The following is a 63,286-nucleotide window of genomic DNA, read 5'->3' as shown; positions in this document are numbered from 1 at the left end:
TGTAGTACTGTACCCTGCATCTCACTACCCACAACTCACTCTTGTTCTTCCTTGATATGAACCTGCAACCAGTCAAAATCTATTGAGCAATCAGTACTGTTACTGTACCAAATAGAAAGCACAATGTTCAGGGCCATACAACTTGTTTACGTTTTGTCCTTATACAGCCTACAATGCACTGTAGGCCTACAACAAAATACACTACCACAGTAAAAGGGACACAAATCAAAGGAGTCAACGTGGTGTTTACTTGTCCTCCTCCCCTCACATTGTTTCTTCTATTCATTCTCAGACTTTCTCCTTCCCACCTTCAACAACCTGTTTGCTCCCTAAACTGGCTCATATTGGTTGTGACACATCATTTGATACAAGTTAAATCAATTTTGAGTGGTTGTGTTCAATCAATGACATTTGTTCTCTATTTGTATTTGATTGTTGCCACTTGTGTTTACCAGTATGCACTGAAAAAAAGAATGTGTTGGATTTACTCAATTCAATAATGGACATTGGTTGCACACAAATGGTTTGCTTTGGTAGCAACTAACACAATTGTGTTGAATCTACACAAATTATTTGTGTTCACTCAACACAAGTACTTTATGTTGATACCAAGTAAATTGAATGATTTAGTAAATTGAATGAATCACTTTAGTCCAACACAATTCAAAAAAGTTAATTTAATATGATTAAATAAAGTAAATTACACTCATTTTAATCTCTTTATTCCAACACCATTCAATTATTATTTAAAGAATATCCCAAATACATTACATTTTAATTATATATTTATACTTTTTGTAAATTAGTCAATTCATGTCTATTTCTTGATCATTTTAAACACTAACCACTTGTATTATCATTAAAAACGATGAGACTGTTATATTCTAAACGTTTATTCCACAAACTGGACAAGTGTGTCCCAAATGGTGAAAACATATCAAAGACTTGACATTGACTTGTGGTAAGAAGTAAAAACATAACACATTGTTGTGGTAAGAAAACCAAAGAATACATATATTCTCTACACAGGAAGCTTACTCTGACATCTGGTAAGAAAACCATGAAATCATGTCTTCTGAGAGAGACAGAGAGAGAGAGAGCGAGCAAGAGCGAGAGATTCAAATGGTCTAGAACTGTGGTGTAATTACAATTATAAAACACTGGACTGGTTGTAACAAAATCCAGTCTGCAACACCACTCAGTGCTGGACAAGTGTGTCCCAAATGGCGTAAAAACATGCCAAAGACTTCCCCCTGCATTGCAATTGAATAGTTCAAATCAAATTAGCCTTAATATGTAGTAAAAACATTGACTTGTGGTTAGAAAACCATAGAACACATATAGAGAGAGAGAAAGAAAGAAAGACACTGGACTGGTTGTACACATAATACAAACGAAAATTCAAATTGTTCAGAACTGCACTGTATTTACAACTATAAAACACTGGATTGGTTGTAACAAAACCAGGCTGCAGCACCACTCAGTCTTGGAATGTAGAGTCTACAATGTACCATCTTCTCCACTCATACTGGAACAGAAGAGAGAGCTCTCTTCACTGGCATAGCTTAGTTTTCAAGCTTTGAGTCTTTCTCGACAGTTCACCTGCATCCAGCTCCATGATAATCTATTGAAATGCCTCAAAGGTGTAGCGGAGCTTTTGTAGGGTACTGCAAGTTCAAGGCGTAAAAGAGCCCAAACAACGTTGCAGAAGCAAGTGCTACATTCTCAAGATCTTGAAGCACCATCACACCCTCGAGGACTATCCTGACATCAGAGGGTTCACTGCTGGTAGTGTCTCTCACAACATAGAACCCCACTGTTGTTCTCGATCCCCACTTGTTTCTCTCTATGGCACTGAGGAAATCGGTTTCAGCCATTTCCTGGTAAAACAAAAAAGAAGATACAATTCTTTAATGATAGGTTCAACATCTTGTAACTTGGCTTGTAAACAATTCTGTGTACAGTGTAATCATTTCTACCTTCAGCCAGGACAAATCTATCATAGATCCGATGCCCCACTGTTTATGACCTCCAACCCAAGCAAAGCCGCTGCAGGGTGGAAGGTAATGTTTCTCCCCTGTGTGTGTGTGTGTGTTTGATTGTGGGTCTGTATGTGTGTGAACAGGATTACCAAAAAGTACCAGCCCGATTTGTATGAAACTTGGTGGAGGGGTGTAGCATGGGCCAACATTGTAGGCCTTCTGGCAGATTCTCCCATTTTTGCACAATGAAGCACTGTATCACTTATTAGTCGCATACACTTACCACATACTCCTGCACAAGATCCTCAGGATCCTCGCAGAGGTAAATGCAGAGTCCTTTGATGACACATCCAGCATCAATATCTTCCTTAAGGATAAAAATAAAGCACAAGGCAGCATTTTAAATGAGATGTCAACATGGACACAAATGTGATGGTTGTGATGACAGTTAAGTTAGAATTCTTACCGTCACCATGGCAGACATGTCTTTCAGCTTCTGTCCCTGCTGCCCCGATCTCTTCTCAAATATTTTCAGCAGATTTGCAGTGTGTAGGTCCAGCTCTGAGAGAAATCTTGACTGTAGAGGCATGGTCGTTATGCGTTTGAACTCTGCATTTATCTGAAACATGGAACAATTTTGTAACGATATGGCACACTGATGTACACACAAGACATTTGTTGAGACACATTTGGCCAACCATTAGCTTAACAGTTTAATTTACAACACAAGAATTATTAAGAAGTCATACCTGTAGGAGCTGATTATAATAATCACATCTAATCAATATAAACTGTAATCTGTTTTAATCCAACTATGATACTTGTATTATCAGTGTGGTCCTATTGCCAATAAAAATGCTATCCTTTCCTGGTTTTCTGCTACATGCCGCCAAAAAGCGATTTTTTTTTTTTGCCCAGTTTTTTGGCGGCATTAAAGAAGCGGTAAATATCCATAAATTAGCCGCGTCATTGTTTAAAACAGAGGTACAAAGCTGGGGAAAACGTAGCGGTTTATAGTCCGCAAAATTACAGTATAAGCTTAATTTGATCAAAATGTAATTTGTTAGTTTGATGAAACATCCAGTGGTGGATCAAAGTACACAAGTAAAAAGAGAAACAGTTTTTTACCACTTTGGCTATGTGCTCTCTTACCTCAACAACCTGCTCCAGTCTTGTTAACTGTCTCTGAAAAAGAATGAGGAGCTATGAGTAACAGACACTGATATGAGATAGTAGTCTCTCAAATACTCATGCATATCCCTCGATATGTAAAGATCGCCAAATTAAAACACATAATTTGCGCTTTTCCTAAGATATCAAATACTTTATTGTCTGTGATGCAAAGCTTTTTGGAGAAAAACTGCTTTGAAATGACTTATTTGCTGCAGCTTGAGGCTAAAATTAGCGTGCATATTAGCAGCAAAATAACTGCGTATTCTCGGTCAAATAACTCACACGCTATACCTCTTAACGACATTTGGGGACCGTTAAAAGAAAACTATATCGTAGCCCGACCTATTATCCCGCACGACCTATTATCCCGCAAGCGCTGGTACACGTTACTTAATATTGATGTTGGTGTCATCCAGGATCGCGGATTTCGGAAAACTTAAATCCCTGCCCAAAAAGGGTATTTCAATTAGCTTTGTAGCAAAAATGGCACATATACAGCGTATTGAAGTGATTAAGATAGTGTTGTAATACTGCGTGTACAAACCAGCCTGATACAAATAGTAGAATTTTGATTTCGCGACGTTCGGTGTAAATTCTTTTTCTTGTTGAGCTTGATTCCCAACGGCATTTTACATCAATGCGGGATAATAGGTAGTCGCCAACTTTGTTGCCATTTAGCGACTGTACAAAACAAATTGGAAAATACGGTAAGAAATGTTCCTGCTGAGAGTCAAACAAGACTTCGTGCATTGTATACACACCTGTCACTTCTGAAATATGTAAGGTTGATTCATTAAACCATATTTATATTGATAAAAACATGTTTGTTAAGCGGATTTTTTGGTGGCCCGCGGGATAATAGGTCGCGTTACGATAGCTACATTACTTGTCTGTGAGATTTATGTCGGAGACACGCTAACTGTGGATTGCCGCCAGTTTCATGTGGGCTAACACACAAAAGTATTACACAAGTTCAGACAAACCTACTCAATTCCCAGGTTTCACACAAAAAAGTGTCACTAGCAGGCAAATTATAGCAAGCTAGTCTCATGGTGTAGTTAGTAGGCTATCTTAAATGGTGGAGGAAGATTAGTACTTGCCTAGCATGTGATAGCCAAAGCTAAGCCTAATGCTAACTTTAACTTCTTTTTTACTTTCTCCAATGGTGAAAGAAAAGCCGTCTAGTTACTTTAAATCCCACATAATTTAATAACCAGGTAGCTATTATAATTCATGTATACTTACATAGTTGAGATGAGTGATGGCTGGACATGTGTGGATAAATCCGGAATTTCTTACACTGAGCTGAGCCGTTGAATTTGAATTGATGTCTGCTTCTTGCTGGAGCCGTTGAACTTGAGTGACGAGTGTGAGTGATGTCTGCGATTGCGCTGTTATCGCGAGACATAATTTGAAAGCTGATAGGCTAAATCTACTCCATTGATTCACTTTATCCCAACGTGATCTAAATACGTTCATGTACACTTTCTGCATACCATATAGATTCAACACAATGCAATCACGTTTGGCTAAAGAACTTGAAACAATTGTGTAAAATACACACAATATGCTTAGTTTAATCCAACAGATGGCCAATGTCCTTTTTTTCAGTGTGGATGACATGTGAATTAGAGTGCAGAATGTGTTTTAATACTGATAATGTGTTTAGAGTTTTGCTGAAAACTCTAAGTGAGACCTGCAAATTGTGTTTTACCATGAGAAATAGTTTAAGGTATTGACAACAGACTGCCCAATTAGCTTCATGAGTTCAGGCAACTGAGAACTTTGTTCAGCCAGTGGGTTTTAGTGTTTTAGCAATTGTAAAAAACTGTAATACCAGTGGCGACACCTACAGGAGGCCAGGGGAAGCCCAGCCTCCTCAGAATAAAATGACATAACAATAACAACACGTAAAATACATTTTAATAAAACATTTCCCGTGATTATAATTGTAATTTCAATTTTAATTTAGTGGCCTATCATAAATGTAATCCTTGATTATGGTGACAGGAAAGCTTTTTAAATGTTAAATCGTATCACAGTATCATGGGTTCATGCCCACGCTTCTCTCACAATTTTATTTTAGAAAAATGTGCCAATCGCCGTTGAGTGTTATACTGCGCTGACTGGATTGTGCATGAGAAAAAATGTCCAGTAGGTGGGTAGAGAAGGCCTGGGAATGTTTTGGCTTGAAACCAAACAGTAAGTTGTCAGTGGGCGGGCAAGGGACTTCGATTTGCCACTGTCTTCCCACTAATCAGGGTCAAACAATTCTGTCTGTCTCACATGAACTAATTAACTGAAATTTAACCAGAAAGTGAGTAGTTGGTCAGAGATCATTGTCGTTGTAAGCATCCAACAATTTGCATTTTTTTTGTTTTAGAAAGCTTTTTTTAGATTGCTATTTAGGCAACAGCTAAATATTAAAGAGAAAGTGAGGCTGACGCCAGATATGCTTTAGTAAGAACTTGGTAAGAACTTTTTCTAAGACTAAGACTGCATGGTTAACCGCTTCTGGCTATCTTCGTTCTTAGTTTTATCTTTGAAACCCATTTCTTTATTTTATAGTAAGTGGTGATTTGGACAATGAAATCGACACCTAAACCTGACACTAAACACGTAATTATCGTGGTGCGAAGTGATTAAACACACCGTTTTTATCACTGCTGCTTAAGTTAAGCACCGTAATGCTTAACGTCGAGTATGAAAACATTATGTGTTGGGACTCTTTTAAAGGCACCCAGTGCAACTTTATGTAAACATTCAATGAAAAATAAACATTACATTTCCAGTCTTTTTTACACGTAGTAAGTTTCAATAACTCCATACCATTACATAGGCTATCGACATTCAAGGAGCAAAGATGAGACGTCGTTGTGTGGTGAGAACTGATAGAAAATCGTAAACAACAACAATCGCCGGTGGGGAGAGGCTATTTTTCCATTGACTGCTTTATTTATTGTAGGTAACAAAAAATAAAGAAAATGGCGGCGATTGTTGTTGTTATCGATTTTCTATCAGTTCTCACCACACAACGACGTCTCATCTTTGCTCCTTGAATGTCGATATGTAATGGTATGGAGTTATTGAAACTTACTACATGTAAAAAAGACTAGAAATTGAATGATTATTTTTAAGCCTCGAAAGTTGCACTGGGTGCCTTTAAATGTTTCACGCTTCCCTACTGATAGCTATTTATTTGTATAATGGCAGGTAACTCCCAGATATGACTCCATAGTCACAAATGTCTCCATGTCAGCAGTGAAGTGACAGCTAACTGTGGCACAGACATTATTTGATAATATAGTGTATAGAGAGAAATCAAGGGTGTTTAAGGGTGGTCTTAAATGCAAATGTATCATAAATATAAGATGTCCAACCACCAAACTAACTAATTAATCAGGCCTAATGGATGCTTAAAGACACATGTAATATTGGCAAAGGGCCTGAATTTTATAATACAAAATTGATGCAAAAAGTGGGATTTCAAAAAGTAGCAATTATGTCAGCTCTTCTTACAATAATATTAAGCCATCCAATCAATACAAATCGGAATTTTAATCAGCTGAGAGAGGCACACGTTCCTTATGAACTCACTGCAAATTGTGGCTTAAAGCTACCATCACCCGAATCAATCAAGTGTATCCCAAAGCGTATTTCATGGAAAACATTACACTATCTTTTTAATTTCTTTTTAATTTCCTAAAAATGTCTCTATGGAGAATTCCATTCATTTTGCTCAGCGTTGGGAAGACTCTGTGTAGACGAGGGATTGACTCCTAAAACGATCGGTGGACAATCAAATTCTAGAATGTTGACGCAAAAAACGATGGGTTGACAATGTAATTCTAGTACATTGATTGGTTAAGATTAGATACTAGGCAGGAACTGGCTAATACCAGGACCTCTATTTTTCGCTGAGCAGACACCACCGGGGGGCGACATTTTCTCTTTTAACCGGATACTTGCCTTGTTTATTAATGCTGCATGACGTGTAAGTGAGGTAACGAAGTTTCGTTTCCATAGGTCAAGACTGGGGCTTCGGAGCACTGTTTGGCTCACCGGCGTTTCGTTAACACTTGGTGCTGACCCACCCACAACTGCAGCTTGTAGAACTGGTAAGATTTGTCTTGATGTTATGTTTTCAGTAAGTTGGAAACCTATTGTATATTTTATATGAAACGACGTGTACAAATCGCGCAAATCGCATTTTACTTTCATTTCCGGGACATACGCAACCCTATTCTTTAACGAAGTTAACATTCGATAGATACATATTAGGCCTATATTGGGGTAGTGACGTATATGTCTACCTGGTAGTTTCATGTTATGCCCCGTTTTAGTCTTTATTTGAAGCAGCGTTACGCCAGCCTAAATAAGACATTCGTCATTTTGGCAGTGGCGGCCGAAGACTGTACAATACATGTCAAAATAACAGTCGTAACACCCGTGACGGTGAGTGATGGAAAATAAACAACAATGGCTGACTGTCGTATTTATGGTGAAATAGCTTCACTGTTATCTTGGTTTTCATATGCTAAAGTGTTAAAAACTGCGTAGGCCTCCATAGCCCCAAAACATAGTGAGTGCGTTCACAGGGATACAACTTTTTATTTTAGAATCTTGTTCTGCACCTTGAAACAATCAGATTTCACAATCTGTGTACCACTCATAATTAAGTAGTTTACATTTTTCTCAGTCTGTCAACTTTTCAGGTGTCGCTTACTCCGTTCATCCGATTTAAAAGGTTAACCTTCCTTCTTGAAAGTCAATGTAAACCTTTTAGCGTATTCAACTCTCAGTGTGTATCAGATCCATGTGGCTAAATGTTAGATACACTATTATGATAAATACCCGAATAATAAAGCTATAGCACTATGTTTGATTGTACGAGTATGTTAAACTGCTCAGCAGTCTATTAGACTTGCAGTTATTATTTTATGCTGTGGGAGGGTAACATAAGATGTGGTGAAATTCGTGAAATTCAGTGTCACATACGTGAAATGTTGAAAAGATAGAACGTGAGATTTGACCGGTAACCTCATTTGTGGCATGCGCATGAAGGCATAGTCTCACAGAAGTGCGCAAATGATGGGCAGTTGGGCACAGGTAATTAAATGTTTATTTCTTAATTTCTTTGTTATAGTTCATATCACAACTTGGACAGCTTCATGAAGATGTGAGCAGCGTGTGTCGGAAATATTGTATGCATCGCAAATTGCTGACACGTGGATAGATCTTCTCTAAGGGTAACACACCTTCTTAAAGTTGTTCTGTTTCTTTATTTATTTTTGCAATGACATGAGTGCCGTAAGAAAGGAGGTAGGCTATGGTTTTTGTTTTATGATGAGATATGTATCTGAACAATTGCGAAATTGTTATACCAACCTCAAGCAGAAATAAAACTGAGGCTAACCATTGGTGCAATGTTTTTGAAACATTTAAGTTAAAAATGTTTTACTGCTATGGATTAAACTAAAGTCAGATCATTCCGTTCGTGCTATTATACCGCAGTTTTCTCTGGCTTTTGCTCATTGAGACTGTGAGCGTCCCTCTATGTGTAGGCTAGTTTCACTGCTTTTAGTAGCCAAACGCCAGCTAGCTAACTTAGCTGAAGATAGGAAATGATTGACAGATGACCTGTTAAAAAACAATTACACGAGAATTGGTAGCTTTTGCTACTTAGCTCTCCCTGAAATTGTGAAGTGAGGGTCATTTTTACTTCGCTGTCGTTAACACAAATCACGCCTCGAGACCCCCTAATGGACACTGTAATGTAGGCCGCGTTCACACTAGACTTCTTTTTTTTTTTAGAAAAAAGCGCCGCCTTCTGCGCCTTTTTTACATGCAACTCTATGGGAAAAAGCAAAAAGTATAAACTTCTAAAAAAGCGCAACCTCCGACGCCTTTTTGAGTTGAATTTTCTCAACTTTTCAGAAAGGCGCCGGGTGACGTCAAGCGCCTTTTTGACAGCTGACCTATTAGGACGAGGAGAGTAGGTAGTCGCGTACCTTCCCTAGTAACCTTCTATCTTAGTTTAACCGACCAAACGCAGTAGACCATCGTATTTGAACCTAGAAGTTTTTAGTTTAACTTTTTTTTGCTTAGATTTTTAGAAAGTTACCGAGAAATAGACAGTGTACAATTTACAAACCACATTATTGTATCTGAAAAATACGTCTAAGAGGATTTGCGAGGTGTCTGAGCTATGATACCTAACTAATGTTAGCATGCTACTAGCCGTTAGCGATTAACTGTGTTTTTGCAAAGCATCTGCCCCAACTTTCTTTTCCCGACATTGACATGTATCTTGTACATAATCCATTCCCATAAACCGGAGATTTCAAGCGTACAGAAACTCTTCTGAGCAGGCAAGAGTGCCAATATTGGCTAACGAGTTGTAGCCAAATTCCTGGGTGAAGGGCTAAATAGCTTGCTAGCTTTGATAATACACAGCCATTACTACGACTGTATCAATGTGCTGCGTTTCACTTTACAGGTCAGTCATTCCCTAAATCTTTAGCTATTGTATATTTAGGTTGTCACATTCAACAGCGCAACATATCCCCTAGCGTTTTGAACTTTCTGTGAGTTGTGACCGTATGTTATGACTGTAATGTGTGAATGTGTTTGCATCAGACACAAATATGGCGGTGCTTAAAAGACAGTGACGTCACATAATATCCATGAATTCTGAAGCGCTCAAAAGGCGCTGAAGGCTGCGCTTTTTTCTTAAAAAAGAAGTCTAGTGTGAACGCCGCTTAAACGTGTATTTGTTGACAAGCTGAAGGATATGGAACTGGCAAAGACAACGGCAGAAGCCAAAGAAGCATTGTAGACTGAGAGGGATAGAGTAAGATCACAAGATTTTACACAAACACAGTATGCCTGCATAGTTGTATTCATTGTGGCATTGGAGGTGAACCAAAGAATATCCAAAAAAGAATGAAACATTTTAGTTTAGCTGATATACATTATTTTCTAAGTGTTTGAATGTGGACTATGCGTAATCTAATAATATGTTGTTTGCGACATGTTCAATATGCATTGGACAGTGTAATTTATTACAAGCAAGGTGAGTTAGTTTTACAAGGTTGCAAACTTCCAAGGCCTATTGAGTTGAGATTGACGAAGACTGATCAAACTTTTTGACATGACAATTTATTTGGAGACCGGACGGAGGTCGATGACTTTGGGCAAGGATGACAACAGTAAGGTTATAGCCTTTATTGCATTTTTTCATAAATTACATTGGCAGGGATGTTTAGGCTGAAAAATGGAGTGAGTTGACAACTTTCCTAACACAGCCAAACAAGTAAGAGCAATACATTATAAGTTAATACTGACTAGTCCAAAAGAAAGAAGGGCAGCTCGGCAACAGACTAACTTTTAGCTCTCGCCAACGAGTAACAGCCAGTCTGAGACTGACTATTTTTTTGGTCTCTTGCCCGGTTACTCTCTTTTCCTCTTCTGCACTTCCTCCGACAACGTCTTCCTCAGTTTCTTCATTGCCTCTGCCATGATGTCCATACAGAGAATACTCCGCTAGCTTCCTCTTATAGCTAGCAGATGGGCCTAGTTGTTGTTGCACAAAGTGGTGCCATAAAGCATTATGTAGTTCTCGCGAGAGGTCTCGTGCCCTGTACCCCAAAGTTACACAGTGCAATACCAGGCGCACTATGCGTGCTGTGGCAGTGGCACAGACACCATTCTCCGTATTACAGGCTATTGTAGAACCAAAATGATTGTAAGCTGTGTTTATTTTAAGGTAAAATTGTTACATAATGTTGCTTTATGCAGATATGAAGAGGAGACAAATGGGCAATATATCAAATGCCTCAAAAACTGAAGATTGGGAAAACGTAAGTATGTGAGAAGACGTCATTGTTTTCTCTTCTTGAATTGTATTTGGTAATATTAACAGCTTCTGAGCTAACCTCTGTTTAAATACTTACCAAAGGAATTTTGGTAGTTAGTTCATTTCTGTCATTGTGTTTATTCCTTTCTACTTGAGCACACGTAATAACACAATAGGCCTTATTCATCTGTAAAAATCTGAGTTTTATATAAAGTGCTCCTACTACTCCAACAATGCTAAAGCTACATTCTATGTTGTGATTCCCAAATGGTTTGTTGGTATGTCCTGTTTCTTGCTGTTATAGCATTTGACCTGTCTGTGTCCCCAATAATGTTTACAAAGGTGTAAAGCGTAACAAAACAATTTTAAGATGCGCAGAAGTTGTTACAAGAACACCTAGACTACATATTACACCTGTAATAACAAAATATACTAACCTTAACATCTCTCTTCCTCAGGGCTCTGTAGATGTCCCAACTCTTCCTCTGGCGGTGTTAGAGGAGATATTCCAAAACCTTCCCGCTGAGCAGGTGGTGTGTGTGTGTCGACTGGTGTGTCGTGAGTGGAGGGATGTGGTGGACTGTGCGTGTCTGTGGAAGGAGAGGTGTCGACGGGAAGGCCTTTGGCCTTGTGACCCAGTCAAAATTCCAAGTGACTGGCGACTGTTCTATTTCCTATGCAAAAAGAGACGCAATTTATTGAAAAATCCCAAAGCTGAGGGTGAGGAGAGCACATGGTCACCCATTTAAAGTTGCCCATGTTTGGCTTTAATGTTAATCCAGCTGTCAGCATTGTTGTGATGCAGCTAATCATTTCCTGTTTACATTTGACACAGATGGCTTTGCGGGATGGGAAATCATAGAAAATGGAGGGGACAAATGGAAAATAGAAGGTGTCTCTGTGGAACATCCAGATGAAACTGTCAAAAAGTACTTTGCTACCTCATATACGTAAGTTGGATAGTTGATTGATAATTAAAATTCATGTCACTTAGGTTAAGTTGCGTTTTGTAGAGTGTGGACATGCTAGTAAAAAAGAATCCTATTTTTTACTTTGTCTTTTGTAACTGAACAAAATTCACTTGTTCTTTACAGTTCATGTATGAAGCGCCAGGTGGTTGACCTACAAGCCGAGGGCTACAGTCCTGCTTTCATGGATGAATTTCAACCTGACATTTTGATATCTGATTGGTAAGACATGGATGGATTGATGTCTGCTTAGTTCAGCTCTAGTTTCAGCCAGATCTAACACTATACTTGTGTTTCGCCTGTTGCTTATGACAGGTATGGACCACGTAGGGATTGTGGATGTGAGTATGAGATCAGTGTTCAGCTCCTCAGTGCAGGAAAGAAAGTGCTGAAGTCTTTCAGGCCTGAAAAGGTGTATTTTGAGCAATGGAGTGACGGGAAATGGAATCAGGTCAGTAACGTCTGCATGGTTTCATGTGTTGCAAAAGCATTAGGTGTCTTTCTAAGAATTACATTTCATAACATTGTCTGTAGAGTATGCATTTGTAAAATGTCATGTTTGTCTTAATAATGTAAAAGATGAAGACTAATATTCCCTGTGATGTTTTAGGTTACTCATGTGTTTAAGAGCTATGGGAGAGGCGTCCGCTATGTGCGATTCATTCATGGAGGGAAGGACACACAGTTCTGGGCTGGCTGGTATGGAATCCGGGTCACAAACAGCAGTGTTGAGATCTGTCCAGCAGGGGAAACAAAAACAAGTCCAACCCGAGGTCCAGCACGGTTCTCCAGAGAACCCAATCAAAAAATCGCTCATCATGCTTCTTTAGCTAACTAGACACTTTCGAGAATAACACAGTGGAAAAGCAGGCCGGTGATTCTTTCTGCTCAGTTATTCCCAATTGCTCATTCCCTCTCTTTTCTATCCGTTCATCTTATATTATTGTATGCATTTCCATAACATGCAAAACATAATATTGTCACTCTTACTCCATCCATCAATCTATCCATCCACCAAAGACTTTGCATTTTGCGCAATCTGGTCAAAGTGATAATGTGGTAATTTAATGCTAACCAAGTTAACACTGTTATTTGTTGTTTCGTGTTAGTAATCCTGGTTCATAGTATGAATCCAGAATATTAATAATATTATCACTTTATTAAGCCATGGCAAATTGAACAAGCTTGTATTGTTACTATGAGTGTCACAAATGTCTTACTTGTACAAAGGTATCAAATAAACTGAATAAATAAATAAACATTGAAAATGCTTCATAAATGGTGAGAAAATCATTTCCCTGAAAGTGAGAATACCTTCCATACTCTGTTGTGAGTCACAATGGAAATTCAGTCACATCTTTTTTTGTGGTGCTGGTAGTGAGGTCTTGACAATGTTCTGATATACAGTACTGTGCAAAAGTTTTAGGCAGTTGTGAAAAAATGCTGTAAACTAAGAATGCTTTCAAAAATGGAAGTGTTAAAGGACCCATCGTATGCCCATTTTACCACAAGTTGAAATGGTTCCTTGGGGTCTTTATGAAATGCCAGTAACATATTTTGGTCAAAATACCACAAGAATAATTTTATACAGCACCCTTTTCACCCTGTCAAAACAGCTCCCTACAGATTGACCTGTATTGAGTGCCTGTTCCTTTAAATGCTAATGAGCCAGCTCACTCCTCCCCCTCCTCCAAGAGTTGCGCTCGCATAGCTTGAACAGCTAACTACAGATAGAAAGATGGCTACTGCAGAAGACAGAATCGTACAACCGTATCTGTTTGAGCCAGAGTCAGACCCAGAAGCAGAACAAGAGGCTCCCGAACATATTCAAGAAGTTAGGGCTCAACAAAACGTTTCTGAATGGTAAGTAAACTTTGTCAAATCTACATTTAATTTTTTGTTTTAACTTTGGCTAAGGTCATATGGTCAGGTTGACGGTGACGAGAGCATTGCACTGCTAGTACATAGTTTGTACATGTGAGTAATATGAAATAAATACAGTGTGTTTTATGTAAGTTACTGTTTGTGAAAAGGCTGTTTTTCTAGGCATTTAAATCAACCAGATGGCTTGCAGGATAGATAGATATCTTAGCATAAGTGGTGCAAAGCAAAAAACACGGGTAAAGCTCGAGCTGTAAAGTAAAATATTATCTAACAGTAATGGACAAAGCAGGTGTAGAACATAACGTAACGAGTTTACCTCCGTTTATTAGCGCTCAAACCTTGTTTTCGTTGTATTTGTCGACTTATGTCTGTAACTGTAACTAAACATTCAAATACACTTTACCTATAATGTTGTCACTTTTTAAAACTCTTTATCTATACAGGTGTATTTGTGCCAATTGTGAGCAAATGCCTAGAGCCTGAGAATGTATGCTGCATGGAGATACCACAGGTAGAATTCTTTGTGAATGACATGACATCTTTGTGAATTATGCAGTCATCTTTTGTTTTATATTCAATGATACTTACACTTTCAATATTCAAGGTAACAAGAAGACTATGCAACCAACCATCCGGGCATTCTACCTGTGTGCTTCCCTCTCGAAGCGTCCTTGAGCACGACATGTGAACCCCTTATTGCTCCTGATGTGCAGTGTGCCATCAGTGAAAAATGTAAAATGTGTCACATCCTTGTAAGGCGCTATGGATAAAAGCGTCTGCTAAATGATGAAATGTAAATGCTTGAATGTGTTTTCACTACAGAATGCATTCAACATCTATAGAGCAGACTATGGGCCTTATGTCTAAGGGGAATATAGCAGTAAGTTGTTTTTTATGCATGAGTCATCAGTTATTTTTTACAATACAAACATAACTGGGCAAGATCGTTTAATCTTCCCTTGGTCTTACTTTGCTTACTGCTCATCTCAAATGTGTCAACTGTTGACATGTTCCATACCAAAACTGTTTCTTTAGACTTTTTAAACATAGTTATTAAATGTATTGGCTAGTACATGGGTAATACAAACAGAAATACCACTTATAATAAAAACACTTTGTGCCATCAGTAGCCATACTGTTACCAAAGGACGACTCAATAGATGTGTATATCACCATTTATTCTCTAAATACAATGTAATCTTTGCTCAGAAGTTACAAGTATTTTGTGTACAGAAGCTTTGTTAGCTGGTTTTGGGGCTTTCTGGGACAGAGAATCTGGGTGCCCTCCTGCGTGGTGCTCCAGATATGCATCTTTGGAGGATCTGTATGACACATGATGTAGCCTTGGACACTGTTCAGATGTTCTTCCTTAACAACAAAAGAAGCAATGTTATGCATGATTTTTCCTGAATGCAATAAAAGGACTCAATACTCCATACTGTAAATGAAATGTCATCTCATTGACCATTATCCTTGCACTGCCATGCATACAACATGAACTAAAAGCATTTGAAGAAATGTTGTATTCCACCAACCTAATATAATTTTCCCAACACAGAAGAGTAGGTACAATAACATTGGCATACTATGCATGCTCTACGTACATTTTTCTCATAAATCATTATGAAATAATCGTACATTGAATAGGTAATGGGTTTGGTAACTGCAGGTGAGTCTTAGCTGCTAATCACGTAGTTCATGAATGGGTAATGCCCATTTAACATGTATGTCTCCCGTCTTTGTAAAAAAAAAAAAAAAAAATCCTTAGCGATTGCTATACACAAGCTGCATAAAAGCACACCGCAAAACAAAAGTGCCCTTTTAGCAAAATGACATCCAAATTAACTTCTGTACACGTTAGCATAGATCATACAGGCTAAGGCTGTGTTCACGACTGACTTATTTTTAATTAGAAAAAAAGCTCTGCCTTCAGCGCCTATTTAGTGCGAAAATTCTGTAACCTTAACAACGGGAATCATACATTAATATCCGTTAATTATCATCTACTATCATTAGCAAGCTATCGATACTATGGCGAATGAAATGCATCTACTTGAATACGCGTTTGAGGAGGAGGAGGAGGGTGAGAAGATAAGGCGCCTTCTGTGGGTGCAGGAAGCTATTTTAGTCTCCTGAGCCAGCTACAGTTAAAATAGCTAGCAAGCTGCTTATGGTCACAACCCACAGAAAGTTCAAAATGCCCAGGATATGTTGTGCTGTTGGTTGCGACAACAGACACCAAAGAAACCTAGATGTACAATTGATACAATCGTGAATAATTGCTGTGTCTTCTCTCTGCAAAACTCCCCTGGGCAGGCTAGAGTGCTAATAGCTAGCAAACTGTTTAGCGAAAAGCTTAGGGCTCTAGCTACAACTAAGACACCGCACTTATTCACGTTTGTATCAATTAACCACCACTAAAAAAACACGGTGGATAATTGCTGTTTGAATTACTCCGCCATCTTAGCCTTTTTAAAAAGGCATCAGCCTTTTTCTTTCCCCAAAGGGTTGCATGTAAACTGGCAGTTGAAAAAATAAGTTATACAGCCAACAGAGAAAATCAACACACTGACAACATTGTTAGCTAGTGCACTGCTGCAGCAAATGGCGTTGAGGCTACAACATGCTAACGTCGCAAACCACCACACTGAATGGGCAAGTAACAGAATATTTTTTTTAAATACTTACATTTCTCTCGTCTGCAGTTCATTCCAAGACATTGCCTTCAAATATGAATTCAATCAATTTCTCTCGTGTCTTCTGAGGCTGGGAGGTGATGTAGAGATCTGTACAGCCTACCACAGCACATCTTGAGTAATTAATTTGCTTCATGCTGCTAGCAAGCTAGTCCAAGTTCATATCATATAATAATGAGTGTAGGGGGGGTGGGGGGATGAGATGGGGGGACGGGCCCAAATCAAACTGACGACACTTTGATAAGGAAGTTCATTGGCAGTCACACAAGCATGTCGTTTCTGACGTCCAAGAACAATAACAGATCGCGGGATTAGTTTTTTTTCCAGACTTTTTGGGTCAGTAGACATGCCAGATACCCAAATCAACGTGTAGAAGCACTAAAAAGGTGGAATTTTCATAATATGGCCCCTTTAACAGTTTATTTTCATCAATTCTTCATAAATTAACAAAATGCAGTGAAGGAACAGAAGTAAATTCTAAATTAAATCAGTATTTGGTGTGACCACCCTTTGCCTTCAAAATAGCATCAATTCTTCCAGATACACTTGCGCACAGTTTTTGAAGGAACTCGGCTAGTAAATTGTTCCAAACATCTTGGAGAACTAACCACAGATCCTCTGTGGATGTAGGCTTCCTAAAATTCTTCTGTCTCTTCATGTAAACCCAGACAGACTCGATGATGTAGAGATCAGGGCTCTGTGGGGGTCATACCATCACTTGCAGGACTTTCTGTTCTTCTTTAAGCTGAAGATAGTTGTTAATGACATTGGCTGTATGTTTGGGGTTATGTTCCTGCTGCAGAATACATTTGGTGCCAATCATACGCCTCCCTGATGGTATTGCATGATGGATTAGTATCTGCCTGTATTTCTCAGCATTGAGGACACCATTCATCCTGACCAAATCTCCAACTCCACTTGCAGAAATGCAGCCCCAAACTGGAAAGGAACCTCTACCATGCTTCACTGTTGCCTGCAGACTCTCATTATTGTACCTCTCTCCAGCCCTTCGGCGAACAAACTGCCTTCCTCTACAGCCAAATATTTCTAATTTTGACTCATCAGTCCAGAGCACCTTCTGCCATGTTTCTGCACCCCAGTTTCTATGTTTTCATGCTTAGTTCAGTCACTTGGCCTTGTTTCCTTGTAGGGGTAGAGCTTTTTGGCTGCAACTCTTCCATGAAGACCACTTCTGGCCAGACTTCCCCGGACAGTAAATGACTGTACCTGGGTACCACTGGTTTCTGCCAGCTCTGAGCTGATGCCACTGCTTGAAATCTTCCGATTTCGAAGGTAAATAAGCTTGATGTGTTTTTCATCAGCTGCATTAAGTTTCCTTACTGACCACTGCGTCTACGATCCTCAACGTCTTCTTCAAAAGAGCTTGAACTGCACATTTTGAAACCCCTGTCTGCTTTGAAATCTTTGTCTGGGAGAGACCCTGCTGATGCAGAATAACTACGTTGTGTCTTGTTGCTGTGCTCAGTCTTACCATGTAAATGGATAAAAAAAATAAACATTTATTGTTTACATTTTTCAAAGCATTCTTAGTTCATAGCATTTTTTCACACCTGCCTAAAACTTTTGCACAGTACTGTAAGTGTATATTCCCTTCACAGTAAAAAAAAATATATAAACATCCTTTATATATTATTCAATTAATAATAAATAAAGAGGACACAAAACTATATGTGAGATAGCTTCCATGAGAAACATCAACAGATGCTTTTTAATGGCCTTGAACTATGTGTAAAGCTTTAAACTTATCGAAATCATCAACATCTTGAACCTCAAATGTTAAGTGGCCAGTTATATCATGACAAGGACAGACAAAACAACTAGCAAGCTAACTACCTAAAAGGCATGCAAAAATCTTGCTAACATTAACATTACATTAACAGCTAGCATGCTTACTGGTGTCTTTTAGCAATGCTTTGAAAGCATTTCATTTCTATCCCAGGCCACAGCAGTCCTGTATAGCTTGGAGGGCTGGTTGGAACAAAAGGGGTGCTTATGGGTATTTCACATGACCATGTACTATCAAAAAGAACCTTCTAAAATCTAGGGAATCTGTCAATATCACACTTTGTAAAGTGGCAAATTCCTTCATAGTGTTGCTTTAAAGGAGCAAAATACAAGTGACACAAGCTCTTGTCTACTTTCGAAAGGTCAGTGAGGGTACAAGAGTTACCTATATTGATTGAATCACCACAACTAGATAAAACTGGACTGCCGCTACTTAGAAAATGTTAAAAAAAAAACACTGATTGTAGTCTGTGATTCTGGCAAAATGTTGATTTTCAAGCCCAACAGCCAATGACATTTCAGTCTCAGTGTTTCTATGTCAGGCAAGTAACTTTTGTTTAGGCAACATCTTTCACAGGCAGAAAAATCTAAATATGTCGGTATATAGAGAAGTCACCATAACTGTCATCAGCACCAACAATTGTTACAGCACAAACCAGCAAAAAACAACTGCAATACAAGTATGTATCCTTTTGCTGGGTGGGTCAAGGAGTTTGAATGTAGTCTATTGATTCAACAAACGTTCTTTTAATATTAGGCTACTGATGAAAATGTGGTGGAATATTATATAATATAGTTATATTTCAATTTCAGAAATCCACAAGTGCCTCATCATGCCTCTTCAGGTCACTTTACACCATCATATATTCTTTCTGATGTATAGTGTTTCCAATGTTACTTTGCCCATCTAGTATCCCAAGAGTTACTAGGCAACATGTTACCTGCTACATGTCAACTTAATGCAGCTTTCTTCTGTCCCTTGATGAAACTTCATATCTTAACATTTTCAATATGACTTGTTTTAAGCAATCTTAGTATTGGCACATAGAGAAACGGAATGAATTGCTTACTTTATTAGGCCATGATAAATTAAAATCACTGCTTTCATTGTTATTATGTCATTCATAAATGAATTGCTTCAGTCCTTAATGAAATGTTCATATTTGTATAAAAGTAGCAAAAGAAAAGTAAACCTATAAAGTGCTGTTAAAAAGCAAGGAAAAAAATGTCCACTGATTCTAAACATCTTTCATTGTTTGATGTGAGTCACGTAGTGCAAATTCAGTCACACCTAATCATTTCTGACCATAGTGGTTAACATAAAGGGGGAAAAAATCTTCAGCACACGTAAACACCATTCAAGAGGAAGAAAAACAAATGGATTTTACATCATAGATTTCTGTAAACCATCTAGGAAACCAATACAGATTATAAACCAAGACATTAAGGTATTGCATTTCTGCTTCAGTTAAATGCAGCAATAAAATGACAGTACATGTTTCGAAAAGAAATAAAGAAAAGTAAAAACTGGTAACACTTGGTAACATCGTTCTTGATTCACGTCTTGATAGTGACTTCAAACTGAAGTCATGAAAATGCGCTGGTATAGGTCTATACTGATGCATAATCGTCTTAGCCTGCACAGCATTAACATATGTAAACACTGCCTAAATATCCTGATTGATAAACAGGAAAGCAGATCAAAACAATTTAAAAAAAATGTTTGTGTGGTCTTTAGTGTAAGCAGAACTGGCTTCCATGGGAGGCGTTGACAAATGTGCTTTCATTTCTCTTTATGTTCTAAAAAACTAAACTAAAACATGAAACTGAAGGCATCAGCCCGTGCTTCAATCATGAAGGACCAAACCATCACAAATCTCAAATAGAATAAGGACAATTTAGCAAACTATGGGCCCTAGTGTCAATGACAGGCAACTGGTCACGAACACAGTCACCCGCGCACAAACTAAAGCTAATTTAATAACTTAGGAAAATAATTTTGCTAATTTAATACCATGAGAAAAATCCTAAGCGCAATGCTCCCACACGCCAGATTAAGTTCAGACTTTGCTTGTTGCTTTACTTGTGGTCCATCAATGACATTAGGGCCCGATGTCTGCATTACACCATCCTACTAGATACACAGATGACTGATGAGCTCTGATATGAATCTAATGCACTTTCTTAAAGTCATACCTTGAATCTATGCATTCACTGTAATCCAAATGGCTTCTCCTAAAGGCAACTACTAAATGACAGAATGCCAGTTGACGATCTACATGGTAGGATTGCTAGCATCCTGAAGATTCCCAGACAGTTATTCTGATTGAGGCTGGCTATTGGCTTGGCGGTTCTTAACTTTAAACCCCCTCCTATCATCTTGTTTGGTTCAGTTTTTGGTCTGCGAGCGGATAGTAATGTGTGGAATGACTCCGGTGTAAAATCATGAACTGCTTCAGTGTTACTAAAAACCATAACAATGGAACTACAGCACATATTGCTATATAATTCATCATTACAACGGTTGGAAGCCTAACAAAACACAAATGTTTTCATTGCCGTCACTGCTATCATCATAAAAACATAAAATAATCTACTTATAATCTGCCATAGTTATTACTAGAGCCACAGGCTGGTCATTGTATATTGGCCAGCCTGCCTCATAGTGATCACTGTAGAGTGAGAGACCAGCGGGTCTGCCTCAGCAAGGCAAGGGGGAGAAGGAGGCGGAAGAGACTCATAGCAGCACACACTTGCGCTTCTTCTTGGGTTCTGGGGGCTCTAGTGCAGCCAATATGGCCTCGTCAAACACGTTCTTTAGTCCTTTCTAGAAAACAAAGCAACAAAAAACAGGGCACCTTAAAACACGTTTTTTTTAAGGTTACCTATGATTTAACTACCAAACGTTGTCATGCAAGCTAAACAGGATGTGGAGAGATTAATTGATTATGTGAGAGGCAAAACACTGCATAATGCCTTGTTATCAACTAGTATTGCTAACATCTAGTAATAATTGCTCACAAAAACAATTAGTATAGCATTCATTTTCTCAGGTACGATGTCATTCACAGCTGTGAGTTACCTCTTCCAAGGTAAATGGAACGCATCACTACAACCTGGATGTCACTGCCACCTAGTGGTGGTACACCAGACCAAAACAGACCCAAAACATAAGATGCTTTTCGACTGCGGAGCACTTCCAAGGTGGCGTGGACGTATACAGGAACGGCCCCCTAATCGGACTTTTTCAACCTTTCTGTTTAAACTGTGGTGAAGGACTTATCAGACCAACCTGATGCAACCCTTGTACTTCCTAAAAAATAGCATTTCTAGATCATTTTAGGATTACCTAGAGGTACTAGAAGAACCTACCCTGGAGTAGGTGCTTTTCACCCCCCAAAATGGCCCTGAAGGAGGTACTACAGGGGCATTTAGAAACATGTACAAAGGTGCCGCTCTCCCAAAAACGGGCCTTGAGTTCCTGCCATGGTAAATTGACTAAAGAGCTCTAACAGGGCGGTTCCTGCAGTAGAAAAATGGCCCACAATTTCCTGAAGTGGAAAAGCGCCTATTAAATCAATAAATTACACTAAACCATTTGCGATTTCAGACAATTAAATCTCAAAATATTCTTGAACAACATTCCTAGCACATAGTATTTCTTTAAATCACACAATTACTCAATGGCTCTTATTTATCTATCAGCTTTTACAGGGCATGGAAATTTAAACAGGATTGTTGCGAACGTGTTACCACCGCTATTGTTCACTCATTTTAGTTGACCATGGCTGATTATTTATTGCACCCTACTCTCAACAAAAAGGATTCAGTCATCTTGCATACATGGTATCTACTCACCTGAGTCAGTGCAGAGCACTCCACGTATTTGACAGCCTTCAGATCACGTGCCAGCTTCTCAGCTGTTTCCGGTGTTATTGGTTTTTGCTTGTTCTTTGCCAACTTCTCAATGGTGGAGGGATCATCTCTCAGGTCTATCTGGGTACCCACTAGCAGGAACGGTGTCTTTGGACAATGGTGGGTGATTTCAGGAACCCACTGAGATAAGGAGACGTTGAGTTATGTAAATGCAAGAAACAGTACATATTTCACTGACTACATGCCAAACATCAGGCTTGGCTGACATGTTGTATTTTTCATTAGAACTCATACGGTAGAGATACATGCCAGTGGCACAAAACGCTTGCTTCGCCTTGAGTGGGTGTGTCATGGCGTGTGGAAATAGAGTAACAGACTAGACTAGCGAGCTAGTTACACAGCTAGCCAGCTAGTAGGCTATTTAGTCACTTTTCTTTATATCAGAACTTTCATTCTATTATAGTAGGCACAGGATTAATTATTAAACATACCAGGAACAACAACAACCCCTTAAAAGGCCATCCAAGCTTTCTTTTAAGCAAATTAAACGACGGAACAATGCCATAGTCCTTCAATTTCAAAACCGTCAGAGACAACATCAAACAATCTGATTGGCCACTGCTGGCGAAATTCACTCCTCATTTGCATAGGATTAAACTTTCCCCAACTTTTTTCGCTCGCTTCGCCCCAGTTCGCTTGTCTAGGTCACAATCACCTGCCTCCAACAGAAATTAATGGGAATATAGAATTTCGCTGGCATTGCTTTGCTGGCATATAAACAGCATGTTACATTGTGCACATTACAAAAACGTAATGAGATTAAGAGTGACAAATACTAAATGTAAAAATGGTACAACACCAATGTCACCCCTCAGATTATTTACATCCACCAAATAGTGCCTACCTTTTCTTTAACATTTTCAAATGAGGAGGGAGAGACCCCAGAGAAACAGACCAAAAACACATCAGTCTGGGGGTAGCTGAGGGGTCGTAACCGGTCATAGTCTTCCTGACCTAGGAAGAGAGAGTGTGAAAACACACACAATAGTTAAAAGTCTGTAACCCCTATAAAAAAATAAATTTAAAAAAAGTCAGAATATAGACTGTTAATGCATCTTAGAGAAAGTGCATGGGACTTGAGTTTTACTTAGCAGGCAGTGCATTAGATGAAATGCAAGTTACCTGCAGTGTCAAACAGCCCAAGGGTGTATGGCTCCCCACCTATCATAACCGTTACTGCATAGTTATCAAATACCTGCAAGAGATAGAGAGCAGTACATTACAAAGAGCTGTAACAATATCTCTCACTGAAGATAGTAATGCAAATGTACCATATGGCAAAGTACAAACACAACTGTACTTACTGTTGGCACATACTCTGAAGGGAACTTGTTGGTCGTGTACGAGATTAAAAGGCAGGTTTTTCCAACTGCACCATCTCCAACTACAACACATTTTATTGTCTGCATGGCTGCGTCTTGTACACCCTGAATTCGTGTGTGAGAGAGACTTGAGTTAGAGATGTAAAAGCCTTCAATATACATCCCCAAAAGAGACCCCACTTACACCTGCGCGAAGGAGACCAAAGTGTTAAAAAATGTAACGTTAATTTTAAGTATTTAGGCTCGTATGCTCACCTAAACATACAGCTTGTTCTCTTAGCCCTATGTGCTACGACCATAAATACCTTATTGTATCCATGCATAAACATGGCCTGTGTATAGAGAAAAAAATTGCTATTGTTATTTTGTAGCTTTAATGAAATGGAATCACATCTCGGTGCCTAGTAATGAAGCTTCGCAAGTACTTGGATTACAATCCTTTCCAGCTAGTTAATGTTGATTAGCATAAATGGCAGGATAGGTCAAATATTAGCCATATGCACGTATATATCCCTAAGGTTTGTGAATCATGTTCAGTCACATATCTAGCATATCGACATTTATTTGAAATCAGTCAAATCATGTTGACAATCGCTTGCTAATAGCTAATTGCAAATCGCTAAAGTCAGTAGGTCTCAGCCACAGCACAGAGAACCAGCGAGCTAGCCAATGAATATAACGTTAGCTCTAGCTAACTAGCAGGCTCGTTATTTTTGGCGGACTTAAGATACACAACCTAATTACGCCATCAAGTATCTCGCTATCTCGGTCTCTCTCTGAGTTGGACACAACCGTGTAATACTTAAAAACCTCACCGTTTAACCAGTTGCATCTACTTTACACTGGAATAGTGCTTGTGCTGCCTTAGGTTCCTCGGCAGGGGTCACGTCTGATGGTGGCTACGTAATGACGTTGTATTACTTGGACCCAGGGCCGTTGAGAGAGTTGTTTTTTCTACCCTTCCGCTAAGACCTTAACGTGCTATTTCGAGTAGGTCTTGGCTATCGTCTCCGAATCCAAAACTACAAACAGAAAATAATACAATATCTACCAAGGTAGATGATATAATGGCAAAGGTTAATAATGGCATATACGAGTACAATGTACCTTATCTACACCTGTATTATAAAATAATTTAAACGCATATCATGTTTATATGTAGGCTACCTACAAAATCAAGTGATCTCCCATGGTGTTTTCTATCTATCTATTTCAGAAGTTATTGTATCATTAATAGTTGCTCACACTTACAAAACATGACATTAAGTTTTTACTTCACTGAGGACAAAACACAGCTTACCACTTGTCTGACCACGATAGGCCCAGGCCTACTCCTAAGTCACACTAAAAGTTTTCTTCCAAATCCTCCTAAATATTCCAACCAACTTTTTCTAAGGAAAAGTGACAACTCCTTAAATAAGAGAAAGACTTTGTGCTATAGTCTATGTCAAGTTTCATACACAAGCTTGCTTTCAGTGACCCCTGTCATTGGTTGATGAGTGACAGGTTTGTGTAGCCTAAGCATGTGATTCATAGCCTGCCACAAATAGGTTTTGTAAATGACATTTAGGCTATGTTATTTAAAATGTTCTACTATAAAAACCTTTTCAAGATATTTGAGATAAACGACTCAAAGTTTCCTATTTAAATGAATGGTGGAATCCTTGCGACTTCTATAACTGCCTCTGTTGCAGTCTCTGCAGCTGTCTCTCTTCCTCTTTTTCTGTCTTACTCCCCATCTATCTTCTCTGTTTGTCTGTCTATCTATCGATTTATCTATCTATCTATTTACCTTATTCTTTAATAATTGTCACACTGTCACAAGAAAAAATCACACACTGTCTGTATCAATATTTAACGTCTCAATTTGTTTAATTTATTTCTTTCACTCACTCACTCTCTATTTATCAATCTGCTTTTGTCTTTCATTCTTTCTCTCTCCCTTGTCTTTTTTAAAGACACTAGACACAGAGAAATAGAGGTATCAGTTCTATACCCAAGGTTCTGTACCCAAATTTGAAAGGTACAAAATTATTGTTGACAGCAAAGGGTACAAAGTTGTCGGCTACTTTAAGCTTAAGGTAGACTACGGGCAAATGATGCAGCAAATCATTGGTCACACCGGGAGAAAGGCGTGTTTTCAAATATATTTTGATGGATGCTTCTTATCACATGCCACAGATACAGAGCATAAACAGTCCATATCTGGAAAATGAGACATATTGTTAATATCCAGAGGTATCCTTAATCAAGACATGTTTTCTCATATAAAAACATGTGGATATAAAATTTTACCATTGGATATGCACAAACCACACTAACCTAAGTTATGCCACGTCACAAAAGTGTACAAATTGCAGTTGGACTCTGACCTGAATACAGGTGCAGGGATGGAGAAATCAAATTGATTGCATGGTGGGTATTAACCTTTTCACCTATTTGCCTTTTTACCCTCCTAGATCCTCCCCTCCCTCTCATTAAGGACCCTTATGATCACACTATCACAGCCTGGCAATTCATTATTTCCCCATTTTTTTTGTAACAATTTTATCTCTTCCAACACCAAGTTGTCCTATTTTAAGGCATTAACACATCAGTAGTGTGTCCTCCCTGTATAGTTTCTTCAGAAACCGTATTTTTTACTAGATTTAGTGTAACACTTCTTGTTGTTTTTGCCGGGTCTACTTTCAGCAACATTTTTGTTTGTGTTACAATCAAAGCAGTTGGTCCATGTAAAGATATTTATCCCATGTGTGTAAAAATTACATTCTGTTGTATTTTCTATCCCAGCAACCACTCACATAGTATCTGTTTTGTAAGCTGCTGCCACTCACTAGTTCAACAGCGGAACTGCATCAGGTAGGTAGTGGCCTACAGTGCAACCCCTAGTGGTGTGGTTAGCAGTGTTAATCGGTCAGCTAGTATAATGTCTTTAAAAGATGTGTTCAAACGTCTTAACCACAGTTTCTGGTGTTTCTCACACACCCACACACTCATGGCTTCCTGCAAAGGGAGAAAAACACTGCACTATGTTCTTCACTTTGTAAGCAAACAATGAAAGTTCAAGTTTTGGAATGTTCCCCTGTCACAAAATGTACAGAAGTGTGGACATGGATGAGCTTTCCACTGGACAGGTTTAAGCCTTTCTTATAGCCAAAGATATTCCCAAATCTGGCTGCCCTATGCAAAATATATATCACAATTCCTGGGAGTAACGCACAGGCAGAACATTTCTTAAATTGCCTTAATCTATTAAAAAAGTTTTGCCTTTGTTAATTTTGCAGTTTGTTAATATAACATATTTCTACAATAATGTTGAAAATGATATTAATTGTGTGTCTTTATTATATGGCCACAGTTATTTCCGCTATTTGTGCTTGGCATGATGGTTATAGCTACAGCCTGTGTGTGCGGTAGCATCTGTGTTAATTATGTTTGCAGAAAATAAATAAAATATACATATTAATAAGCTAAGCTAATGTTTTAATGGTTTTAAAATTATTTAATATAATTAGTTCACTAACTTCACTAAATTAGTGGTTCATTGGTTTCATTTGCCACCAGACAAACTGACCTACATGACCTATGTTGCACAGCTGCCGTTTAGACATGGCCTACTTCCGTGCACAAATAGGTTTTGGTAAGCAGACTATCAGAGACAGGAAGGTGTATTCTAAAATTAAACACTTGCAGTATGGTATGGTTTGGTACTTCTTGCATTGCTAGTTTCATTTTGGCAAAAAAATTGACGAAAAAGTCAGTTGTATGTCTTATTCTGAGTGCAAAATTAAGGTACTATAGTGTGAGGATGTGGCGACTGTACACTGATAGGGTGTGAAGCAGTACCTGTGAGTTACGTTCTGTGGTTTTGCTGCATATATGGCATGAGGGTAACGTTATAATAGATATATTCTTGTGTTAAAGTTTTGAGCATTTTGTGAAATGTACATGTACGCATAAGGAATAATGAGTTTCTTTGTATAAATGTGCCATCTATTTACAAATTTGGAGAAATATGCATGTATGTATAAAATGTTGTATTTTTAGTTGAAGGCAAGACTATTTTTCATGACAATACTTAATGTAGAATATCAACATTTATGAAAGGGGTATACACCATCATAATAATGCGCTCATTACCACTCATCATTACTGGCCTGGATTACCGCATGGGCATATCAGGCACAGGCCTAGGGGCTCAGAAGTCACAGGGGCCTAAAAACCCAAACCACGTCAGCCCCGCTGCTCCAGGGTTGACCCTTGAGAGACCCAATAAGGCCTGTAGCAATACACAAAGGGATACATGGGCCCCCAGCCTGAATGCATGTGGTGTAGAGCTAATCATTATTGACAGCCTTAAATGTATGCTTTGCATCATATGTGAGTTCCTATCTGTCGTTGAATATCTAACGTGTGTGTGGCAGGGGCACTGCTAAGAACTCTGGGCCACCTAACAGAATTTTCTGGCAATAAAAATATATGAATGTAGCTCATCGCATCATCTGTTGATGTGGTGTGACTCCTGTAGGCAATCTACAGGTATTCGATATGTCACGTAAGCACATGGTGGTTGAACTGTGAGGTGCTTCTTGTCGTGTGCGCTGCACACGCCCAGGAGTCGGAGGAACCAGGAGGTTTTTGTGTTTAGGGGCCCTTAATCTGATAATCCGCCCATGCTCATTCTCTCACTTTGTGTGCCGGTTATGCAATTATAGTTTGTTATCCACAGTGTCCAAAATAAACCATTACAGTTGCTTTGGCTGAAGGGTAAACCTATTTTACTGTCACAGAATTAACACATATTAAAGTAATTTCATACCACAGGAATGGAGAGCTTAGTCAGGTAATTGTAGAAAAATCAGGAACAAGGTTTTATTTACAGTGATGTACACCAAGGGAGAGAGTACGTGCATTCACATAAAGATTAACCAGCTTCTCTGACAAGAACAGAGAAAGTCTCAGTTTAATAATTAGTATTCTAAGTCTGACAGGAGCAGGGTCACAGATTTGGCATTACACTCAGGTCTAAGTGACCCTATGGCCTTCGAGACATAACCACAACCCCCCAATTCTTATTATTGTGGAACACAGAGGCACACAGATATAAATGACACATTTCAGGAACACAGATATTAGCTTAACCCTACTTTTAGTTCTAAGAAACATAAAGGCATATGAGTGGAATAATGATTCATTAGTATATAAGAATCATTAGCCTTTAGTTCTAACTGGAATCTCTTTCATCTGATTGATGATCATCGCAAGAAGTCATTCCATCCCATTTTTTACATATTTAAAGTACACAGTTTGAAGCTGAATGAAGTCATGTTCAGACTTCATTTAGAGGTCATTACTGTTGCATATTCACTGGTGTCTGGCAGCACCACAATCGTACCGGTCCTTTTTATGACGGTCACATCACTGTAGGTTACATCTACAGCCACATCATCTCTGACAACAGTCCCAACATTTTCATATATAACGCTGAGTGGTGTCTGAAAAAGAATAGGTTGTAAGTGTTTAGATTCATTCCTTACATCTTTTCAGACATTATTTTGATAACCATGCCTCAAAATGTATGCAATGACTTGCATTAATGGATAAAAAGAAATAAGCTATATATTCCACTTTAAAGCTGCATGTATCTTGTTTTGAATCATATTCTGCAAGTGTTTGATCATTGAGGTGGAAAATACCATAATAATTTAAATTAAATTCAAGGATAAAGCTGAATACAGAACTTTCCAGAACGTTTAAAATGTTTGTGTCACCAGTGGTTGTTATGTTTATGGTATCACATTTTGATTAGAAAATGATTGGATTATCTAGTCTGGGAAGTCCCGCCTCTCTTCTCCGGCCAATTTGATTTAGAAATGCAGTGAAGGGGCGGGGAATTCCCAGACAATGGATTATCATCACTATCCAGAAATCATGATATAAGAAAGAAACCGTTTAAGACATTTGAAATATACCTCATTTTCACAGTCTGCTTCTGCTTTTTCTTTTTCAGCTTGGCAGCAAGTCACCGGTGGCACTTGTGAAATGGAAAGATTGAAAAAGGAAATTGCAGCACCACTTTATTGTCGTCACAATGTAGCTGTAGTACACAACAAACCAGTCCAAAATTAACGTTTATGTTGAATAAGCTCTATTCTGAAGTATTGTATCTTAATTAAATGTGAAATAGACAACTCACGTGGTGTTTTTCGCCACCAGAAGATATAAATGGCTGCTGAAGACAGTGCCAAGACGAGTATAAGCGCAATGCAGGAGAAAGCGATGGTGATTTGCGTTTCTGACGTCAGTCTTTGGTAAAGGTTAATAACACCATTGGAATTAACAACTTTATTTTTTCACAGAGAAAAATTATAACAACATTTGTAAGTTGATATTAGACAACAATGAGTACAAATCTGATTTTTCCAGCACTGGATGGGATTAATCATGCAAACATCATTTAAATCCAGGTTTAAGTTAATATGTCACTCTGTCCAATAAAAAATTCAGTACCGAGGTGAATCTGTAGTAGTTTGAATCACTGGTGTTGTAGTTGCAATTGATGTAGCCTGTGTGGTTGTAGATGTGGCTGAAAATTAAGTGAAAATCCATGCCAATGTAACAATTAGACTGAGAGTGAAAATGCCCATGGTTAATTATCATTTGGTTCGTGTAGATTCATGGTATTTTGACCTAAACCACAAGAGAGCAATGTCTGAGTAAAGACTGTGCTCGCAATTGTTTGCCAGAAAGGTATCACATAATCATTACCATCCCATTCCAAAAATAACTTAACCCCAATTTTTATTTCATGTAATTGAGCTGCAACTACCTCAACTTATCAATAACAACTTGCAATACACTTCCTGGTTGTTAAAACACATCTCAGTTATGGCGCCTTTCAGAGAAAATATCAGTTGATTATACATGTTAAATGCTTTATTTCTTCATCAGTATTACTGAAGCACGGTTTGACTTCCCTAAAAAGTGCTATGACCATTATTTTACATTTACCATTACACGTATGCTCTTATAAGCACAAAGTCTATGGGCAAACCTTTCCCATATTACAAATGGCCATTTAATTGTTAATACAATTAAAAGCAGTGTTTCACTAAATGTGTAAGAAATAAGAGCTGAAAAAACTCACATGATTGGCCCCCCATTGTAATTCTGAAGTCTGTATACTGGTTGCTTTGCAGATATGATGAACACTTTTAAGTGCATGCAAATCCAATATATTTCGATTTATTTGACCTTAAGCAAGTATGAGTATAAGTGTAAAAAATGAATACAATTAAATACAAAGTCCCTTATGACAGCAACGTGAGTGGGAAGTGTGGAAATTGCGAATGAACGCAGTAGGAAACGCCTCCACGCGTAGTTGGTTCTGCAATAAACTTTGCATAATATCCCACTCTGGTCCGGTGCAAGCGTCTCTGAAAGGAGAGTGTGAGGGACCAAGGCAGCCACCCCATACATTTCTCTGTCAACCAAAATAACGAATTTTGAACAACCTTCTTAAAGTATTTATATATGCATTTATTTTTACTCTTATTGTGCAGTGACATAAGTGCCGCAAGAAAGCAGGTGGGCTATGGTTTTTGTTTTATGGTGAGGTATTTCTCTCAACAAAGTCATCAAAGTCTCTCTCTGCCGCTCCGTGTAACGCCAGTCAGAACACATTTTGGCGGCTGTGCGGAGCGGCGAGAAGGGGGGATTTTACCTTCTCAAAGGAAGTTTGACCCCTGGACGGTGTCCTTGTTTGGATATAAAATAACACTGCCAAACCATCGCTGATAGTAATGCCTCGTAAATTCTTAATAAGTGTTCAGAGTACAATACATGACGCGTGGCTACAACGGTAGCTGCTTGTGATGAAGTGCCCCAGCTCTGTGTTTGCACATGAACAATGTAACCGACCAGGCTTCCGTGTTCCATTAACATCAGCAGTTATTCATCATGCCTGCACTGCAATGCTTATCACTCTGCAAAGATAAGAATATAAAACAAGAATACAAAGGGGATCGTGGCTAATGGAGATATCTGGTTATAAAAGTTTCCATCACAACAACATTTTACATAAGTGTTTTACGACATTCCCCTCTGTCTTCAGTGTCAGTTTTGCATTTTCTTAAAACATAGACTAAATAAAGACCACACTTCCCTTTTGACTTTTTTTTTCTCAACTTCCAGTTTCAATGTCTAAAGATTTTTAAATAGTCCAAAATGTGAAAAATAAGCATTAGTGACATTTCACGAATGTGTAACAATTATGAATACAAGAATCCAGTCTAAACACATTTTATACCTTAGACTAAATTGACATGCAAATCTCCACTGCCTCTAATGTTCATTATTCTGTAATCATAAGATTATGAGAACATAAGCTTTCCTTCTTGACCTTACTTCCCCTTGAATAAGATCAGTTACAAAAAAACTAAAATCATGCACTGCTATTTTCTCTATACGGTTTGGAAGGATGTGAGGTAGCACCCATAAATAAGAAATTGCAAATAGCCTACTGTTTCCCAAGGTTGTTAATGCAAGTCAGTTGTAGAATTACAAAATGTTCATTGAAGGATATGCCTCACTCTCAAGGAGACACTGAAACACTTTGTCAGCAATTTTTGTCGAATTGTAGATGATACGCAATCACACTTTTAAACTTATGGTTGTGATTTGGCAGTTGAAAGCATTTTATCACAATCTACTGTAAATAGTCCCCCTGGCAAAAACACATTGTCAAGAGCAGAAGGGCATATGAGGGGTGTATAAAAGCGTGAGTGGCCTCACCAGTTCTTTGTACAGCGCAATCATGGGCAAAGAATTGGTGGTTACAGGTGAGTCCCCTTCCAACGAGTTAACATTAAACCATTTTAATAATATAACTGCTTTTAATGTTTTTGGATCTGAATTAACCTTTCATTTACTCTTTGCTTGTCATGTTCTTGGACTTACCTATTTCACAGCTCTGGTGCTGCTGCTCAATGTGCAGCTCGGTAAGCATGTCCGTCCTCTTCCATGAACCATACATATGAAATCATCTGTCCCGAGTGCAAGATGGCAGTTTCATTTTTTATTTAAACTGCCGTCACATGAATTCTGTAACTGTTAAGATAGTAAGAATGGATAAGATCTTATTTTGTATTGCATGTAGGATTGTATAACACTATTATCAAAATAGATGAAGTGTATGAGCAGTGCCTCTCTGAATGTTAGTTTATGCCATGACTTTGGTGATATACTGTAGGTGGCTTCTCAGTAGTGGTTGGAGGGGAAAGGCAGCGTGTGTGTCTATTTATCTTTACATTGTGCAATGAAAAGGACCACAGTTTAAGTCACACAATGTCAGACCACTGTTTGTAGCAGCTCATCCAGCCCCATCACATGTCTTTCTGCCAGGGTCCTCTCACATTTTATCATGCTACTTCACCAACTGGGCACAGTACAGGCCCCCGCCCACCATCTACATGCCCCATGACATCGACCCCTGCCTGTGTACCCATCTGCTCTATGCGTTTGCCACCATGAAGAACAACAAGCTGGCGACATATGAGTGGAATGATGTGTATCTCTACAGCGAGTTCAGCAAACTTAAGAACCAGTGAGTGCCATTAAATTAAGAGTTTAGAATGTGAGGTCAGAGTTCGTGTATAGCTCAGAAACAGTGAGTTACCAACGCATCTGGGTTGTTCTTCCTTTGCACACTCCCTTTTTAGAAATGGAAATCTGAAGACCCTGCTGTCTGTTGGAGGATGGAACTTTGGCTCTGCAGGGTAAGGCTGTCACCATCAGTAATCAGGCAATAATTCTGAAATTACAAAATTATAATTTGTCAGGGAGTGTTAAACATTGTGACAGTGTTGGGCAAAAATGAAATTGTTCTTTGTCTGCTTCCCTCCAGATTCTCTGCCATGGTGGCTAGTCCTACCAACCGTCAGACATTCATCAGCTCAGTTGTTGTGTTCTTGAGGAAGTACGAGTTTGATGGTCTGGACATTGACTGGGAGTATCCCGCCAACAGAGGGAGCCCTCCTCAGGACCAACAGCTCTACTCTGTTCTTGTGCAGGTCTGTTGACTGTATAGATAGGCCTAATATGAAGATTATAAACATATATATTGCACCTGACCTCATTCAAATATTTGTCGTGTAAATGCTAGGAAATGAGGGCTGCCTTTGAGAAAGAGGCCAAGGAGAGTAACAGAGCTCGTCTCCTGTTGTCTGCTGCCCTTTCTGCTGGACGTGACACCATTGAGTCAGCCTATCAGATTCCTCAGGTTGGCGAGTAAGTCAAATGATTCACTATCATTCATCAAAAAGAGCTCTCAAAGCATACTTTGACTGTATAAGACAGCCAATTTGATTTGGGAAAAAAGGGTCATCTTTATTTTAATAGACCATAATAAAAATCCGTACCTGTATGGACATTTTTAAAAACTGGTAAAATGGCATTCAAATAGACTTAGATATTGGGACAGAGTCAGATTAGGATCAGGGTTATATGACAGTTTGGTTAAATGTTTATTCACTATTTGTTACATAGCTACTGGTAGTTTGTTGATCGTCAATTAGATGATATTAAATTACCTTTCAATCATTTGTCCAAATCAGAGCCCTGGATATGCTTAACATCATGACCTATGACTTCCATGGCTCTTGGGACCCAATGACCGGAGAGTGCAGCCCACTGTACAAGAGTCCTGAGGACCAGGGTGGTTTTGTGGACTTCAATGTGGTGTGTAAGATGCTCAAAGCTCACTTGCTATTTCACATATTTAATCTTTAAATTCCCAATTCTTGGGAATGTATTCAGTGTATTTTTTTGCAATGATGCAGAGAGTACAAATACATATAAAACCTTAATAAATTACTCAATAAAACCTCGTTAGCAAACTGAAACAATAACAAGACAGATAATTTTCAGCCAGATTCCGTTAAAACAGTTACCAATTGAGGTGGGGAGGATTGTGATCATAGATTTGAATTGTCTGTAGGTAAGTAGGGAATTTGTTTTTAAAGTGTTGAAGGTCATTCCAGGAAGTTGGGGCATTAAAACAAAAGGCTGACTTTCCCAGTGTAGGCTGTACATGAGGGACCTTAAGCACAAGCCAGTCATTTCAGAAGATGTCTATTGTAATTGTTCTATGAATGACATCTTCATAGTCCAACACGGACATTAAAACCGTTTCAACAATCCTTTTTCTACTATTTTCATTAAACACACTTTTTTGTATTTGTTTCTGTAAAAATTCGATATCTGACTGAACAATAATCACCTTGTGGTTTTGTTCTCATCTGAAAAATGGCACAATTTGTTCTTACAGGCAAATGCCATGAACTACTGGAAAACCAATGGCGCTCCTGCTGAGAAACTGCTGGTTGGATTTGCCACCTACGGAAACACTTTTACCCTCAAAGATCCCTCTAATCACGGCATTGGAGCTCCAATCGCTGGAGCTGGAACTCCTGGGAAGTACACTCAAGAGGCTGGAGAGCTGGCTTACTTTGAGGTCCCTGACCTTTTTCCTTACTCCCAAAATAGCATTAACATAACAATAGTCATTTTGATAATTAAATCATCAGAAATGTAGCCAGGATAAGGTAGTTTGGGGTGGATCAGGCCCAGTAACACCCCTGACCCCCCCCCCCCATGTTTAATCTTTCAATTTGCAGATTTGTGGCTTCTTGGAAGGAGCAACTCAGGTTTGGAATACAGCACAGGATGTGCCTTATGCCTACAAAGGAAACCAATGGGTTGGCTATGACAATATGAAGAGTTTTGGAATCAAGGTAAACTTGTAGTTTATGTATTTTATGAAAATATTATCCCTTCATATATCCACTACCATTTAATCCTGGAGAGCTGATGAGATAATATTTCTTGAGAACAAGGCAAACTTACCTAAGACACTGATGGCCCTGACCTTATTCACTCGATTTTCTTAAATTAAATTAATGAATCTTCAACAAATGGAGAATATCAGTTACTGTAGAATATTCATGCTCAGATGATGAACACCTATAGGTCGACTGGTTAAAGAAGATGAACTATGGAGGAGCCATGGTCTGGACCATTGACATGGATGACTACATGGGCACTTTCTGTAACCAGGGCAAATACCCTCTGATCAACGTTCTGCACAAAGCCTTCGGTCTTGATCAACAAGGTAAGGATATCTTACAGACAAGTGTTTTTATTCCCTGTGATTATAAAGCAATACATTTAAACTCAAAGGACTCTAAACAATGATTGACCAAAACTGAGAGGCCTGCTAAGTAATTTGTTATTTGACCTTACATAAAATTGTATGAAATCAACCTTAAGAAAATACATTTGTGGTCATAAACTTTTTTTTTTTAGCTTGCACCCCTTCTGCAAATGTTGAGCCACCCATCCCTGGAGTGACTGCAGCTGGGGGAGGTGGAGGTGGTGGAAGCTCAAGCAGTGGAGGCTCTAGCAGTGGAGGCTCTAGCAGTGGCGGTTCTAGCAGTGGAGGCTCTAAAAGTGGTGGTTCAAGCAGTGGAGGCTCCAGCCACAGCTCTTCAGGCGGCGGTGGCTCCTCCAGCGGTGGCAGTTCCAGTGGCAACAGTGGCATGAATAGTGGGTTCTGTGCAGGCAAAGCCAATGGGTTCTATCCCAATCCCAAGAACAGGAGCCAGTTTTACCAGTGTACTGCAGGCAGAACCTACTTCCAGCACTGTACTTCTGGCCTGGTGTTTGACACCAGCTGCTCTTGCTGCAACTGGGCTTAACTGTAAAACGGATCTGCAATATTACACTAGATTAGACTAGACAAAATTATTGGGATTATTAATTTCTGATCATTTGGAAAGATGCTGTAGCAATACAAGCCTATGTATGTATTTCAGCCCATATCTACACGTGAATACACCTAATTATCGTGTAATATGACATACACCTCAATATCCATTTGAAAATAAAAGCAAAATAAACTCACATTTTCCTGTTGTCTTGGAATGTTTTTGCTTTTTTTGTAGGGTCAAACCCATAGCTTCCTAGTATCAGTTCCACAACATGCCATCACTCATAATCCTTTCATATTCCCCTTGCACAAATGAAGCAGGCTTTTACCATTCAATTTAGGAGGGGATCTGTGTGTGTCTTGCTGAACATCTTCATCATGCAGACCAGTTAGTAGTCTCGGAAACCGAAAGGTAACGTTAGTGGTATGAAATCAGGCAGAGATGGTTGCAAGGTAATGAAAGTGCCAAAATTCCTCCAATCCAACCCCTTGCTTCATACATACCTTACCACTCTTCAGTTTCGCCCACTAAATGTACTGCTAGCTAGCTGCTTGGCCATACATCCTTAGCTAGCTAGCAACAGCGCTACGATAAATTATACAGTAAGTAACTGATGTGCACGTTGGTTAAGACTTCCTCTAAGGAAATTGGTTTTGTACGTTTTATTATGTTTTCTAGCATTCATTTTACATGTATTGTGCTACCAACTCTTAGTTGGCTCCCAAGCTAGCTAACCTGTGAGGAATCGGCTAATGTTACCTCGTTGGCTAGCGACTTGCATTTGTTTACGTTAGCTAGACGGCAAAAGCTAACAAGCTTGATGCGACAGGAGAACTAGAGCTATCTAGCAAGTGGGGCGCAATTAGCTTGCTAACGCATTTCTTGCTGCACAACAGAGGACCTTTCTCAGCGTCACTTTGAAGTACTGGAATTTCTCCCACGAAATGTCAAGGCCCACGAGGTAGGTTGAGTATCAATTTCATTCACGTGCAGCACAGTAGCTGCTGACTTGCGCCTTGTGCCAGTTTACAATATGGGACCTAGCTGGATAACATTACACGTTAATTACTATGCTCGGCAGCTACGGTTATCTTGGCTAGCTGACGTTAGTTACATTAATGCTATATAGCATGGGGTGCTAATAGACTAGTAAGCTATCGTTAGCCACATGTAATAACATTATCATAAACTGTAAAATTGTACTTATTACCATTATTTCAACGAGGAGCGAATGAAACTCATAAGAGGCTTCATGCATTATACCTACGGATTGCAATTATGTGTTTGTGAATTGTGATGTGATACCATACTTGTAAACTGATGCATTAAGGTTAATGATTGATCGGTTCTGGCTACCTTGCAACGTTGCATGTGTAAGATTTAGAATAAAGTATGTTATTCGGCTACTGATCTATTGGGATAATAATTAAATGCACGAAGTGTAAACCTAGCTGGCGACATGGTAGGACATTGCACGTATAATACAAAAGTATGCTTGAGACATGGCTCTCTGTTAAATGATACTTGAGCAAAGCGATACTTGTAACCTGACGAACGTCAGTTAGCTGCCTAGCTAGAGGCAATGCAACAGGCTTGGCTACCTAAATTCAGTTTACGTTAACGTAGCTTATACTAGTTAGCGAAGTAGCTAACGTTAACTTGGTAGCTAGTTTCACACTGAGTCGAATATGTGTGCATTGAAACTGCCATATATATCCATACATGTGGCCTGCGTGTATATTTGTAATTGCGTTCACACACTAAGTCGGCATTAGTTGAAGGGTGGCTTATTTGTTTGAAGCTAGTCAGCTATCTGCTATCTGTGTTGAGCGAACCTCATCACTAACGTTACTGAGTTGAGTCGAGCCTGTCGATAGTTTGATAAATGCCGCACTACCATGAATTGTAACGCCCAAATTCAAATGTAGTTTCCAGGTTTAAACTTGCTGCAAGTTGTACATGCTGTTGTTTAAACGCTTAAGAGTGTAAATGTTGCTATGTCTATGACGCACTACATTTTGAATGGACAGAAGTAGGTAGGTTAGCGGTATTAGGCCGAGATGAGTTCGTATCTGATGTTTTCTCACTGTTATCTTCGCCTCTGCTGATGTTCATAGTTCAGAATGGATTTTTTTATTATTAAATTAGGCTATGGCGAGAGTGATGATAAAAAAAATCAGTTGTGTCACTTGTGGTCCTCAGAATCTGACAATCTGACACAATTCGGTACAAAGCTGATCATAATGCACCTAAGAGTGCAGAAATCTCCTTTTTAAAATGACCAAATTAGGTCTTACGTAGTGAGTGATTTTACACTGTTTGATGTAGAAGCTAAGATACACATTTGTAGTGATGACATTTTATTCACAAATCTGATGCATCAGGTGGGAAGGTCCAATGTTCTCCTGCTTTGTGTTGATAACTACCGCTTTTGTAACATGCTACAAGTGGGCTTACAATAAGGTGACCAGATTTCTGAGACAAAATCCGGGGACAATTTCAGTTCAGATAAGTTAACACCTCCAAAACATGTAAAGTTTTTGTCTTTGTGAACGGAAAAACGGGGACACTGGCTGGGCCCTTTTTCATAAAGCAGTTTATCTTACCCTTGTCCTTGTAAATTGCAAGGGGAAGTGTCAAACAAAGAGTATTTATCTTAAAACTAATCACAAAGTGGCTGAAATGAAGAGTAGTAAAGGTAACAACCATTTGCCAGATAATTAGAATCAATTTTTTGTGACAAGAACCTCGTTGACTCAAGCCTCCTTGCAGTAGGCCTAACCTCTGTGCTTGGCTGATAAGTGACTGGTCTGCACATATGGGTGTCAGGTGTATGTTTTTCCAGCATAGAACATGTTAAGGCCATTGAGGAAACTAAATGCAGTGTATTCCTATATTCTGTGTAATCAGCTGGAACAATGAAAATACAGATTAGGCCCATACACTCCATGATCTTTGGAATTGTTTTTACTATACCAAAAGTGATTTAAGAAACAAACAAACAAAAAGATTCAAAATAGGCTACAATTTCAGTTAAATAAAATCCAAGCAATGTCAAGGTGAAGGGGGGAGATCTGAATAATCTAAATAACAACAAGTTCTGTGGCACACTTCCAGTTGACATCTTTGTTAATGCAGAATATGTGAAGTTAATGTGGGGAAAAACACATTTCATTAGTGTCTTTTAAGAGACCACCACAAGAACATACGTTTTTTGTTTTAGTTTTTAGGTAATGTAGTCCTACCCTTATTCTAGGCTACATGAAAATCTATGTAGCCTAAGCACATGACTCATATTTTAGCACATTTTTTAACCTCCTGCTTAAAATTGAACTGATGAGACTGTTTTTGCTTCCTCATCTTGAATGCAACCCACTGCCATAACATCAGCAGTTTGACTAAACTTGACAAAAAAAAAATATTCTTCCGATTTTGAGTATAATGTTATAGTGATAAAATAGACATCTGACAGCCTGGCCCAGGGCTATTTGAAAACGTATGTTGATACAATATAAAACGAAAACGTTCGTGTTCAACCAGGCTGTATCTAAAGCCTACAACAAAATTGATGGCAGGGAAGAGTGGTTGCGCGGCTTATAAACCAACGTTCCCGGAGCCACCCAGACAGAGATAGCATACCTCATACGGTTTGTGATTAACGCACTCCTCAGCTTTCAAGTGGTTTCATTTAATGTCAAGTTGCCAACTACCTCTAGTAACCCAGACTAGTGAAACTGTAATATCATAGTACTGTAGCTAGTATCACTGCTAATGTTAAAAAGTTAACAAAGTTAGTTAGCAAGTCTACAGATGTGACTGACATCTGACTAACAGATAGCTGCTGCTTAACACACACATTGTTGCAAATTGTAGATCATAGGTTAAATGATATGATTATTGTAGATCATGGGTTAAATATGCAGATCATGAGTTAAATAATATATGACATAGATGATAAACAATGACACTAACCTATCCCAATGCTATCCTATCTTGTTGTACTCGTATTGTCAGAGCTAGCTGGCTGAATGAATGAGTGAACGCGATCTCTTTCTAAATAAAAAAAAGAAGCCAATGGCAAAGATTCTACCGCGCTGCATATTCCACCAATCAAAATACTAAACAGATGGTCATTCTAGATCTTTGAGCTCCGAGCAAGAGCTTGCTGCCCTGGCTGCTGGCTGGCTTGCTTGAGCCTGTGGCGTGTAGGCTACGCAACTAAACGTTTTGGTCATTGTTTTCTTTTTTAATTTTTAATTTCTATCCCGGGTCTATCTGTGAAAACCGGGGACATTTCCGGGGACAGCTCCAGCCGGGGACAGGCCACCAAAAACGGGGACTGTCCCCGGAAACCGGGGACGTCTGGTCACCTTAGCTTACAAAAGCAGTGGCACACATCATCTCAGCCTCCCAGTTGTCCTGCAAGTGTCCCAGAGTCCCTACTACAGTAGATGTCTAACAGGTCATAGAACTTGAATTACCCATGTAACCTCCAGTGGTTGTATCCTGCTTAAAGGTACACTGGGATTTCTCAACCTTGGCCCTATTTTTAGATATTATTGGGTTCAAACCTTTACTAAGGACAGTTCATTATCTTAATCGTTGAGTTAGAACGCTAAAACTGGCAACTGCAAAACAACAACGTAGTCCTATAATGTAACTATACGTGTCCTACTACATGGAAAGCATCCTCAATAACTGTAGAGAAAGTTGCAGAAAACTAAAACTTCAACTAGTCGTTATGTACAGTTTTTTTTTTTTTTTTTAAAGTTTCCACAGAGAAAAGACTGGGCAACTCTGGTAGATGAAATGTACATGTTTTATGGGCCGGCACTGATTTGTGAGACAAAGGAAAGATTATAACTAATGACCTTATGAATTTTCAACTCATCATACCTTCTTTTTATCTTTAATCAATCCACGCTCACTCAAGCATGTTTACAACAGAACTCATTTCTAAAAAAAAATGTTTCATTACTTTTCACAGAAACAAGAGGGTGGTTGACTACTCACAGTTCCAAGAATCTGATGATGCAGGTTTGGGAGAGACCTATGTTTTAATAAGTTCTCAAATTTGAAATTGGGCAATCTTTAAATGTTCAAGTGACTACACTGTTTCTTTTTATTTCAGAGGAGCGTGCAGGAGATGCTGATCGGAAGCGGAAACCAAAACCTGGAATTACTGCTCACAGGTAAGGATTTGGCATATGATCTGTTTTACTTAACTTACTGTTATTTATAGAGGCAGTGATATGATGTGTCCTTTTTCTGTACACAATATCTCCCCATGTGTCAAGTATTGCTTTCAGTCAATATTTCTTGTGTTTTGTCATGCAGTGATGACTCTAAGGATCGTAAAGTGTCAAGTAAGTGCTGTCCCGTTTCTTTTTTATATTGTTGCTTTAACATCCTGTGGAACTTGAGGCCTGTATCTGTCTCTGGAGTGCTTGTAAATATATTTAACCTATCTTGTAACAAAGACTTTCCCTTCTTTGAACATAAGAAGTCCTAAGTGTCAAATGATCTGGGCCTCGTTTCCCGAACGCGCACTTAGCCTAAAAAGCACTTGAAATCGCTCGTAAGAGGATTCCTACGTTGCAGACGGGTTTCCCAACGCCACACTTAGCTTAAGTGTATCTTTCATTGAGAGGAATTCTACGTGTGGTCAGGACCAGTAGTAACTTCACACTTAGCGATGTAATCCACCAGGGGCGTCGTTCGACCGTCGTTCGGAAGAAACGGGAATTAAAAAAAAAAAACATGGCTACTTGAAGCGAGGAATATTTTACATGAATAAAGCTATCTACACAACTTTTTATATGTTTATAATGACTCGGTTTGATCGGAAATGTGCTACGCGACCAATGCAGAGTATTTAGGTCTTGACTGAAGCTTTCAAACAGTAGTTTGATGGCACATTTAGCGCTTATGCCACCACTCCATTGGCTTATATGGTAGCTTCTAGCTAGATGGTTGTATATTATGTAGAAGAAATCCAAACGATGTTTCTGTGTATAGCACATCATGAGAATGTCATTGTTTCACCTGCCTATTCCCATCAAAATAGAAATAAAGAATATTGAGTATTTGAAAATAAAGATTAGGCTATACAAAACTAGTGCATTGCCCGTAGGAATTATGCATTCTGTAGTGTTAGCAGACGTAGGGCTGTTGGGTAGTGTAATGGCAAGACATATTTGCACTCCACATAGGTACAGGTTACACTGAAGTATTATTGTGATGCATGTTTCCTTTTCATTAAGAAATGTGTTAATGGTAGCCTTTTTGGAGAGTTACCAACAAATAAAGTTTGAGATTATGTAGTGGATGCAGTTGAATATACTGTAGATGTCAACGTTGCTGTCTAAACTATAAACTAAATGTCATAAAGAAAGACATTATTTAAAATGAAGTTATGGTTGAAATAGGATCACTTCTTTATTGTAAGGGTAAGTGTAGGGCAAGAATGGTCATGCAGTTGGACTCAAATGTAGGTTAATTTTATTGAATGTATGTAGCCTACTGTACTGTATGACTTGGATGATGCTAGCTTTGACAGCCCACTCTCAGACAGATCGTAATAAATGTCCTTACAATGGGAACACAGTTTAAATAGGCTTCTCTGCTGGAGATGGCGTTACTATCCCCGCCCCGAATTTAGTGCACATTGCACGTTCGATGCACGCATAGGCTAGCTAATTTCACAGCAATTAACGTAAACAGGTTAACCTGACGTAAACAGCTCCTAAGAGCTACTTAAGAACTCGTGCACGTTGCGCTCGTGCACCTGACTTTAAGTTGATGGTTGGGAAACGCACGTAAATACAAAGTGCTACTTAGTGTACGATGTCGCGAAAATCCACGTAGGCCGTTAAGATACATCGTTATCGGGAAACGAGGCCCTGAGCGATAAGTTGACAGTCAGTAATAAAAAAGCCCTGCTTTGTGGTGAGCAGAAGTCATGCTACAGGGAGACCACTTTTCGTCACTCTTTTTGAAGTTAGTCATTTGTGCTTTTCCTCAGATGATTTGGATGGTGAGGAGGACAATGACTACAAAGAAGAGGATGACGAGGATGGTGGAGACAGCGACTATGACACAAAAAAAGACAAGAAGGGAAAGCAACTAACAGCAAAAAGGAAACGAGTTGCAGGTACTTTACTCACAAAAGCAGAGAACATTTTGGACAGTGTAATTTATTACAAGCTAGCTGAGTTAGGTTTTCAAGGTTGCAAGCTTCCAAGGCTTATTGACGTGAGATTGATGAAGACTGGTCTAACATTTTGATGAATTTATTTGGATGCTGAGACAGGACAGATTGATGACTGGGCATCTGGAAAAACTACAAATCTCTGTGAGATAGGGATGACACCAATAAGGTTCCAGCCTACGTTGCATTCATTCATAAGTAACTTTGAAAAGGATGTTTATGATGGAAAAAGTAGCAAGTCGCCCACTTTCCTAACACAGCCGAATTGAGTAAACGCAACCCAAGACAAAGCGAGACAGCAAATAAGTTATTACTGACTAGTCAAACAGAGAAAAGGCCAGCTCGGCATCTGTCTTCTCGCCAACAAGTAAGCCAGTCCGAGACAGACTCTTTTTCGTTCTGTTGGAGTATCCCAGTTAAAATGATACGATTTCTGTTAAGGGAATGATCTAACTGAAATACAGATATAGGTGTTAACCACATACTCTTTATGCCATTGATTGGTTTTTGGAGCTTTGTATTTTCATCCAATGCATGAGCACAGCATACCCACCTATAGGTAAATAATAGAGTAAAGTAATTCACCCAGTCACCAGATAGAGGCTTTGGTGTCATACTTTGTAGATTGTTACGCCCCTCTACACCCCTACTGGCTTTGCAGTGGCAGTGCAACAGTTTTTAGGTGGTGAATGGGCATAATTAGCCTGATTGTCCACACCTGGGGAGGTGTGGATAAAAGCCATGAGGTTCACCTTCAGAGGGGGCCTTGCATTTACACCATGCTTCGGAGGCTGGTGCTCAGCATGTGATTGGTGCTGGTGCTTGGCACTATATATTTTACTCTATGTTTGTGTTATAAATAATAAATGCTATTTTTGTAGAACTCTGTGGTCTGTCTCCAATTTATGTTGCGGCTCACGAGCCGGGTCGTAACATAATTGGGGGCTCGTCCGGGATCTTTTGAACCTTTTGTTGTGGAGACCAGACTGCAGAGTTTAGCATGGGGTAAGTAAATAGGCACTGTGTTGAGAACTCTCCTAGTTAGGGTGCTTCAGCTGGGTAGCTGTGCTGCCCTTCCATCGGAGCACTTGTTTATTATTTTGCTTTGTTGTTTTGTTTATTGTTTTTCGTGGTTATCCTGGGTGGGGGTACGCTTCGGAGCTAGGCAGTGGGCTATATCTGTGGTCTGCTGTCTACTCACGAGTTCAGCGTTCAAAGTCGCCTCGAGCCCGGTACACCACTGAAGACTAGAGAGGTATAGTTTAGTTTTTTTTCATGGGTAGATTGAGAGTTGCTCAATACATTTAGAACCAGTGACACTTGAGTTTGTTAGTAGCTGTTTGTTTTCCGTAGCTGTTTGTATCTGGCTTGTGGTAAGCCTATGTAGTGTATGAGCATGGGGCTCATAAACTACTGTCTTCTGATGGGTTTGGGGTTCATGGCAGGATATACCTTAAGTGTGCAACCCTGTGTGTTAAGTGTTGCGGCTGTGTGTGTGGACTTGTCCATTTCGTGCCGTTAGATTACCTAGATGTGAATGTTCATGAGGTGAGTTGTGTTTTCAGTGACAATTAAGTGTTGTGGAGATGTCTGCCCCATTGTGAATCACAGGTGAATGTTATTAGCCAGGTGAAGGCAATAACGTGTGTGTGTGTGGTAGTGAGCCACACTAGTTGTGATTGTGGGTGTGGTTTTCCAATCTTGATTGGTCATGTGTGTGTGTGTGTGTTTGTGCTGCATTGAGCTCAAAAGATTCTAGTAACATGTTGTGGTATGGGACCACTGTGTGTGTGACCTTTTTGTTGTGGTGACAACAGTGCACTTTTGTTGGGATTGTGTGTTGCTACTGTGGTAGTAGTAACTGTGTGAATAATCCGTTTTGTGACTGTTGTGCTCCACTGTGTGGGTCATATGTTGCTAGTTTTGTGTGTTCAAGTGCAGCTTGTGTTTGAACCTCTTGTGCATGGTCATGTGTAAAGATATGTATGGTTGTTGGGCTAAGTCCACTTAGAACTAATTGGTGAGAGGATCTGGTTCTGTGGCTGTGGTTGTGTGCCTCGTTGTAGAGTGTTTTTGTCTGTGCGTGGAAATATGTACATTTTTAAAAGTCTATATGACTAGTGGCTCAGGGTGCGTGTTGCAGGAGATGCAATTAAGGGCATCTGTGGCAGGAGCTGTGCTTCTGTCTTTCTCTCCCTCTCCCTCTTTCTCCTTTTTCCTAGGTGTGGAGGGCTGAAGACTGGAGGATGCAGCAGAGGGGCTTTACCTTCAATTTTAGGGCTCCTAGAGGAACCCTTTTAAGGGGGGAAGTGTTACGCCCCTCTACACCCCTACTGGCTTTGCAGTGGCAGTGCAACAGTTTTTAGGTGGTGAATGGGCATAATTAGCCTGATTGTCCACACCTGGGGAGGTGTGGATAAAAGCCATGAGGTTCACCTTCAGAGGGGGCCTTGCATTTACACCATGCTTCGGAGGCTGGTGCTCAGCATGTGATTGGTGCTGGTGCTTGGCACTATATATTTTACTCTATGTTTGTGTTATAAATAATAAATGCTATTTTTGTAGAACTCTGTGGTCTGTCTCCAATTTATGTTGCGGCTCACGAGCCGGGTCGTAACATAGATGCCCTCCCTGTGGCAAACTGTATTTTTGTATTCTTTGCCATCAGACGACAGCGATGATGACCGGGGCCCAAGGAAGAAGGGACGGCAGGTGCGACAGGCTGCCACTAAGGCAGTGTCAAAACAGCGGGAAATGATCCTGGGAGAAGGCGGCAGTGAGGAGGAGGGGGGAGAGGAAGAGGAGGATGAAGACGACACTGATGCCTACACAGGCGGTGAGTTCTCACTTTTGCACTCAAGCATCAGCTGATTGAGGATTATCTAGGTAAAATGAACACGAAATCTTGGCTACTTGGGGTGTCAAGCCACTGATTTGAGTACACAGTGGACCGGTTTAACTTAATGTTACCCCTCCAATATTGTGGGAAAAAAAGGGCATGTTCATCGAAATGTTAAGAATTAATTGAGATGTTTGGAATTTTGCAAGCTGGTAAATAGTTGTGTAACAGTGTGATGTAGACGTATATATTAAAGCAAGTATTCAGTGACTTGACCAACAGTTGCTCTTCTGTCTTGCCAGAGGACTCTGGGAGTGATGAAGACTTTTGTGTAGATGACGATGATGATGACAGTGACTATGGCAAGCCCAGGAGGAGAAGTTCCAAGGGAGGCAGGAGAGTCAAGCCTGAGAAGAAGACGACCCCTAAACCAAGGATAAGGGCCTCAGGTAAACCACTCCTACACGCTTTGGACAACTCTAACATTACCCCATTTGCCTGTCGGTCACTGATGACTGATTAAATAGTTGAAGATCTGATTAAATAATTGGTCCTGTTTGCTCATGCCTTCTTCTACAGCTACCCGTGGACCTAAGAAAAAGAGAGGTAGAAAGGTGGCCAAGGGGAGGAGAGTTGTGAAGAAGGTTCTGCCCAAAGAAAAAGAGGAAGATTTAGACAGCCCCAAAGAGGAAGAGGAGGAGGAGGAGCGAAAACCTGAGAAGAAGGCTCGTTTAGCCCCCAAGAAGTCTGATGACGAGGCAGAGGAAAAGAAGAAGGACAAGGAGGAGGAAGAGGATGAGGAAGAAGAAGACGACAGAGAGAAGGAGAAAGTGAAGAAGAACGCGAAGAAGAAAGCAGAGAAGGACGATGTGTCAGAGGAGGAGCCTCCATCAGGTGAAGACTAGTCGTCGCCCTGAACCAGATTCTGAAAAGGTTTTATCTTTATTTTTGAAAAAAAAGGTTACTTTCATGTAGGCCTCAGTGGAGTGTCTGCTCCATTTTTGCCTGGCTCGATGTGTCCGCTGTGTTTGTTAATTTTTCTTCTTGCTTGTAAATACCATATCAGATCTTTATAGACTTGCCAGTAAGCCCCATCCCCTTGATCAAAATAAACATAAAACCTATGGTTTTGACTAAAACACACAAACTTGCAGAACAACTGTTTATAGATTGATAGAAGTTCCCAAACACGGCTTTGCCTTTTGCAAAAATAATGGGACTATCACTATGCGTGCTTATATCTTTAAACTCATTTTCAACAAGTTGCTTCATCCTGACCATACATGATAATTTGACAGCATTAGCAGTTTATAATACAACACATGAAGCATACTTACTATGCTTAAACTTTGCTTGGTAGATGTATTGGATCTATTTTCAGGGATTACATTAGCTGGCAGTGTAAATTTGCTAATTTCTTTGTGAAGATATTATGTATGCAGCTTGAATTACCTATGGCTGGCTGCTTTTTTTATATATGAAAAAGTAAAAAAAAAAACAAGAGAATCATGCCCTATGTTTCTGATGGAACATTGTGGATCACCGTTATGCTGTTAACGAGAAAACATGTAACTCTTTTGTGACAGCATTTTCTTTAATCAGAATCATGTTTTTTTCCCTTTTTATTTGTGTAGTGCTTTTTTTCCAGTATACCTCTCTGTGAAGTGGCTATGTTGAGATTGCAGGCCTTGGTTTCTGAGGAACTACTCTGGCTAAAGTCAATGCATATTTGAAAAAAAAAAAGAAATATTGCGAATGAGAGATAAATATGCGTGAGGTCATTTTACCAGTGTAAGTGAACCGAGGAATCACACCTGTAGATCGAATCTATTGCTTTTCTGTTCTGATCCAAAACCCTTTGTTTTGAGTCACCTGGATGTAGCTATTGAAGACTGTCAAGCAGAATTACAGTATTGGTCTGCGACTTTGTTCACCATCTACATTCATCATTTGATGAATATGTGTATTTTTAGTTCACCTATGTAAATGATACTAAGACTGCAGTTTGGTGACCTTTTGTTCCGCCTTTCTCTTTTTTGGCGACGTGCTTTTTGTATGTGTATCTTACGTTAAAGCAAGGGGTTTATTAAGGTGTGGGGGAATGACTGTAAAAAAAGTCAGAATGGTGCACATACCGCTTCATGACAGCACATTATTTTATTTGTTTGAGTTTTGTGTTGTTTCTTAAAGCTAATTTTGAGCATTGTATGACTTCTGCGCCTTTCATATGTGTCTCTGGAACGTTTTGATGCTTCTGGGTGCCTTCTTGAAGAGATTCTGTTTCCTGTATTTGTCTCGGCACAGGGCTTCAACCCAGACCTGAGCCAGGCAGACATCTGCCAGAGTGTGGGCACCTTTTAACCAGGCTTTCTTTTGCCTAGTTTTAATGGGTTTAATCTTAAAAACTATTTTAAGCGCTTTTAATCTCGCTTCCTCCCCATGAAACATTCTTTATCATAATTTATCCAAAAGACAAAGTTTTTTTTTCTTCTTCTTTCTTGGTTTTGTTTGTTTTCATTACTCTGGTCCGATTTTGTAATATTTGTTTTACAAAGAAATTAAATAAAATGTACCCAGGTTTCAAAGACATGTGGAAGTCCCATGCGTCTGTTTGAGTCAGAGGATCTCCCAGAGTTATTCTCCCTTCCCTGTTTAGTGGTCCAAGGATGCAGTGCCTCTAAGGGCCTGTAACAGAAGGTCTTCGTAACCCATGCTTACAACAGATCCCCAGTTTTAGTGACCCCAATGTCTCACCAGTGGATGGGCTGCTGTGAAGTACTTCAGTTCAACTGCACAGGCTAACTGGTAAGTGACACATTGTTGTTGTCATAATGATTTGACAGTAGCTGTGTTGACATTGTAATGGATATTTTAATGGACATTTAGTTAAAATGATGCCTTCAACAACAACAAAAACAATAATACACACACAAAAAAAAAATCTAAGGAATATAACTTAAGTTATTCATGCATAGAATTTATGGACAGACAAGCTTTTTAAAAACAGAAAATCTGATAAGAAAAATATATCCAGTAGCATTAAGCAATGTTTTACAGTTGCAAAGTATTTAGCTCATTCAGCTATGATTAAGAGTGGTAATTTTGCTGTTATTATCTTCTGTTGAAGGCTCCTCTACCATTGCAGTCTTTTTTGATGTTCCTGCGAAAAATAAACATACAGGATGGTTATAACATCAGCATATGAACCCAATTGTGCACTCAGTGCATGAGATGTTTCTGAATAAGTTTAGAAGCTAGAGGATGTACCAGTTAAGTAGTTTCTGTGAACACGATCACAAAGAAGCAGGCCAAAGAAGACTATGAAGCCGATGCATCCAATTATCATCCCACACAATAAGAAGCTGTAGCTGCCCGCATCGTGAATAATCTGCAGGTAATAATCGTGACAGTAAAAGAAGCATGAATAATACTACAGATGAAGTGAAATAGACAAAGGTTTGATAAGTAATAACTACATCTATACAAATATCTAAAAGATTTTCGGAATGATCTCTTACCGATCCAACCACCACCTGAAGAACCATTTCGCCGAGTCCAGCACTCGTTACCAGAACTGTGGTTGCACAACCTGTAAAAGCAGGATTCTTGGTAAATAGACTGATCAAAACAGTGGTCAGTGTGCGAACGTGATTTATTCTTAGTTGGCAAAGTTATTTTGAGAAAATGGAGGGATTGTTAATCAGTCACATCTCATCTGGAAGAAGTAATCCTGACTAGTATTGTAATTCTATTTCAGTTGTGCAAAGTTTACCTTGATAATCCAGGATGTCCTCAGTGTATGCCAGCATGCAGGGGAAGATGCTGCTCAGGAACAAGCCCAGTAAACAGGTGCCCACGAACAGGAAGGTACTGCTGGTATACAGGAGGAGCAGCAGCAGCACTGTGACAATCACACCTGCCTGAGGACACCACACCATCAGGCATGTCAAAATCACACGCCATTTTGGTCACCTTTTCTTCCTGAGTTGCAATAGTCAAATAACTATGAAATCTTAAGTAAACTGGTAGCAGTTAATTTGTCAGGTTTGTTTAATTTTTTTAAAGAGCAGCTTTACCAGGTTAACCATGAGAAGCCGCACAGGTTTGAAGCGGTAGGCCAGTGGAATGGACACCAGTCTGCCCGCTGTGATGGCCGCCCAGAATAGACTGGCCAGGTATCCTGCATCTTTAGGTGTGAGTGACATGGGTTTAGCCACTGCATAGGTGTACACAAAACCTGCATATGCACCCTGAAAGAGAGATGTTTTTTAAATGCAGTTTCTCAAATGAATGTTCCATTGAGTGCCAAAATAATGTTCTACAATCTTGTTCAGGGCTACAAATAACATACATGGCTAAAACTAATGCCAATCCCGGTCTGGCACACATGGATCAACTCACCACAATGCCATCAGTCATGAAGAGCACCACTCCACCCAAGATATGGACCCCAAAAAAAGATGGGGGTAACCCGCTTAGGTTACCATTCTTACAACAACTGAAGATATCCCCATGACCTAGGCATTACAAGGAAAGCACAAGGCATACATAAAGTTAATCAATGATGCTGGTTACAGAAACTAACTTGTAACTTGTCTGTCCTCTTATATGACTAATGATCTTCAACTGCATACAGCCACATTTCTGAGTTAGGTGTGTGTGTGCACTGCTCCAATATGCCAGGCTTTTATCCAAAATGACAAAGGCTTGTATCCAAAATGACAAAGGCTTTTATCTCTTTAAGTGTTTATCTCTTACCTCCCACTTCGTCGTGATTCTGCTGAGGCTCCGGCTCCGGCGCGGGTGCCGCTTCCGTTCCCTGGGCCTCCATGGAGAGCTCGTCTTTATCCAGCAGGCGAGTTTTGCTGCCAGGACAGCAGGGGATCAGCTTCTCCAGGTACATCAGCACCAGCACAGCAATTGGCACCGGCAGCTGGCGAAGTAAAGAGACAACAAAAGACAATTATGCACCTCTTGCTGAACGTCAGCGCTCTGCCAATTTCGGAAGGCTCGCCGAGACTTGAATGGAGATTCAAGTTGTGTTACAAGAAAAGCAGGGATAAAATGGTGCTTGTAAACGGCACTAAACAAATTTTTTTGAGTTTAAGCTTAAAAGCATGAAACAGCAGTTTTTGAACTGTTCTATTTTGTTAAAGTTGCAGGAAATTTGTATTGTCTTTACAGAAACATGCATGCAACTGTTCACTTCACAAACTCAAGACTCTTACATTAATAACAGACATGATCCAGAAAGCGTATGAAACAATGGATTCCTCCTTCTCCACGTGTTGAGGAGTAGGTGTTGAGAAGTTGGATCTCTCTATGTTATATACTGTCATCCTGTGGTGCAAGTGGACAGATTCCTCTCCGCCTGTGTTGTTTCCGCAGTGCTCTGATAAGAACGGGTCTGCAATCAGAGGGCTCACAAGGGCTCCAAAACCAATGAAGAAGTGCAGGGCCTGAAGGGATTCAAAGACCACGTTTTCAGAATACTGATACCATTGACAAAAATGAAAGCACAGTATAATGAAAAGACAAATGGCCCTTTTAAGTAATACTGTTAGGAAAAGGTCTGTATTTTGATACGGACAGCAAAGATTTCCAAATGAAGTCTATCACATTGAAGCCATATGTCACCTGGAGGAAGACGGCAGAATCCTTCTGGTATATGGCCACAAGCTGAATATTGGCAATGGTGTCAATCACCCCCATCGCCAACCCAGTGACTGCCATGGCTATGGCAAGGATCAGCACATTGTAGCAGAAAGGGATGATGGCAAAAATAACTGAGATCATCAGAGAGGACAGGAAAAGCGCCGACAGGGCACTGAAAAGCCTATGGACAGAAAAGAGACATCACATACATTTGACTCTACAGCAGCTTATAATTCCAACAGACTTCTAGTCTCATCCTACAAAACTAAACAAATTCTAGATGCATGAAATATTACCAAGAGCTTATTGCAATGACAGCCTCGAGAAGAAAATACAGCTTAATATCAACAGTGTGGAAAAAAACAGTCATTTATATCCACAACTCATAACACAATTATGAAATTAATCTTATTTGTAAAAATGAATGTGTTACTCACGTTTTCTTGAAAACTCCCCCAATGGAGCTGCCAATAAGAAGGCAAAATTGCTGAGAGAAAAACACCCAGGTAATTTGCTGGAGTGTTGATTGTGTCTGACATTGTAAATCTAGAATTGTGGGACCCAAAAAGGCAATACATAGTCCGAAGCTGAAAAACACACTCCAGTAGGTCAAGGTGTGTTGCCAGTTCCGTTTGAAAAGCGTTAAAATACGCTCCTCTATGAACATATCGTGGCTGTTATATCCTCCTTATGTGGATGTGGAAATGGATGCGATTCCCCAGTTAATGAAATGAAAACAATGCCAGCAAGACACAAGTGATTTTGATAGTTGATGCGTCCAGGTGTACAGACTCTGAAAGAATGTTTGCCCACAGTTATCTATTGCAGGCCACATGTTTTATAGGCGAGTCCGTCTCTTCGCCTTCCCCTTTGAATTTCGCTTCTGGAAATATTTCATTTTCTCGAGTTAATGCGTAAAATGGAATTGTGCCCATCACTTGGGAGTCCTGTCGAACGTTGTCAATGATTCATGCCCCAAAACAGCACCTGTCGAAATGATCATTTAGGTCAGGCTATTGTTTTATGACGTGTGAAAGGAATATTGTGCTGATCATAGAAGTCTGAAAGACACTTGCGACGTTTACGTCCCCTGGTTGCTTGTCCACTTGAGGCAACTGTACTCTTTCTACATATAGCCAACGGAATTTACTCAACATTTCTAACTACAGTGCGCATTTACTTACATATGTGGAGCAGTGATTACTTTTAGGAATTATGCTAGCTTTTGCTAGACAGAATGAAGACGGATGTGAGCTGTGGCATTCTCATGTAAACGGTCGACAGGTGACCTTGGCCCCCGGTTAGTTCGAATTTAAACAATGAAGATGTGAGTGTGGTGAGGGAATAACAGAGGTTAGGATAAGACTATGAAATAGGTTAGGATTTGATCATATAGAGATTCTGCCAAATGTATTATGGCCTAGTTTAAAAGGCCATTGTTTTGTGGAATGGTTGTGACATTTTGAACTTTTGTTTATTTTATTTTTACATTTACTATCATATTTATAATCTTCACCCTTATAAAACTGAATTCATAGTTATATTAACCTCATAATTTCCCTAGACCAGAAACAATGTAAGCTTTTAAGTACTTTTGAGGTGATTTTTTTTGAATGACTCAATAGTGAATGTCTTTGGCCTGCAGAGTAAGAGTCCTTTGTCTGTTTTTATAATGGACATTAATTAACATCCTGATCCTTTTCACCACTTCCTCTGTTTTAGTTTTACTGACACACTGAGTTGACTCATTGCTGGTTTTTGACCACCAAAGACTGGGATGGTGTAGACTGATTCATTCTATACCTGTTAAAATTCAACTGTATTTTTGTTGGTCACAGGAGGTACTTTTCCATTATAGGTTAACATGTGTGGAGAACAACTCCATACTTTAAAAAAATCTATCCATTTATATTGAATTAAAAAGTATTCATTTTAAGGGCAAAGTATTTGTCATGTATCTTGCATAATGCACCTGGCAGTCGAATTTTTAATTTGTAAGTACATCTTCAATTGTGAAATTGAAATGGTTGTTGGAATTAGTAACTGAAAGAAATGCATCAGTAATTGTCAGTAAAGATTCCATTAATTCAGTCTGTGTCTTCAGTTTTTTGTAATATAAAAATAATAGGTCCTTATATGGGCTGTATCTCACTGAGGTGTTGTTCACATATTTCACAGGGACATGAATACCAAATAATCTCAAAAATAAATTAAATAATCCTTTATTTGATTTAATATACACACAAATATCGGCTTTGTAACAAACCATCCATCTTTTCTACTGCGAGGCTCTCAAAACCATATTAGACTGCTACTAAGTGGCCCATCAGCACACAGGGGCCTGACTAGGCCTTACAGTCTGAAATTGCTAAATGGCCGTATCTGCTTTTTGATGGGAGATGTACTGCTACTTAAATGCTTCATTACGTCTCAAGAGGAGGATAGAGGGAGTATCAATTCCCTTGGGACTCACTGACTCTGAGAAGTGTGGTCTGACTGAAGGTCACAGAGCCCCTGTAATGCATAACCACCAATATAATGGCGGATAATTTATGCACACCTCTCCATCTCTCACTTACGTTCTCATACAGACCTGAAGTTAAAGGTTATCCTGCAGTGGAAGTTCTCTCCATTTATGGTCCATCCGTGTCCGATTGCCCTGATTGCCCTGAAGGGTCATCTGATCTCTATTGCCGGCACAGTCATGTCCTGACAATGTTAAGGATAGGTCTGAACAAGGCAATCATAATTCCTAGTACAAATATGAAGTCATGTAAAAAGGATTTAATTTAAAAAATTTCTGTAAGCATGTGGATGTTGCTGTTTTATATGTCCTGTGCAACCTCTAGAAATAATTCTGTGGTAGTCCTCAAAAGACCCACATACATCAGAAAAAATGGTTCTCTTTGTGCATTTACATGATAACCTGACAACTAAAATTTGATCTTATACCTGTAACCCATTCATGAGGCTGAGCTAGCCTACTTGGAAACATGTCAATGCAAACACGAAAATTGAAAATGTTGTCAGTCCACACATCATGTAGTTCTTTTGCGGTTCAAATGTCATACCAATATTTGCAGCAGTGCAAAGGAGAAACTGACAATAAATGGAACTGAAATACATAGCGTCACTGACAAACCATCATGGCTGTGTGGGTGTTTCTTGTGGTCAACACTAGATGTCAGACCTGGGTTGATTTCACCATTTGCACAAGCTAATATTGCTGTAATCACAAAATGGTATTTGTGAATGCGTAGAAAATTGCTATTATCATTATCTTTCTCAGCATGATGTTCGCCTTCCTCCTTGTTAAAGTGACTCCACAGGAATATTGTACGAATTAAATTAATTAAAATAATAAAATAAGTTACTAGAATCACTGTTTTTTGTTTTCATAGAGGATGTTAGTATTTAAATATTTAAAATAATATCAAATGCTTTGTTGGGGGTATTTGGGCCAAAATGAGACACAGTGAAGAAATCAACAATCCATGAGGGAAGAAAATTATAAATGTTGAACTGTCTCGTATATTTTCCCAAGTAGAGAAAATTATTATTTATTATGAATTTAAAAAATGGAATGGATTGGGCAGACATCTCTGCTGGCTTACAATTTGATTCTATGGTGAAAACATTTGGTTTGAGTGGCTCAGCCTCTCCTCCGATATTATTGATTACAGACAATGGGGACAAATGGCTGCACTTTGTAAAGAAGTATTCTCAGATTTTCATAGATTGGTGGCCATGACTCACATGCTAAATAACTCACTCTCTCTCTCTGTCTCTCCTTCTCTCTCTCTCTCTCTCTCTCTCTCTCTCTCTCTCTCTCTCTCTCACACTCTCACACACACACACACACACACACACACACACACACACACACACACATACACACACACACACACACTTAGTTTATCTGCAGAAGCCTGCTGACATTTGGTATGGCAGCCACGTCAATGCCGAGGCAACCGCGGCTGGGAATAAAAGGGAGGGAGGGGGGGATCTTCTTCTCTGTCTCATCTCAATAGCTTGACATTTAGCCAACACTTTCAATCAGGGGCAGGAGACAGCGCCCGGTCACACTGTGAATGGAATCTTAATCTGTTGCCCTCCAATTTATTTTTCAGCCTTTCTCCCCTCTTTGTGTCTCTCTGCGTGTCCTCTCAGACGTCTTCCCCTCTGCCTCTCTAGCCTTTTTGGGGACCTGGTGACAGAGACAACAACCTGCAGATTTGTAATTAAAGATGTCAGTGGGGGAGATACATGCAGGTTGCACCTTACGTCAGACACGCTGGCATTTATGCAGTGCACCCAATCCTTCCCCAGGGATAGGCTAGCAGTGCTGCAGTTTAGCTGTGTGTGTGTGTGTGTGTGTGTGTGTGTGTGTGTGTGTGTGTGTTCTTAAGAGTTATTCTTAAGGTCCCTTTCAGGGCATAACACAGCTCAAATGTACTACTGATACTCTTGTCATCTTAACAGACAGGCTTCTCTTTGTGCACAGTAGCAGACCTAAAATACTGCTCTTTCCTAAATGGATTCTTTCACAATGCGAGTGCTCATGTGGAGCAAAACATTGTTGATGATTCAGGAGACAAAAATCTAATATTTTATTTTATTTTATGCCTACAACCAAACACGTCTTTGCAGAATTAAGGAATGAAATTCACAAAAGAAAGAGCTTTTTTTTGTCACGGCAGAAAATGGTTTGGTGTTAAATAATTTCCTATTTGAAACAAAGGTAAGACCTATTGCCCATCACAACCATTAAAATGCAGACCATGGTAAAAAAAAACTGAAAAATAGAGATAATGAGCACACTGTGTCTTTGTGCGTGGAGAATGACACATGGCTCAGATCAGCACTGGCCAACAAATCAATCTCTTCAGCTGACATCCCAAGGTACACTCTCGCCTAGCCTCAAGGCAAGAGCAAAAGTGTATCCTCTACTTAATCTAGAACCCAATTTCCACCCACAAAACAAGATAAATCCCAGAGAGGCCTGGCTCCACCGTATGTGTGCAGGCAGGGAGGTCCTCTGTCATAATTAGTCTTGTGGAGCTGACAGGATATGGCTTCTGCTCTGTGAGTATTTGGATTTTTGGTCATTACGGAGCCCTGTGACAGAAACACCTGTGACTGTGCCACAGCTCAAAATGTGTCACTCCATTTTTGTTTAGAATTCCAAATTGAATATGCCACTGAAACGCCTTTGATGTTTTAAAGGGATGATATGCTCTTCTGCTCTTTTGATCAATCTTTATCTGATGATGGTGTAGACTGTAGGGCTGTGTATTGGTAAGAATCTGGTGATATGATACATATCATGATACAGATTCATTATATATTGCAATGATGTTATATACAGTTACCAATATATATGGCGATATATTGCAAAATCCAATTTTAGGACAACAGTAATAGTATGAAGAAAACACCAACATATGCATATCAGAACTTCTACTTAGCGGTCAGGGCTAATACACATAACACAAAATGAACCACCATCGCCACAAATCTTTGCATGTAAACTATTAGTTAAAAAATCGACACCATGCTTTTGAGAATCGATTAAACATAATACTGCACTACCCAAGTGTATTGATATTTTCGTACACCCCTAGTAGACCTGCAGTGTGTTGTATTTGATGTCTACATAAAAAATGCCTAATGGTCTTTCCTTCATCCTGTTAGTGGTGTCCTTTTTTCATGTCTCATACCCTGTCTATTGATGGTGCTCTTCTCTGGCGGTTGCCCTTTCAAGTGAGAAAAGGACCTTTTTTCCAGGTGAGGATTAGCAGGGATGATTAGACCATGCAGGTTGGAAGCGAGCTGCTTTGATGAGTTGAAATCCGTTGTTTTCTGTGTGCCAGAGCAGATTTGCAGAAGCAGGCTGGTTTACGGGAGATAAGGCAGGAGGGATGCCCACTGAACCACTGTTTGTTTTGGTTTTTCCCTCTGAGCCGATAATGGAAACGAACACCTTGATGATGAGCCTCAAGGGCAAGAGAGTACAACTGAATGAACACAAGGAGAATCTGTTCAACTGATAATCAGTCCATCCTGTCACATCAGTTACTCCTTGAGTCGGCTGTGACGTTTTTGAATGTTGTTTTTCTCTTTCCTTCCCCTTTCTCTCTTTTCCCCCTCTCCCTTTCCCTTTATTTCTGTCCTTCTGTGGAAGTGTGCATATTATGCTGCTCAACGATGTTTGAAACAGTTGATGGTTTCATTAGTGTGGGCCTAATTTTAATTCTCAAAAAGCCTTGCACCTGCTATGACAGCATGCAAGGCAACGTTTATTTTTTTAATTGTAGGATTTGTATGTATTCCCTCCTTGAGTCTTGTGCCAAAACAATTTTTGTTTGTCTCCATACTTCCGTACTAATGTGACCCACATGCCAATTAATGGTAGGGAAGGGAAGAAACCAAATTGTGGGGCTATGCAAATCTAAATACAAACACCTCCACACAGCCTTTTAGTTCTCCTTCAACTCGGCGGGTGGGAAAACAAAAACGGGAGGGGTGAGGCCCCTCACCAGCCAAGCCCTTTACACCCACCCACCCTGAGCCCATCATCTCAACACCTCGTCAACCCATGCCTTTCCCTGGCCAAAAATAGAGTGAGTGAGTGCCTTGAATTGAACAGACAGGCAGCTGAAGATAGTGTCTCTGCACTGAGACAACAGCGCTGCAGCCACTAGCTCCAAGCAACTATCACTCTCACTGGGAGAGAGGCAAAGACAGGGAGAAAAGGAAGATGAAAATGAATGTACAATGAAATACAATGCCCTCGAAAGTTACTGCGTAAAGCCTTCATGCATGAAACATCTTGCCATTGCGTAAGACCTGTAGACTTGGAAAAGCCTAACTATTAGGCTTCTTTGACAGAAATCTTGGGTAATGGTAGAAAAATGTGGATCACCTTGGGAAGTTGGGGATGGACTTCCTATTTGTCACATGCTTTGAGGTAGATAGCCTGAGTGTTCTAGAACCAAACTCAGCCGCTTCTCCAAGGTCAGAAGATGGAGCATGCCTAGAACCGCGGTGATGGCAGTGTTGTGCCTCCAGTAAAATAGAATTGAGTTTTCCTAGGCTGTTGAGACCTCTTATGAGTCTAATCCATCTCCACTGAAGCGCTATAAAAAGCCCTGCAACACTGGAAGATGGCAGTGAGGCTGCAGGGTCAGTAATTTCATGTGTTTTCCCTGAGGAGTTGTGGCCAGCAAGAAGTTTATAGCGGTGTTCTATTTAAAGGGGAGGTATTTTTTCGATAGCTATATATGGCAAATATGTGACCAAACCAGAGTTTTTTCCCAATACATATACTTAAAAGATTTGGTATGTTTAGTATTCAGCCTCATTGCCACTAGAATGAGTGTTTGAAAACTCCTCATGCACCATATCTACATAGGAGTTGTGTTTAAAACACTCTCTACATTCTCTACATAATCTTCTTTACAAAAAATCACATCAAGAGTGTTCACACTTTATTTTAGTAATTAAATAATCTAAATTTCATGTTACCATTTTATGCCTACTGTTTTGGTGGAGCTCATTTTCAGAATTGGCCTTGTGTTGTCATCCCATAAATGGTGTGGAAGGTCTCCATTGGGGTTTCATAAGGTCAGAAGCATCACTCAATGGGTGTTGACCAAAATTACACTTAAAGTGACTGCATCAGCTCGTAGCTCATAGGGCTGGTAGCAACAGAGTAAGCAGAGCTACCTTGTCAATCACTCTTACAGAATCCACCAGGGAAAATATACACATCATTTCCCTGGAGAAAAGCTTTCAGTGCAGCTTCATACTCAGGTTTCAACAAATATCTCCAAGGAACCTCTGATAAAATGGATCCGATGACAGGGGCGCCAATTCCTATCTCCAAGAGCACAGTGATGTTGATTTAATTGGTTTTCAACCACAGTGTTTCTTTTTTGCACCTTAAATATTCCCCAAAGATTGCTGATTTGCCCAGTGAAAAATCTAATTAATTCTGATACGACAGATATGGCAACTGAGCTTGCAAGATTTTGGCTGGTGCCATCTAGACAGGTTATTCATTCCTCAGTTGGCATATAATGGCTAGTTTATCCCATTTTTTTTTTTTTACTTTACATGGTAAACATGATGAACAACATTTCAGTTCACCCAAGGCACAGCGATACTTTCCCTACAATCCTAGACGAGGAGTCTGAGTTGAGAGGGTCAGTGTGGTGACTAATCAGATGTGCTGGCAAGGAGGTGAGCGGCCATGGCTTTTAGTGTGGTGGTGAGCACACCTGCCTCCTCTGCTGAAGGTCCAAGGCTTTTGAGCCTTGACAGTTGAGTGGTTACATAACACAAAGTTTAGCGTAGACATTCAGTCTCACATTCACATTTCAAAAAATATTCAGCTGATAGCCTTTAAATTACATTTGATAAACTATCAATTTTACCAATCAAAACCATTTCAATATTAAGATGATAAAGTCTTGAATACATTCATCCATAATGTGCAACTATTAAACTGAGTTTCCCCTCAAGTGCAAAGTAAACTGTCAGACTAACAAGCCAAAGTTTCTGAATCCTCTGGAGTAGGCCTCTCTGAAGTGAAAATATTGAGCACAGTAGATCTGAAGGCATTCATCTCCAGCTGCAAGCTTGCCAAACAATGAGCAACCCAACATTATGTACGCACAAACAGTAATAATTGCTACTCTGAGTCACAATGCATGTATGCAGGTGGTAAGGGAGCTACACCTCATGAATAAAAACAAACTTGTGTTTTTGCACCAATTTAAGGAGGGCCAACATGCTATTTGTTGTACAAGAAATTGGAACAATGTCTTACTTGGATGAGGGCAATATGGAAGGAATCCACATTCATACATACATACAAATGTGTCTCTCAACAGTATATCTCAATGTATCATACCATATCCACATCCACAAACCATACAGTAAGTGCAAATATATTTTTCATGCTTTCGTACCACATTGAAAATCAGAAAATGATCAAAATGCTCTAACAAAGCTGCACAGCCAGAAAGATTTTCAATGTGTCTCAAAGGTGTGTAAACACAGGATTTATTTTGGCAAGCAAAGGCAGGTGTGTCAATTCGTTTTTTTTTTTAAGACATATTGAATTAATAATATCTCTGGTTCCCGGTGCCTGAGCTAAAATGGTCACACAGGGGAAATGTGGGATGGGATAATGTTTGCTAGCACATGGTGCAAATATGTCTTTTTTTTGTTTGCTTACACGGTTGTTTCTGAAGTGGAGACAGAGAGAACGCATAATGCCAACAGTACACCTTCCTTCTTGGTCCAGGACTAATGATTAATACATACTAATACTTAATAAATACATAACATTTATTGGCTTAATCGTCCATTGACATTGACAAGGAGCTCATGATTATAACCATTTATTTACTCGAACTCCACGGATGTTGTTTCATTCCCAATGCCTACAGAGGCCAAATTATGTTTTGTGTCTCTTGTGTTTGTAGTTGTTCTGTGCCATTATGCTAGGGAGAGGACGGGATGATACTGAAAGCTAGCATGTGTCTGCTCAATTTGACACAAATTGGAATTTAGAGTTGTGCATAAGATGTGGCTTTATGTTTGATTTACATGCATCATTACAAAAAGTCTACATGTATATAAATGACAAAAGAAACTTGCCAGGATAATTGTTTGTGATACAGTTTCCATTTCAGACCTATCCAGGGTTAAAAATTCAGGTTCCGAGATCTTTTACACTAATCATGTTTTTAAAAAAAAGGCATATCTGAAGGCAAATAAAAAATGTCATTATATCAACACAAGCACAATAATGTTCTCTCTCTATCTCTGTCTCTCAACATTCAATCAATCTATCTGGATCAGGTTAGAAGGGTCTTCTAATTTGGCATCTTCTCAGCCAATTATGCTTCATGAACACTGGCAAAACATAAAAACTCACTTGAGACAGTGCCTTGATGCAAGATGTGACTTGAAAGATTGATGTGCTGGTAAGCAAGGTCAAAACCTGACTTTTAAAATTTTAGCCTTCTTATAAAATGATGAAAAGCTTGTTTTAAGAAAGGGTGGGCAGGACACTATCTTGGGTGACTAGATATGGACTTGAGTGGAATGCTGCAGAAGACCCTGAGCTAAACCACAATAAAAAAAGGTGGAAGAAAATAAGTGTATCAACAGATAGAAACATCTGACAAAAACAACCATTAGCGTTTGACAATATGCTTTACAAAACAACCTGGGGCATTAATTTTTCCATTTATGCACCTGCCCATCATCATTTGAGTAACACCCAATGGCAAAATTAAGCAATTACAACACATAGCATTCTGTCAAGAAGCCCATTTGTACAGTATGAGCTGCACATTGCAAAATATAAAACTTGTGCTCGATGAAACTTGGTAGCACCTATTTCTCTGGTCACATTCCGCCACTGTGGAACCACCTCCTTACACGGAACTGGCACCGAAATGTGAATATGTTGTAATACTGTGTCTTTCTAAATTCAAGTAAACTGGGCTCACTATCTGTTTCTTATAGTAGCTGAAGTAGTAAAACTGGTAACACTAATAATACTGAAACTCACATATATTTAAAAGAGCTTGAACGTAATCGAAATAGGAACTGTTGAAGATTTGCACACAGGTTTAAGGGGAGTTAGGAAAACAATAAGCATGTCAGTCACTCTAAGGAAACACCTGGCATCAAATGAATCTGGCCCATACACTGTTCCCCAAAAGTGGACCCTCTCTCATTCTGCCACCTTAAATTAAAGTTCAGCAGAGCTTTGCTGCTTGGCTGACCAGACTGAGAGAGAGGGGGCCTCCGCTTCAGAAATGCACATCGTCTGGACTGTGGCGAGGGAAATGCTGTGTGACAGGCTGTTCGCCATGCAGTTTGGCAGGATGGGGCTTTTCTTCAATTGGATATACGGGGGCCAGCAGCAGTAGTTATCCATTCCCATTTTTCACGCCCTCACCGATGCAGGATTGGACAGGCAATGGGCAGAGGAAGTAATGGTCGAGGGGAGGCTGTAATAGGAACAGTTCCACAGCACTAACAATGGGATTTCTATAAATACAGAGGCTGCCATGGATTTGTGGGTAGGAGCCATTTATTTTAATCACTATCTATGAACACAAGCAGGCAATGTAAAACAGAGTGTACAAACACGCAGAGACACAC

At 39.5% G+C, this 63,286-nt stretch overlaps 5 protein-coding genes and 1 long non-coding RNA gene across 7 annotated transcripts; 4 read left to right on the top strand and 2 right to left on the bottom strand.

Moving 5' to 3' along the window:
• The first annotated feature begins 7,172 nt into the window (after positions 1-7,172).
• Positions 7,173-13,178, top strand: LOC308377047 (F-box only protein 6-like). Its single transcript, XM_080853590.1, is given in 9 exon segments — positions 7,173-7,273; positions 8,302-8,404; positions 10,956-11,017; positions 11,472-11,733; positions 11,849-11,963; positions 12,108-12,203; positions 12,297-12,432; positions 12,592-12,737; positions 12,739-13,178. Coding segments are annotated over 7 exon segments (888 nt in total). The 5' UTR covers positions 7,173-7,273; positions 8,302-8,404; positions 10,956-10,957; the 3' UTR covers positions 12,812-13,178.
• Positions 13,179-13,716: 538 nt separating this feature from the next.
• On the top strand, positions 13,717-15,243 carry LOC308377539. The gene is made up of 3 exons (XR_013968949.1): positions 13,717-13,844; positions 14,309-14,376; positions 14,470-15,243. It is a non-coding gene; the product is annotated as an uncharacterized lncRNA (long non-coding RNA).
• Positions 15,244-19,469: 4,226 nt separating this feature from the next.
• On the bottom strand, positions 19,470-24,505 carry LOC308377634 (cell division control protein 42 homolog). The gene is made up of 6 exons (XM_080854357.1): positions 24,441-24,505; positions 23,608-23,730; positions 23,426-23,498; positions 23,148-23,257; positions 22,226-22,423; positions 19,470-21,194 (listed from the first exon to the last, which is right to left on the bottom strand). Exons 2-6 carry the CDS (start codon positions 23,710-23,712, stop codon positions 21,105-21,107), a joined length of 576 nt encoding a protein of 191 aa, XP_080710483.1. The 5' UTR covers positions 23,713-23,730; positions 24,441-24,505; the 3' UTR covers positions 19,470-21,104.
• An 8,094-nt stretch (positions 24,506-32,599) lies between these two features.
• Positions 32,600-36,380, top strand: LOC308377646 (acidic mammalian chitinase-like; the record flags this gene model as incomplete). Its single annotated transcript, XM_080854375.1, has 10 exons — positions 32,600-32,624; positions 33,028-33,229; positions 33,345-33,401; positions 33,530-33,695; positions 33,788-33,912; positions 34,239-34,362; positions 34,952-35,137; positions 35,301-35,417; positions 35,653-35,794; positions 35,989-36,380. The coding sequence occupies exons 2-10, from the start codon at positions 33,096-33,098 to the stop codon at positions 36,378-36,380; spliced, it is 1,443 nt and encodes a 480-aa protein (XP_080710501.1). The 5' UTR covers positions 32,600-32,624; positions 33,028-33,095.
• A 422-nt stretch (positions 36,381-36,802) lies between these two features.
• nucks1b (nuclear casein kinase and cyclin-dependent kinase substrate 1b) lies at positions 36,803-49,028 on the top strand. Of its 2 annotated transcripts, none has more exons than XM_080853339.1 (9): positions 36,803-36,844; positions 37,289-37,353; positions 41,380-41,429; positions 41,524-41,584; positions 41,730-41,758; positions 43,417-43,545; positions 46,271-46,438; positions 46,744-46,890; positions 47,021-49,028. In XM_080853339.1, exons 1-9 carry the CDS (start codon positions 36,818-36,820, stop codon positions 47,344-47,346), a joined length of 1,002 nt encoding a protein of 333 aa, XP_080709465.1. In that variant the 5' UTR covers positions 36,803-36,817; the 3' UTR covers positions 47,347-49,028. The 2 variants fall into 2 exon arrangements, with proteins under 2 accessions (XP_080709465.1, XP_080709466.1); XM_080853340.1 differs by lacking the exon at positions 36,803-36,844 and adding an exon at positions 36,898-36,994.
• A 490-nt stretch (positions 49,029-49,518) lies between these two features.
• mfsd4ab (major facilitator superfamily domain containing 4Ab) lies at positions 49,519-52,763 on the bottom strand (the record flags this gene model as incomplete). Its single annotated transcript, XM_080853797.1, has 10 exons — positions 49,519-49,601; positions 49,709-49,829; positions 49,960-50,030; positions 50,214-50,361; positions 50,518-50,691; positions 50,843-50,958; positions 51,200-51,374; positions 51,670-51,900; positions 52,079-52,277; positions 52,534-52,763. The coding sequence occupies 10 exons, from the start codon at positions 52,761-52,763 to the stop codon at positions 49,519-49,521; spliced, it is 1,548 nt and encodes a 515-aa protein (XP_080709923.1).
• Positions 52,764-63,286: the final 10,523 nt, after the last annotated feature.

This window comes from Sprattus sprattus, assembly GCF_963457725.1.
Source record: "Sprattus sprattus genome assembly, chromosome: 16".
NCBI lineage: Eukaryota > Metazoa > Chordata > Actinopteri > Clupeiformes > Clupeidae > Sprattus > Sprattus sprattus.
Note: the sequence above shows the minus strand (reverse complement) of the source record. Positions and strands in the feature narration are given on the sequence as shown.

Coding starts and splice junctions, on each gene's coding strand:
- LOC308377634 (XM_080854357.1), bottom strand. CDS start 23,712: ATGCAGACAATAAAATGTGTTGTAGTTGGAGATGGTGCAGTTGGAAAA. Junction 23,499..23,607: donor CTTCAGAGTATGTGCCAACA/GTAAGTACAGTT, acceptor TATCTCTTGCAG/GTATTTGATAACTATGCAGT. Junction 23,258..23,425: donor TGGGCTGTTTGACACTGCAG/GTAACTTGCATT, acceptor CTCTCTTCCTAG/GTCAGGAAGACTATGACCGG.
- nucks1b (XM_080853339.1), top strand. CDS start 36,818: ATGAAATCAGGCAGAGATGGTTGCAAG. Junction 41,585..41,729: donor CCTGGAATTACTGCTCACAG/GTAAGGATTTGG, acceptor TTTGTCATGCAG/TGATGACTCTAAGGATCGTA. Junction 46,439..46,743: donor CACTGATGCCTACACAGGCG/GTGAGTTCTCAC, acceptor CTGTCTTGCCAG/AGGACTCTGGGAGTGATGAA.